Consider the following 72,089-nt stretch of genomic DNA (forward strand, 5'->3'; position numbering starts at 1 on the left):
TTCAGTTCGCGCATACCACCTGTGACGTCACCAGGAAAATAATGAATAAATAAAAAATAAAGAAAGTTGACAGGAGATCTGCATTTTTTGGGGTTATGGTTCAGAATTGTTTATTTTTAAGACTTTTTAGTTCGTTTAATTTAATAATTACTAAAACCAGCAGTTCCAAAAATATATTTAAAAATAATAATTATCTATTAACATGGATTTGGACGATAGGTAAGAATACTAATGCCCCCTTGCACCGTTTGTATAAACTTTGTTTAAAGGCTAACCAGTGATTAACTGTAGTGAAATATTATATAGTTAATCACTGTTTAGCCTTTAAACAAAGTTTATACAAACGGTGCAAGTGGGCATAAATTTATTTCTATATTCGGTATAAAATTGTTTATTAGGTTTTTAGTTTGCGATGTTTATGGTAAATAATTTTCATTTTCATTGCCTCTGAATTCACATGACAGAGTTGAGGATATCTATGGAAAAGTAACCACAAGAGGAATTGTTACATCATTTAAAAAATGTTGGGAAGTTTATTGTTTCACATCGAAAAGTAGAAAATGCCAATGCAGATGAACGTATTGTAATTGTGATAGAAGTAATTCTAAGGGTGAAGTTTATTATAATTAGTGGAAGTAATACCAAGGGTGAAATTTATTATAATTAGTGACCTGTGCTTCTTTTTATATGTAGATGTTTCTGGTTTTGAGAATAAATCGGTTGAACGACACCCAAAATTTAAAGGAAGTATTTGCATACCCAGAATATGCCCATCAAGGATTATATAGCTCAAATTTCCTTTAATGGTAGGCAATTATTTAATGCAAATTAACTTTTAAGTGACTGAAATATTAAATAGTTTACAATATGGTATATCACTAAAATATATTACTTTAGGTACAATTAGGGCCCGATACATTTCAAAAAGTAGAATATTATTTTATATTAAATGAGGTATTGTACTAACAATCAATTTATATTAATAACGGAGATTAAAAAATAACGGAATAAATAGTTCTTTTTTTTTATACTACAAAAATAAACTATAGAATACAACAGTATTTAAAAAAATAAATAAAAAGTTATGTCCAGGCCGAGATTCGAACTCGGGTCTCTCGCTTCCTAGCCCGACTCCTTACGCACTGCTCCACAGTAACTTGCTTAGCGATAATTCAATGACGGTATATAAAGAAGAAAACAGGTTTATAACAATATCTTGACGATTTGAACTGGCGCGCGGAGCGTGCTGACCAATAGCGCCTGTTATCACCTGTGACGTTGCGACCAACCTGCGCAATATCATACCTTGTATTCTTTGTACCATGTATTCCGTTGAAAAACCAGGCGAACCAGGGGTGCAACTTTGTTCATGTTTCAAAGCGATAGCAAAGTAATTTGTAGCTTGATGCACTATGTTCAGTAGCAACATCGATTCGTAGCGATATTCTGATTTCTCGCTTTGTGGCGAGGCGACAGTCTAGACACGTGTGCAAGAGTGTGATAGTGATACCATATTTCGCAGCATTTGAGCGACACTAGTTTTGCAATGAACATAGTATCGATCTGGTTTCGACATCGCTTCTAAACGATCGGTTGCTAACTTGAACAAAGTCGCACCCCAGACCGGTAAACTACGGTAAAGAGCGGTTTCTGAAAAACATCGGTTTGATACGGAACGGTTTGGTAAAATACTGAAAACGTCAAATGTTGACGTTTTCTAAATTTCATTACCTCTATTATAAAATTTATCTTTTATGCATTTTTAATGTACCTGTTTTCTGCTTTTACGTTTGCTTCTTCTTTTTAATGGAGTTTAATATTGAAAAGTACTTTATTAATGAACTGTTAAACTCGTTCGACAGCTCAAGTGAAGATTTGTAGGTCCAATATTAAAATAGATCAATAATAAATAAACAAATCTAATCAATATTTATATTTTTATAACTTACAAAACATTCACGTTTACTTCTTGTTTTGTTTTTCATGTGTTCTTTAAATGTTCCTGACTTTAAGAAACAATGGCTGCATGATAAGTTTAAATGGTCCTAAAAAGTCATTCTATTTAGTTAATGAAATTTATTTACCTTTACAACCTACCTCCATTGCTTTTGGATATAAAAACAAAATATTATTACAAATTTTAGAAATTAAATGAGAATTTTACTCGAACTTCCAATATTTGCTTGATTTCTGTCATATAAATGACATTGATTGACAAAAAACCAGAAAAAACAGCCTTCTCGCTCTGGTTAGTTTGGTGACAGTTATAACCGAATTTTTCAGGAACCGTGTTCCGTAATAAGAAAACTTTCAGGAAACCGATAGAAACGGAACATAAAACCATAACCAAGGTAAGCAACGGAATACACCCTAAGTTACTATGCAGGGTGAGTCTTAAATAAGTGCAAATATTGTTCGGGGTATTATATTTCGAGCTTTTTTCTCGGAAAAAAAATTGAAAATTTGGAATTTTTTGAAAAAAATGTTTGAAATGATTTTTTTTTTTATATTTTTGTTGAAAAACATAATTTGTTGATAGCATGACAAACTAGGTAGTAGATTATATTTACAAGAAAGAAAATCCAAAAATGATCCCCAGTGGTTCTCAAAATTTCAGAAAAAAAATCACTTTGTTTTTGTGTAAAAACAAAATGATTTTTTAAGTAAATTTTTAAATTAAAATAACTTGGTTATTTTGAATTTATTTGAAAAACGGTAAAGATAAAATATGTTTCTTTTATCGAGATCTACTAGCTCTGAAAATATTTGCACTTAAGACTCATCCTGTATAATATACAGTACATCGTAAACCTCCCATTAGTTTATATTCTTTCATTAGATAGCTACAGTAAAGTATTAATTATTTGTTAAAGTACAGTGATATACTTAATATTTTATTCATATTCGTGCTAAAATCAGACAGGTGAATTTTTAATAATACTATTAAATATCAGTAATATTAATTACCAATTAATTATTCCATATAATTATGTAGTATGATATGACATATCTGTTTAATTTGCATAATGTTTCAACCGAATTAATGCCGCATATGCATACATAAGTATGTTAAAATTAATAATGGAAAATTAAGAACTGTACAACTGTAATTAATTACATTGTATAGAACTGTATAATATACGAATAAAATTAATAACAATATTATTGCAATGTGACTCAGTAAATGGACGAAAAGTTACCTATTACTCTTCAAACAAGTTAAAATATATATAGGTGGCGCCCTCTACAGGTAGGAGTCATATTGATATGAAAATCAAATTTCTCATGTCACAAAACTCCCAGACACTAATTTTCATCCAAATATTGACGTTACTTCAATATCTTCAAGATCCCGATGGTTATCGCGAAATATTTACAATAAAAAAAACGTCGAAGCTATTAAAACATATTTAATATCTTAGGATTATGTAAAGTAATCAAAAAAGAATTTGAGTTTGACTCAATGAGCCCCATCTACATTTCGAGTTTCAGCCCCACAGCTCACATAAGACCCGAGTTACAACACAACGCTTCAAAGAGCCATTAAAGGTTGATTCTCACTATACCTTCCGTATCAGCTAAATTCCGTTTCCCTTCCGTTTACATAAAATATGATATCATATAAATGAATGGGACAATGCACCCTATCCGTTCCGTTCCCCTTCCGTTCCATATCCTTTCCTTCCATACATTTTTTTTGGCGGACGAACTAAAGCGTATCGGAAACAGGCGTTGTCAAGTTCTTACATTTGTACCAGCTCTTTTAACATTTTGCTGATATTTATTTATTCTTTCACCACTTATTTAAATCTATTACATTTTTCAAAAGATACAAATTTTTAAAATAAAACTTTCGTAATGATATAAATTGTACAATAAAAAGTATGGAACTGATACGGAACGGAAGCTTACGTATAGCGTCAATACAATAAAAAATACGGAACGGATCTGGAATGGAAACGGAAGGTATAGTCAGAATCGTAGTATATACAGGGTCCGGCAATAATGCGTCGGGCATCTGTAGCTCCTAGAATAAAAAAAACTTGAGAATTTTGTTTAAGTGCAAACCTAAAGTATGTACCAGGATGTATTTCCGGAAAATATTTTAACTTCTATAGGGTGGCTCAAAAAGTGTGAGTGGATCTGGATGATTTTTTTTAATGGAACACCCTGTATATTATTGAATTTTTGGCTTCCTTTCAGATCATTTTACATAATCCTAAGATATGAGTAAATCTATTTCGATAGTTTCAGAGATATTAAAAAATAAACCAAAAATATATATTTTTCAACCCTTCTTAAAAAAAATATTAAAAATACAAGAACTCGAGGGGTGTCTCACTAGGGTAAAAAATGTACACGTATTGCCAAAATGCCATTTTTTACAAGACTGCCAGTGACTGCCGACGACTGCCAGTGACTGCCGACGACTGCCAGCGACTGCCAGTGACTGCCGACGACTGCCAGTGACTGCCAGTGACTGCCGACGACTGCCAGCGACTGCCAACGACTGCAGACTCAGCGGTATCTTAAGTTCCGGGCCTTTGTCGACCCTTGACATATACTATTTATCAACACATATACAGGGTGGGCCAAATTGGACGCTTTTAAAGGGAAACACCTTTTTCTGTAGGAGATAGATGAAAACTAACATCGGTGTCTGGAGCTTAATTTTTATCAAAAACATGACGGTGAAAACCGCACATAGATATGTGTTACCGTTTTGGAGTTACGGGATGTTTTTAAAAAAGTGCATTTTTAACAAATCACCGTAACTTTTTTGCTATAGAAAATTTTGTATTTTTATGAAAACATTTCCAAAGCATCTTTTTATATAAAATTTAATAGTTTAAGAATATATTTTTTTAAATTAACAATTTAGGAATTATGAATAGAAAATTTGATTTTTTATATGGGACACCCTGTATATTTTTAATTCATTGAAAAGAATTTAAAATTAGCTTGATATTTTGCTCGTTTCCTCTTCTCTCCAGATATACAGTTTGTAAAAATTCGCCCACTTTGAATATGTCGGCTTTGAACGGCGGAATAATATTTCCAATGAGAGATGCAGAATTTTATAACAATTTAAATTACATTTAACAACATCAACACATTTAAACTATATCTAATAACAATAAAAATTAATATCAAACCAAGACTTGAGATTTTGGTTGTTCGATATGTCGACCGTCTTCTGTTATGGATAGACGGGGCCGTTTTTGAACATTTCTCGCGGAATTAATTAACTCAGTGGGGATGAAAGATACCCTCGCATAAGTAGTTCTAATTCTTGCCTAGACTATATGGGCAATTTAAAAATAAGAACCTTTATTCTTCCGCAAAAATAAAAATCCATAAGAACTAAGTCCGCCGCGCCGGCCTCGATGTCCAACGCCTGGGATCTTGGTTAGCTATTCAATTATTCTCGAAATTGGCTGCAAAAATTTGCTGATAACTTCTGAGGCGGTGCTTTGTCTTGCTGGAAAAATAAGTTTTCGTTTTCGATTTTTTCGAATATACCCTGTCCCAGAAATAAGTGCAAGCATTTTATGGTGTGATAAATCTCGATAAAAGAAACATATTTTCTCTTTTTCGTTTTTCAAATAAGTCCAAAATAACGGATTTATTTTACTTTGAAAATTTCGAAAAAACATGATTTTTTGCTAAAATTTTGAGAACCGCTGGATCTTTTCTGGATTTTTTTCTTGTAAATTTAATCTAATACCTATGTTGCCATATTATCAAGAAATTATGTTTTTTTAATTAAAAACTAAAAAAAAATCCAAAAAATTTTTCAAAAAATTTCGAATTTTCAAAAAAAAAATTTCGTGAAAAAAACCTCATAGGCGTGTTCCTGGAGTCGAATTATGCTACCAGTTAAAATACTTTCACTTATTTCTGGAACACCCTGTAAATACAGGTTTCAAAAAACATGTGCCATCTTTCCTCACATAAAAATAATATTTATTTTCATATCAACATAGGGACGATTCTGCTTTGTTTCGTAGCTACAGGGTGTTAAAGTCTTAATAATATTTTTTCCATTTATTGTAATTTTCTTCCAAGTGCTTTTAGCGATTCGAATGAAATTTTGAGGGTAAAAGTTACTATTAATACGATATATTTTAACGCTAAAAAAGTGTCAACATATTCACCGGGGACGTGCATATGGGTTTTCTTTGGAATATTTTTCTAAAAAAAGCATGTACGCCACTGCCTTTTTTTCTCTTGTTAGCGCAATAGTGTAAGCCGTTTAATGCCGATTAAAAGTTGTCTCTTCATATTTTGTCCATTTCGCTTTTCATTTGATTCAAGTCTAATAGAAACCTTATTATAAAAAAATCTCGAAAAAAATAATATCATTAATTTGCAAAAGTTTTAAAAAGTACTTTTTGATTCCTCATCAAAAAATATGAAAAAAGTTATTATAAACATGGGTATGGAAATGCATAGTTTCAGAGTTACAGGGTGTTAAAACTTTTTAAAATATTTCTTTTTTCTAATAATTATCTTAAACATCATTATTTTTTTATTTGAAAATGCTGTATGTTGGACTAATAGTAATGATAACAAACAGTAATAATATTCAATAATAAGTTAGGTAAAATATATAATTTATTAATTTTATTTTATTAATTGTAATAATAAAATTGCATTTATCTCATCAAGGAGGCCGAACTGGAAAAATATCAAGAGATAACTTTTAATTGGCATTAAACGGTCTACATAATTTTGATATCAAATGAAAAAAGTCAGTGGCGCACATGTTTTTTTTGAAAATATCCCAGTGATAACCCGTATGCACGTCCCTGATGCATTTATTAACACCTTTTTAGCATTAAAATATGTAACATAGTAACTTTTACCCTCAAAATTGCCTCAAAAGTACTCGGAAGGAAATTATAATAAATCGAAAGATTATTAAGACTAACATCTTGTAGCTACGAAACAAAGCAGAATCGGAACTATGTTGGTATGAAAAATAAGTCTTATTTTTACGTGAGGAATCTCCCCACGAGAGATGGCACATATTTAAAAATAATGATAATAATATAAAAGTAAATTATACACCCTGTATAATTTTTGTTTTTCGATTAGGGGCAGATCATCAATAAGAGGTCCACAGCCTACTAGATAAAAGTGACGAACTTTTAAAAATTCTATATTTCAACGGGGACTATAACAAAATATTAAGTGTGCTATATATACTTTTGGAAAGGTAATTTTAAATTCTTTTCATTTAATTAAAAATATTCTCAAAGTGTCCCAAACAAAAAATTATTTTTTCTAGTAATAACTCGAAACTTATTATTAATTTTAAAAAATATACTTAAACCATTAGATTCTACGTAAAAAGGTGCTTTGGAAATGTTTTCATAATACATACAGATTAATACAACAATATGAAAAGTAATGTTTTTATTTTTACTTACTTACTGACGGCTACGACTGTCGACTGCTTCAACGTATCTGTACCCCAGAAGCAAACTATAAGGAACTTCTAGGGTACAGGCTCGGGTACAGGTATGTAGTTTGTATACTAATACCCCCTAATACTAAATCGTTGATGCGTCCGGACTGAACTCGTCTGTGATCGATTCGCATCGGCTGCGTCTCGACTGCTAGGACCAGTTAAATCGCAGTCGCTGCGTAATTATGGCGCGTTTTTTACCAACAATAGAAGAAATAAACAATAACCTTCCAATTACGAAGATGAAAATTATAAGAATTTTATTTCTTCCTGATTAGGCAACTTTTTATAATAATTGTTATCCTCGAATCGTATATAGATGGGTATATTTCTATTTCTTTGGTTGAAATTTCAAAAATAATTTTTTTTATAAAAATGAGAAATTTAAAAATTATTCAGGGTTTCTATTTTGCAGAAAAATAGTTATTTGTACTTATTCAGACCTATGCTATATCATATACGAAACATAATAACTATAATTAATCTGTTTCACTGTCTGTTTCTATTTCTTTAATCGGTGCGTCTCGATTCTAGATCGAAACGCGATAGCGAAAAATCGTAGTCGGCGGCACAGAATATACTAACGAAAAAGAAGCCCAAGTTACTTGTAATAAATCGGTTCCATTTTCGAGTCGCCATCTCTCGTTGTAGAGGACGTTTATAGGATAGCTAAAGGGGTGCGGGGCCGGGGGGAACAGGCGGGAATTGTAAAATACACTTTTTTATTTTAATTATTTTTATTCGCTTATTATGTCAAACAATCACATAACATGTTTTAAAAATAAAATTACAAACGGAAACAAAAGGAATTAAATAATCTGAAAATCTACTAAGTTTATTGATAAAAAAGTTATCAATGCAAATTGATATATTAAGTATAACCTCTTTGGTATAACATTGTTAAACAAACATTAACAAGTCATAACATATCAGATCATAGAACTAAAAAAAGTACTACTACATAAAAACAGGTGCTACAATATTTCAAAATTAATTTTAACATAATATCAAAACCGAAAAATCAAACTGCACAAACACAACCACACTTATCACAACAGAAATTAACACACACTTCAGGGCTGTCTAAGAAAGACTGCTCGTTGTGATTGGTCCTGGTCGTAGCTCACGTCGTATTGTCTGTAAGGAAAATCCCTGTACAAACATTTTTCCATTATTTTGACGATCAGCGCCAACAGCGGTCGTGAATCGAAAATTTTTGCTGGATTTTGAATATTTAACTTACATGGCCCTGGTCGGCAGTGGCAGTTGTTTAAGCCCGGTGGTACACTGTGCGTTTTTGCGACTGTTATGTCGCAGAAACACTGGCGCAGACGCTCTGTGTAGTTTATTTATGGTCGATGCCGGTGCCGCGCGTTTCGGCGGCAACCACAAAAACGCGCAGTGTATAACCGGGATTAGTCGCACCAGTAAAAAAGTATGTATTATCATTTTTTCTGATAGAATCTACAAATTTTGCGTCACTGATAATTTTTACCGTATCGAAATCTAACATTTCTCTAAATCTATTAATTTTAATATATAATATCATATCGAGGGTCACAAGGCAGGATCTCGTATTAATTATAAAACAATTTTTGTGATATTTTCACAAAAATAATTCAAAATATTTCATTTGATAATAAAGTATTGATATCTCGGCTCTATAAGATAATAATTCGTTTAAAAAAAATATAATAATTTAATGTAAAATTGGGTATGTTTTGGGGATTTCCTGGAAAATCGTTCCTGAAAAACGAGTTACTGCACTGTGACCTTCCATATACAAAAAAGTTACCGAATTGTACGTAGAATCTAATTATAAAATAAAAATAGGGTATTCTCATTAAAAATATATGTTATATCCGAACGACAATCACAAATCCAAACATTTTTTGATGTACCCTGTATACTCTAAAGTAATTTTAAAATGTGCTTCTTAACCTTCCTTATAACTTTTCTGTTTAATATTTTGTTCTAAAAAGCGTTAAAAAAAACAAAACATTTTTGATATACCTTGTAGTCCATAGCTTTTCATTATATATTATACTGCAGTTATTATGAATTAATTTAACATCATTAACCATAAAACAAAAATCTATCTGAATGTATGTGAAATTTTCGAGAAAATTTTCTTTTATCGATCATTATGACTCGTTTTATATATATTTTGTTAAAGAAGAATTATGCTGCAAGTTTTTTTACATTAAATTGAAAACAAATATATATATATTTGCTTCAAAATTGACATGTTTTTATACAAAACATCTCGAAATTTGCCGATTGACTTCTGAATTCCAAGAGACTGCCAGTGACTGCCGCGACTGCCTAGCGACTGCCTAGCGACTGCCAGTGACTGCCGCGATTGCCTAGCGACTGCCAAGCGACTGCCGATCGACTGCCGAGCGACTGCCTATGACTGCGATGTAATTATAGGCGACTGCCGAAAGACTGCCAAAGACTGCCAGCGACTGCCAAGAAAATGTACATGTAATTCCAACAGTGAGACACCCCTCGCAAGAACTGTTCTGAAATCAAAACTATATTAGATATTTACTTTAGATGGTCTGTTCTTACTTTGCTATAAATATGATAATCGTAAATCATAGAGGATGTTCAATATTTTACGCCAAACTTTCAAAAATATAAAATAATTTTTCTTCGTTTTTTTTTTTAAATGGAACACCCTGTATATTATATTTTTATTTGATGGAGAATTAAAAAATGAACATTTTTTGTATTTAAAGTATTTCAAAATTTTTAATAGTTTTCCGGATACACGCAGTATTATTTCATATGGCGCTTTCAATGGTAAAATACGAGAGAAAAATCATTGGGTGGCTTTGATAAAAATTTACTATGGAAAATGCCACATGAAATACAAAACCGGGAATATTTGCGAAACCGTTAAAAATGTTGAAATACTCTAAATGCAAAAAATGTTCATTTTTTAATTCTCCATCTATTGAAAAAATAATATACAGAGTGTTCCATTTAAAAAAAAAACAAAGAAAAATTATTTTATATTTTAGAAAGTTTGGCGTAGAATTTTGAACATCCTGTATGATTTACGATTCTCAATTTTATAGCAAAGTAAGTACAGACCATCTAAAGTAAACATCTAATATAGTTAGTTTAAGTATTTGATTTCAGGACATTTCTTGTATTATTAATAATTTTTTTAAGAAAGGCTGAAAGATATATAACTTTTATTTATTTATTAATACCTCTGAAATTATCGAAATATATTTACTCATGTCTTAGAATTATGTAAAGTAATCTGAAAGGAAGCCAAAAATGCAATAATATACAGGGTGTTCCATTTAAAATAAATCATCTCGATCCACTCACACTTTCTTGAGCCACCCTATAGAAGTTAAAATATTTTCCTGAAATGCATCCTAGTACATACTTTAGGTATGCACTTAAACAAAGTTCCCAAGTTTTTTATTCTAGGAGCTATAGATGCCCGACGCACTCTTGCCGGACCCTGTATATAGTGAGAATCAACCTTAAATCGGGCGATTTTTTTTTCTGATTCTAAAATATCAGTGAGAAACAAACAGTTATTTAAAAAAAAAAAGATAAAATGTTAAAATAAAACGATAAAATATTCAGAAATTATTATTTCAAGGAATTTATTATACAAGTAGAAAAAATATTGTGCTGGGTTGGCGTTGGCTTCTATGTAATTTGACAAATAAATAAAGCTGTCTCTTTAGTTGTCAGTTTTGAGTCAATATTTGTTAATTCTCTTTTGTGTCGATTGCTGATGAATTGGATGGAGTCAGAAATGGCTCAAAACGAAATAAGTAAATTACCAACAGATATTCAGGTTTTGGCGACAAACGCCATATCCAAACTACTTCCATTTAAATCCCGAATAACTTATGAAAAGGAATACAACAATTTTCAAAAATGGAAGCAATTAAAAAACGTGCGAGAAGAAAGATCAAGCGAAAACATACTTTTCGCATTTTTTTCTGAAAAATCAAAGAAAATGCAGCTGTCCAGTTTATGGTCGTACTGTTCAATGCTAAAAAGTACAATACTGGGCAATGAAAACATTGATATTTCAATGTTAAGGGTAAGATATACCGTTTAAATTCCCGTAGTAGTATAGTAACATCTAAACTTTGTAGATATAGCCAGCTAATAGCTTTCTTGCAGTAGTCATGAAGCGGTTACAAACTGAAAAAGTCAAAAATTTTAAACCCAGAAGATGTCGTGAAATTTCTTCGCACTGCTTTTTTTGGCATTTAATCTACCCTTGCGGTTAAAGTACTATTTTATCTATCATTTTTGATAGATATAGGTAAGGCAATTTTAACAGTTGCTATGGAAAAAAATAAATGTAAAGCATCAGCATGAGGTGATTAACTATTATCTTTTTTTTTAATATCTTTGTCTTCAGCAGTGCAGAACGCCCAGGAAAGCAAGCAACCCTTATTATTCTCCGAATGCCGTAAAAAACATCGTCGTACAGAACGCTTAATGTCCGAAGCGGATGAATATAAAAGAAAGTGGTATATACGAATGAAAGGAATAGTGGAAGCTTCGTGTTCCTAATTCCCAGCAAAAATGACGGTTTAATGGCGACGCTGCCAGTGATACAATATTAAATATGGCGTGTCCGGTGGCCATAAGCGCCCTCTGACGGCCGACGATAATTGCCGGCCCAAAGACCGATGTCCACTTCGCAATTGAACCGACGCACGAACGCCCTTGGAGGCAGAAGGGCGCTAGCAGTATGATATTCGACGATTAGGCAACCTAAAATTGATATTGGGGGGAGCTTAAGTATAATAGAGAAGGGATCGCGTGGAAGTTACTGGAATTAGAATGATACACTTTAATGGACGTATTGTTATAGTTGACAAAACAGTAGACAGGGACAATTGCAATAACTATTGGAGAAACTAAAACTAAATGAACCTACTAAGTTACATTATTTACACATTATAACTCTGTTTAACGTTATAACTGAGACTGTATTCCGTTGCCAGGTGAACCAGACCGGTAAACAACGGTAAAGAGCGGTTCCTGAAAAACATCGGTTTGATACGGAACGGTTTGGTAAAATACTGGAAACGTCAAAAATGCTGACGTTTCTTAATGTACCTATTCTCTGCTTTTACGATTGCTACTTCTTATCAACGGAGTTTAATATTGAAAAGTGCTTTATTAATAAACTGTTAAACTCGTTAGACAGCTCAAGTGAAGATTTGCAGGTCCAATATTAAAACAGATCAATAATAAATAAACAAATCTAATCAATATTTAAATTTTTATAGCTTACAAAACAATCACGATTACTTGTTGTCTTGTTTTTCATGTTTTCTTTAAATGTTCCTGACTTTAAGAAACAATGGTTGCATGATAATATTAAATGGTCCTAAAAGTAATTCTGTTTAGTTAATGAAATTTATTTACATTTACTGCCTACCTCCATTGCTTTTGTATTTAAATACAAAATATTATTTCAAATTTTAGAAATTAAATGAGAATTTCACTCGAACTTCCAATATTTGCTTGATTTCTGTCACATAAATGACACTGATTGACAAACAAAGCCAGAAAAACCAGTCTTCTCGCGCTGGTTACTTTGGTGACAGTTATAACATGGTTATAACCAAAGACATTATAAAGATAGACCGAACATTTCATTCATAAATACCCGTTGGTAGTGTATCAAACATTCCAATGTGTCAAACAAGGACAGAAGAGACAGAGAAGTCTAAAATTTCCGACCCCGACAACTAGGCGCATTTGGGATTGTTCTAATGGCCAGTGGCGTATCGTTTTTTGGAACGAATTTAATTAGTAAAATTTTTACTCCATATTAATATACTACAGTAACACTTTTTCGTCAGATGAGTTTTGTTATAATATAATACAATTAATATCCCACATATACTTATGTTGAAACGTTAGTAGTTTTCGAAAATCACTCCAACGTCGATTTTCAATTTAAACTTTCAGTTACTTTTGAATACTTACAGGGTGACTCAGGCTTCCGAAACAGTTCTATATTAGGTTTGTGGTTGGTGACTTTTCTTTCAATTTTTTTTTTCAGAATATGGAGGCATTTAGGCACATTTTAGACATTTTTGTAAACATAGGTGGCCGGAACATATTTTCAAACCAAAGTTGTAGATTTGCCATTAAATTTCCATTCCAGAAATACCTAGGGTTGCCACTTGTCCTTTTTTGAATAGGACAGTCCTTTTTTAGAATAACTTGTCCTTTTTTAGAATAACTTGTCCTTTTGACTTTTTTTGACTTAAAAAGTCATTTTTATTTACGTATTTTCCCTGAGAAAATACAGCACCTACAGCAAACAGAAATATTCTTTTCGCCCAAATTTAATTAGGAATGTTATAAAACGTAACTTATAAATAAATTTTTCTTGTTTAGATTAGGCAACATTATTTAGAACTTCCCGTTTAATCTCAAATGATAGTTTAGGATTTAGTTACCTTTTTTTATCTTAAAAAGAACTTTTCAAAATTAGTACCTAATTAGTAACGATTTAGTTAGTTCGCAATCGATAGCTTCCTGTGAAGTACTGTGTAATAGTTGTTTACTCTTGTATTATTAATAACTTCCTATACCAAAAATCAATATTTAATGAGAAAATTGTGTTTTTTTTGAAAATATAAGACAATATTTGACTTTCGGTCTTCTTCTTGTATTATGATGGCTCTGATACGAGGCAATTGCCTTTTAGTCTCGCAATAGAAGGTTTTTATCATTAAAAGTATAAAATCTGTGTGCTACACTTCATGAACTGTATTAAGCATATGTATTGCGGTTTGAATCACCCTGTATGTTGACAAAAATATTTTGAAAATGTGCGTTACAATGGCCCCCATCTTATGTAAAAAATTGAAATAAAAATCACAAACCAAAAACGTAATAGGAAAAAAGCTTTTTGGAGGCCTGGGTCGCTCTCTATTCTATATAGGTATGTATAAAACTAGTAGCCTAAGAATTATTTACAGTTCGTCCCATTCTAAAAAAGTTAAACACACCGTACAAATAACTCTAGGAAGATGTATTTGTACGGTGGTAAAAAATTGTCTAAACAAAGCCGAAGGGGCAGATATAATAAAGCAATAAAATGTAAAAAAGGACGGGTAAACACCTATGTTTATTTATTGAGCAAAATTCCTTTAGAATATCGTTGACCAAATAGGACGCAATTTTAAGAAAAAAATGTCACTTTCTGGCTTATAATAAAGTTTCAAATGTAACGTTTATATTCAAATTTGTTATGATCTACAACAGTTAGGTAGTAATTGAGACGAATTATAATTCAATTACCGGCTACTACGTTCTTGTTTTAATAGATCAAAATTCAACAAATATAATTAGAAATTATTTTAATTGTGAGAGGCTCCCTTGTGGTACGCCTATGTACGATTACGGCGCGGCGGAAACAATACCTACCTGTGAAAAGACAAATTCGAGTAATTTGAGTTTATTTGTCCACACATTTGACACTGTCGTACCACAATCGTACCATATTGAAAATTCGCAGATTCAAAAGTACGTTAAACAAAAATAAAAACTACTGAAAAACACTGAAAAGTTCACTTCGGACTTAATTCCGACTTCGAACACACCGTAAGCTAAACGTAGTACGCTATAACGGATCAAGGGCCGTTGTGAGGGGTGGTGGGACGGACGGCTCATTTCATTCTGGAAGACTAGCAGCGACGTTGCCAATAGTTCTAGACGTTTCAGCACATTAAACAGTAAACATGTCCTTTAATAGTAACGCATATATCCTCTGGTTAATAACATATTATTACGCATGCTTCTTTCAAAATAAACTATTAATTTAATTAAGAAATTGAGATTTATTGATATCCGGTGAAGGTTTTAAAGTCACCTTTTCTGCAAATCAAACTAAGTAGATAGGCGCAAATTTGAGATGTGGCAATGTCGCCTTCTCTATTTCAGTTGGTTTTTACATTACGTGGTCAACCTCCGATTGTTTGATCGGGTTAAAATGCAAAATGTTATATCTGTTCTTACTAAATCTATGGTTATAACCGAATATTTCAGGAATCGTGTTCCGTAATAAGAAAACTTTCAGGAAACCGATAGAAACGGAACATAAAACCATAACCAACCCAACAAGCAAAATTTATTGCTGGAACATTGCCAAAACTTCGCAAAGCAAGGTGTAACATTGCTTTTTTCATTGTAGGGAGGTTTATGCAAGGTGGCAGGGTAGCTTAATCTTCCGCCAAATTACATTGCAGTGCAAGGTGGAAAAACACAATATTATTGAAACGTTGCTAATGTAACGTTCAGGAAAGTACTAATTTGGAGATGTATTAGTAATATTGTTAATTTTACGTCAATACAATATTGGTAAAATTATATTGTACCTATATTTCAAAACTTATTATCCATTAAACTTTCTATTTTGTTATAACTTATTAACTGACTTATTGCTAAAATAATATAGCAAAAAATAGATAATGTTTGCAATAAAATACCATTTCATTAGCAACATTAGCAATTTTATGCAATTTTATGTTAACAATAATACATCAGTAACAGGTTATAATCAACAGAAACATTAATGGGTATTAAATTGTAGACTTTCAGATAGGTATAATATACCTACTTTTACTAATATTGTATTGACGAAAAACATAAACAATATTGATAAAAATATGCATATCTCTATATCCACTGACTTAGAAAAATTAAAAATGCTCGGTAAATATATCCCTACCAAGAAAGTCGAATTTGTCAAACAAATTGAAAAAAAAAACAAATAAAAACTAGAAATTTATCACTTACTTGTTTCAAAAATACTGTTAAGTACTGAGTACTGAGAACTTACTGATCTTTTCTGATCTTTTCGGCTGCTCATTAAATAAGGAATTACTCAACTCTGACCTCTTGAATCGAATTTCTAAAAAAAATATATATATATATATATATATATATATATATATATATATATATATATATATATATATATATATATATATATTACTTATTATTATTATATATATATATATATATATATATATATATAGGTACAGTATAAACATTATTATATATTTCTTATTCAAAAATACAAAAGGAAAGTATAACATTAAATATATGTACAAGGAAAAGCAAACTTATATTTTAATTGCAAATGTTTTAAATGTAATGTGAGGTTGTTGGGGAAAGTCGAGAGAAAATTAACTGTAGACCCAGAGCACAGTTTATGGTTAATACTCGCTGCCCAGACAGAAAGTCTTATACACCAATAAAGTTACCATCAATAAAGTTTGTGTACCATCTCGTCGTAGATAAGTGCATCTCGTATATTATAGTACAAAGATCGTACTAAACATATACTAAAAACTGGACTAGCTGTAAAATATCGATATCACACGATAGGTAAATAATGGATTTTAGTACTGCAGAAAAATAATGTCAAAAGGTACTGGTTTAAAAAAATTAAGATTAAAGTTAATTAGGTAATCAACCTTTAAGGTATAAAATTTGGTGTTATTATTAATAAAATAGTTTGTTCTATTTATGTTGTTTATATTATTTATGTTGTTTTATATATGTTTATATTTATTTAAAGTTTCTTGAAGCTTGAAAGTAAGAAATAGTTCTTTTTATATTTTTTTGGTTGTAGTGTTTTGTTCTTGTGTGTTTATTTAAACACTTAAGTTTTACTTTTTTAAATGAAATGCTTTATATTTGTTTAGTTCAGTAAATTTGCTATAAAATTCCGGTTCCAAAAATACCTTAATGCCATAGAGTATACTGAGTGGTTTTTGAATTATGACCACGTCCATGAGGACGTCAATCTAGACGTTCAGGAACCTTCGTATGAGAACTTCTAATCGAGACGATCGACTTATTGTAAGTTTATCGCTAAGAAACCGCTGTTTGCCACCTTTTCCAGGCTTTTTTGCCAGGCTCAATGAGCCCCATCTACATTTCGAGTCTTTTTCTCGAATTTGGATACGTCGTTTTTGTGACGAACTTTTATTGACGAACTGAGAATGTATTCTTAATCAATTATAGTGATTAAGAGTGAAACCAATGGTAGATAATGGAATCCTTGGGTCGAACACATAACTAATTTAATAACCAACAAAAAATTTAAATTTACTATTCCAAAAAATAATAAGTCCTATAAACTTCTGATCAATATCTCGTGACTTAATTTCACTCTTAATCATTATAGTGATCATTTATAATTATCAGATTGTTAAGATAAAACTATACTTTAAGCTACTAGATCAAGTAATTTTAATTTTTGTTATTAAAATATTATTATTAAATATTATTATTCCATGACATATTATATGTTATATAAATATTATTATTCCATGACATTTTCAATAGCACACTCTATCAAAATCTGATCATAAAAAATATATAAAAAAAACAGTAATATTAGTACAAAACTTAGTATTTTGATAATAAGTAGGTGAGATATCTAAATATGTATTTTTTATCTAATAGCTGTTTTTCCCAAGGCAGGAAATGAGACATATACTTAATTATGAAAGATAATATTTTATGTCAGAACGTAAAAAATATTTATGTCAGGTTTTTGCCGATTAAACTTTTTATTGTATTAGGTACTATTTAAAACGAATTGTTTACTTACATTATCACGTATGTAAATAATAGTACTTATATGTATATAATAAATCACTAGTCCATATAAAGAAAGTGTTTCAAATGAGACAAAAATGTTAGATCTTCTTTAAAAACTAGTTATCGTTTTGCGTCAGTTAAAACAAAAAAAAATTCAGAAATTTGCCGAAAATACTAACTTATCCTACATCAGAGAGAATTGATATTTTTCTATTAGTAGGTGAATGTAGTGTGCATTCACCAAATAATAGAATACTTAAATGCGAGCTTAAATGCTTCTGATTTTATCTAGTCGAGTTTTTTATGGGGATATGTTAAAGACAGTGTTTACAAAACACGACCGCAACTATTGTCGACAACATGAGTGAAATTATTGTAGCTGCTTTTCGAGGTAGAACTCCACATAATGCCTTTTAAAATGAAAAGATCCTTTTGAAAAGACAATCATTCTCTATGCAGTTAACAGAAAAGGAAGCATTTTAAGTGTTCGATTTCATCTAGCTAATTTTTGTCACATAATTATAGGTTTATATCTAGTTTTAATACTGTAATAATTAAAACATGTTTTAAACGTGTATCTTTTTATTACCGTACTCTACAATCTTTAATTTTTTTTAAATTAACAAAAGGAATATCACAGCCACCTAGATTTTTTTCAAATAATAACGATCTACTGACTGATGATGAACTCATTAACCACATGTTCCATATTAAGTTTGTCTCACCCTGTATAATTTTTCGGGTCAAATTTCAATTTGGTTTAAGATACAATGGTTACTGTAATTAAATATCAGGCTACACAAGGTCAACTAAAACTTAGGTAGCTGTTATCGAAATTTAAAATTTATTTCTCTTCGTTTTCACAAAATCTGAAATATGTCAAAATCCTTAGATTTTAGGTATATGATTCTTTAATAAAACTCATCTTTATTTTTTTCCTAGAATCCGAAAATCAATTAATATATAGGGTGTTCCATTAGAAAAAAAAACTCACAGATTTCGCAATCGCTGCAACCATCAGAGACATTGGAAATGATAACATGACTTATAAAACATAATTAACATTATATATTTGCAGCTACACTTGATATAAAAAAACACCATTCTTAATAATAATAACTAATAATGATTAGAAGAAAAAATAAACATAATTAAAAAAAAAACAATTAATAGAAGGAAGTTCTGATATCACTACCATAATTCCACTTTTTCATTTTCTGAATGTGCATTAGTCTATACAGGGTGTCGCAGAAATAAGTGCAAATATTTTAACTGGTAGTAGAGTTCAACCCTAGCAACACGCCTATGAGGTTTTTTTCGCGAAAAAAAAAATTTGAAAATTCGAAATTTTTTGAAAATTTTTTTGGAAATTTTTTTAGTTTCTAGTTAAAAAACATAATTTCATGATAATATGAAAACATAGGTATTAGATTAAATTTACAAGAAAGAAAAACCAGAAAAGATCCAGTGATTCTCAAAATTTTAGCAAAAAATCTTTTTTTTGGAAATTTTCAAAGTAAAATAACTCCGTTATTTTGGACTTATTTGAAAAACGATAAAGAGAAAATATGTTTCTTTTATCGAGATCTGCCACCTCTTAAAATATTTGCACTTATTTCTGGGACACCCTGTATAGGTGGATACATTTTTCGAAAATCTATTTTAAAGCATACATGTCACAGCTGTATCGACTTTTGTAACAGTGCAAGTTCAGACAACTCCACAATATTTCGTGAAAAGAGAAAACACCCAAAACTGACAATTTTAAGAAATTTGTAATTTTTGTATACAGGGTGTCATTGAAATGGTGTAAAAAAATCGGGGGGTGATAGTACTCCTAAAAATAGTAAAAAAAGTTCCTATAAGTATAGGGCGGAGAATGCATATTAAGGGAGTTAGGGGCACTGAAAGGGTGAATTTAAAAAACGCTTGTTTTAAAATTGTAAGCTTAAAAAACGAGATAAAATTTCGAAAAAAATCCTCTGCCATAAATTTTGACCCTAAATCAAATGGTGACACTGAAAAATTATTTAGAAAAGCGGAAAGGGTCGTTTTTGCAAGGATAGGGTTTTTTTCGTGAATAACTTTTTTAAGTTATTTTTTTTGCAACGTGGGTTCATTTTTTGAAAACTACATACTTTTTCCTACAAAAAAGATACTCTTGTTGCACATCGCCCAGAGCGATGGTTTTCGAGAAAATTGAAAGCAAAGAGATTGCTCTGATGGGTTGCTAACTGGTTAATCAACATAAACTTATGAAAGTTATGGCGGTTCAAAAGTAACCAAGTAGTTATTAAATAATTAATTGGAAAATCAAAATTTCATGAACATATAAACATCTTATTGCTTTAAAAACGAAATAAACTTTTTTGGTTTTAAAAAAATTTGGTTTGCTCAGTGCCGATTAATACTGAAAAGCAACTACGGCAACGCATTATTGATTGTTCCAATCAAATTCGAACAACACCAAGGATATTCCACAGGGTATCTACGCAGATCGTGGAGAAGAAGATCAGATGTCTACATTGAAATGAATGGTGGTCACTTTGAACATTTACTATGAATGAATTAAGGAATGCATTATTTTAATAAGGAATTTTGGTAATTGGATTATTTCGTTTTTTAAAGCAATAAGATGTTTTAAAAATCATGAAATTTTGATTTTTCAATTAATTATTTGATAACTGCTTGGTTACTTTTGAACCGCCATAACTTTCATAAGTTTATGTTGATTAACCAGTTAGCAACCCATCAGAGCAAACTCTTTGTCTTCAATTTTCTCGAAAACCATCGCTCTGGGCGATGTGCAACAAGAGTATCTTTTTTGTAGGAAAAAGTATGTAGTTTTCAAAAAATGAACCCACGTTGCAAAAAAAATAACCTAAAAAAGTTATTCACGAAAAAAGCCCCTATCCTTGCAAAAACTACCCTTTCCACTTTTCCAAATAATTTTTCAGTATCACCATTTGATTTAGGGTCAAAATTTATAGCAGAGGATTTTTTTTCGAAATTTTATCTCGTTTTTTAAGCCTACAATTTTAAAACAACCGTTTTTTAAATTCACCCTTTCAGTGCCCCTAACTCCCTTAATATACATTTTCCGCCCTATACTTATAGGAACTTTTTTTACTATTTTTAGGAGTACTATCACCGCCCGATTTTTTTACACCATTTCAATGACACCCTGTATATTATAGTTGTGTTTGTTTACGTTCAACGTTATTTTGTTTTATTTTAGGTTAGTTTAAATATTTAAATATTCATATTCTATTTTATAACATTCTATTTTATAAATATAGCCTTGATTTTTCATGCAGATACCTTGAAATTAAGTAAATATATTATATCTTTTAATCCTTAAATTCTTTCTGAAATATATCAATACCTAAATAAAAATATCGTTTCATTACAAACAACGTAAATAATTGTCAAAACCCAAATCAAAAATTACGAAAATAGTACTCTTTTGTAACCTTTGCAAATATCAATATCAATCTATTCAATTTTATAATGGCCCCCCGTAGCATAGTCGTCAAGTAATATCGTCGGTACTAACAAAATTAAACCTCGTATATCGCCAAGAGTTTAGTGCTGTCTACATTAGGCATCACGCGACAAAGTTTTGATGCTTTATCTGGTCGACTGTGCGGCTGGTGCGACAGGATACATTAAAATACGCAACCAACCGTCCAATCAGATGAAAGAGGTACGTACCCTATCGTTGGGTATTGTGCAATCACGTGATGCTCATGTCGTATGACGGTTTAAATCTTTGGTTAGAATTTTTGTTGTTGTTTTTACCTGTTTTTACAGTTTTTACTTTATTTTTCTATTCACATCAGATTTATATTTTGTAATTGCCTATCAGACAATACGTATTTAGAAAAATAATAAGAATTAGGATCGTGTTTTTTTTTAAATCCTGGATATTAATTGGAACCCTTGATAACATACTGCTTTTGATATAAAAAGTGCATTTTTGATTATTTACTTGGGCTAGGATATTAAAATATCGGTTGGATTGTACGACATAAATAGATGTAGGTATGATTATTTATATATATGTATGTATTTATAAAGCTTACTATCTGTTTTGCATTTTCAGTTTTTGATCAGACATTTCATTTTATTTGTGAAATGCCCACAAAAAAGCTTCCCATGATTCAACATCAGTGTGTTTGCTGCATAATGGATCATTCCTGCTGAATTTTTAGATCATTTGAAGACTACATGGAAAAAACCAGATAATATGTTACATTTTCATAGAAATTGATAGCGAGACAATTTTATAGGCAAGTGTTAGCATTATTCGAGGCACCATCAAAGAAAGCAATAATAATATGCTTAGTCCCAGAGATATTACAGCTTAGTTATTTTGCCCTACAGGAGAAAAACCAGAGTAGTTCACTCGTAATTGCATTTTCTCGGCTCCAGTTAAAATGAACAAAGCTGGTTTTTCCTGTGGTCTTCATTTGAAATAACGTAAATAAATGTTTATACATATGTATGTGATGATTAAATTGGTGTTAAGGAATAAAAATGTTTTTCGATATTAATATATACCTATATATGTATATTTATTTTGAAATAAATTACACTTTTAACAGTTTAATGGAGTTTTTAAAGCCAGTTATAATATTTATATTTTAAAAACTTGAAATCATGTGGATGTAATCACGCATTAAACCACAGACTAACTTATATAAGTCAAAAAGTAGATTTTAGTGTTAACTTTATATAACTTGTAAGTAAAATAATAAATAAAACAAATATGAAAAAACCAACAATTCTAATGTATATATTAAAATACAGTACAATAATAGGTATCTGATACCCTCACTTAACGTAGAATAATATTCTACCCAACTCAATACTATGTCCAACATGAGTTTCAAATATATCGGGCCCTAATCGTTCCTGAAAATAATATTTTTTTACATTGTTATACCATATTCTAAACTATTTAATATTTCAGTCACTTAAAAAGTTAATTTGTATTGAATAATTGTCTACCATTAAAGCAAATTTGGACTAGTATTTTTAATGGGCATATTCTGTGTATGGATATAGGTACTTCCTCCAGATTTTGGGTTCAACCAATTTATTCTTAAAACCTGAAACATCTACGTATAAAAAATAGACAGGTTACTAATTATAATAAAATTTACCCTTAGAATTATACTTCTTTAACAAATAATTTCCATTGGTATACTTTTCCATGACAAGTAATCAACTTCCTAACATTTTTTAATTGATGTAATACTTCCTCATGATGCGAAAAGAAAATCTTTTCTTTAGCACACAAAGGACAAACGATATGTTGGCTTACTTTCAGATTAGTTACTTTTCCATAGATATCCTCATGTCAATTCAAAGACGATGAACATGAAAATGATCATCAATGAAACATCACAAACTAAAAACCTAATAAACAAGTTTATATCGAATATAGAAATAAATTTAGTGTTCTTACCTATTGTCGTCCAAATCCACGTTAATAGATAATTAATTTTTTTTTGATTTTTATCTTTTATTTTAAATATATCTTTCGAACTACTGGTTTTAGTAATTATTAAATTAAACGAACTAAAAAGTCAAAAATAATAAACAATTCTCTTGTCAATTGTCAATTTTCTCCAGGCACCGAACATTATCGATAACGCACGATCTACGACGATTACTCCTTTGATCTGATTGGACGGTTCAATGACGGTTGGTTGCGTATTTTAATGTATCCTTAGTGCGACACCGTTGCTGACGACCTTGAAAGAAAACTCGAAATTTATCTCCCATATACGAACATAAACATTTCCAATGTTAACACAACTTTGATGTGTAACATTTTTGGGGAACACCATGTATAATTATTATAAAATTTTTATAAAATGCTTTCAGTTAACCTACATATGCTGTCAAAATTTCATTTCGATATAAACTACCGTTCTCCTTGGAACTTCCGCGGCGTATGAGAGGCGCTACCCTGTATATTGCATATTTAACTGTAATCAGTTTAAGTTAAGTTAATTTTTTAAGTATTCTTACTTAAAGCTTTCTGTGCAGTGTGCTAAAGTTTTCCGGAAAACTATAAAGTTTGATTTCTGGAATACTTAGTGCTATAAACCAAAATTACCGATATATCAATATTTTTCATTAAGTCAACGTAGTAAAATATTTTTGTGGTTTCCAATAATTAATATGTAACATTGAAAATGGGTAAGATAGTTTCACAATAAAAAAAAGTTATCTGAAAACAAACTGTTTTACGATTACTTTTACTATTTTCAACGGATATTATACTTTTGCAAACAGTGGGCTTAAGTTTTGGGCTCGTCTTCATTATGATTTTGTCAGCCATTTGTTTATTTGAGATAATATTTTAAATATAATAAGTCGACACACTTTCTAATCAGTCCATTGCTTTGAAAAAATTATGCTAAGGTGATAGAAGTGTCGTCTCAGTGTTTTTCGCTAAGGTGTTGCACTCGGACTGATTTTGTGTGATTTTTTCTTCAATATGACTAAGATTTTTTTTCCGATTTTCGGTCTTATCTTGAGTGGTTGTTTATTAACAGGTAAGTGTATTAATACACAAAAAAATCGTATCTTTTATTTAATTTAGGCAATTTAAATAATACGATACGGCGAGTGTGTAAGTGTAAAATAAATTCAGATTTTTGGATTGCTTTTTACACTATAATGTGCTGGATGGTAATATAGGGTAAGTCTTAAATAAGTGCAAATATTTTTAGGGGTAGTATATTTATTTCGACCCTAGAAACACGATTATGAGTTTTTTTACGTGAACGTTAAAAAACATGATTTCTTGATAATATGAGAACACAGGTAGTAGATTAATTTTACAAGAAAAAAATAATTGGCGCCGAGAGGCACGTATAGCCCATACTAAAATATGTTAATAAAAAGTTGGTAGGCAGTTCTTTTGGTTTCAATTATCTCAAAAACTGCGACTTTGACTGATTTTAATGTTATTACAAATTTTGTTGCAAATATTATTCCTAATCTTAAATTGAAAACCGCGTTTCCCTAGCTACTGTAATGTTGGAGTTACGATTTTTTAAAATTTTAACCCCCTCCCATATCCCCTTACCAACCCCCCACCCCCACCAAAAACTAATGGCCAGATTCTCGGGTGCCAGAATATTTTTGTGCCAAATTTGGTTAAAATCGGTTTAGCGGTTTTTGAGTTATCGTGTTACAGGCAGACGGGCAGACAGACAGACACCATGAAAATATTTTGTATTTAGGTCATTTATGACCTAAATAACTCATTTTAACTAAATTTAAAAAAACTTTTTTTTGTCGATCTTAATAGCCTACCATACCTGTTGATATGGTCGGCTAAAAATCCAGAAAAGATCCAGTGGTTCATTCAAATTTAAGAAATTTCTTTTTTTTAATTTTCAAAGTAAAATAACTCGGTTATTTTGCACTTATTTGAAGAAAATAAAAACCGCGTATAATGAAACAAACTCTATATTTCTATACAGAGCAAATCTTATATATTATGTGAAAATTGGGGGGAGGGGGGGGGTTGTATATTTCAATTCCAGGGTCAGGTCAATAACGTTTTTGAAAACATTTTCGAAGTTCTTATTAATTTTCAGATAAAATTTGATGAACATTTCTACAAGTATGTATGTGAACATTATATAAATAAGTACAGGGTAGGTCAAATTGGACGCATTTGAAGGGAAACGCGAAACACTCTTTTCTATAGGAGATAATAGATAATTTTTTTTAAATTAATAATTTAAGAATTATCAACAGAAAATTTGATTTTTTATATGGGACACCTAGTATATTTTTAATTCATTGATAAGAATTTAATTTACCTTTCCAAAAATACATTTCCAACACTTGATATTTTGCTCGATTCCTCTTCCAGGCATAGAGTTTATAAAAATTCGCCCACTTTAAATTAGTAGGCTTAAAGGTTGATTCTAATAATGGTTACTATACCTTCCATATCAGCTCCCTTCGGTTTCCCTTCCGTTTACATAAAATATTATATCATGTAAATGAATAGGACAATGCACACTATCCGTTCCGTTTCTCTTCCGTTCCATCTCCTTTCCTTCCATACATTTTTTTGGCGGACGAACTGAAGCGTATCGGAAACAGCGTCGTCAAGGTCTTACATTTCTACTAGCTCTGTTAAAATTTTGCTAATATTTATTTATCCTTTCACCTCTTAATTAAATCTATTACCTTTTTCAAAAGATTTTTAAAATAAAACTTCCGTAATGATATAAATTGTACAATAAAAAGTATGGAACTGATACGGAACGGAAGCTTACGTATAGCGTCAATTTATTGACGCTATACGTAAGCTTCCGTTCCGTGAAGCGTACGTATAGCGTCAATAAAATAAAAATACGGAACGGATATGGAATGGATATGGAATGGAAACGGAAGGTATAGTGAGAATCAACCTTTAAACGGCGCCGGCTGTAATGCAAAAAATTGTAGCTGTGAGCAAAATTAAAACGAAAATGATATTTGCAATGAGAGATGCAAAATTTTCTAACAATTTAAACTATATTTAACAACATCAACACATTTAAACTATATCTAATAACAATATAAAAAGATATGAGTCTTTGCTACAGGTGTTCGACATGTCGACCGTCTTCTGTTATGGACAGACGGGACCGTTTTTGAACATTTCTCGCGGAATTTATTAAATCAATGGGGTAAAAGATTAAAAACTACGTATTTCTAATTCTTGTCTAGATTATACGGGCAATTTAAAAATAAGAACCTTTATTCTTTCTCAACGATAAAAATCCACTAAGCATAACAGGCACTAAGTCTGGCGGCCTGGACGGCCAACGTCTGGAATCTTGGTTAGCAATTAAATTATTCTCGAAATTGGCTGCAAAAATTTGCTGATAACTTCAACGTTCCGTGGCGGTGCCTCGTCTTGTTGGAAAAATATGTTTTCGAGTTCCATTAGGGGCAGATCATCAATAAGGGGTCCAAAGCCTATTAGTTAAAAGTGGCGAACTTATAAAAATTCTGTATTTCGAAGGGGATTATAATAAAATATCAAGTGTGGTATATTTTTGTAAAGGTAATTTTAAATTCTTTTCAAATATAGGACACAGGGGCGGGATACAGGAATTTATTTTAGGGGGGGGCAAAATAATAAGCAATGGAGAATATGCTTTTAAGGGCGCCATTTTTAACCCAAAAGCCTAATATTTTACACAATTTACAGATTTTAGGGGGGGGCCCGGGCCCCATGAGCGCCCCTCTGTATCCGCCATTGATAGGACACTCAGTATTTCATCACACAAATGAACGTAGTTTTTACCAAACTTTATGTTTTGATAAATTATTTTAATATCAAAATTTCATGTTTATACAGGGTTGTTTACGACACGGAGTATTTATACGACATTACGAGCATTATACGACACGGAGTATTGTAGCTAAACGATTAGATTTTTACAAATTGTAAGTTTTGAGTTCGTTGAAGGTCTATAGAGCTACAATTTAAAAATATTTTTACAAGATACAGAGTGTCCCAAATAGTAAAAAATATTATAGTTGTATTTTTTTAAATGGAACACCCTGTATATTATTCTATTTTTGGATTCTACGATTGAAATAAAGGTAAATTTGATTAAGGTTTATCACACTTAAACCTTACCGTTTTTGAAATATTTTCAATTTTATGAAATTGTAGTAAAAATTTTAAGGCTTTATTTCTCCCAGGGTATCAAAGTTTTTAGTACTAAATATTTACTGAAGATTATTTATTGATCAGATATTGTGTTGCAATAATAAAAATTTTACTACCTTATACAGAGTGTCCAAAAATTTATATTAAATAATTACTAGCTTTAAACGGCAATAACTTGTTTAATTTAAATGGAACAGCCTATATATTTTACGTGAATCAGATGCACAATATAATTGTCTATCAAATTGTATTATACCATTTTTTACCCATCTCTTCAAGTTTTCGTAGAAAATGCATTTTCTTATAATTTAGACCTCATTTATCACTATACCCATGGAATATTGACATTTCAGATTTTTTTATAGCACCATAATATGTACAAATTGTACAGGTAGTAAATATTGCAAGCCAATTGGCATACAAAAAAACTATTTAAATCTTTGTAAAAGTGTGTACCAATTAAATATACCACCATTATTTCCTACCAAAAATACCAAAAATTAGTTAATTACATACTTTTAAATTGTTTTAATTGATAAAATATTCTAAATAAATGTGGATTTGGCTCAGAAATCAATATAATAATAAGATATAAAAATAAATGTCTCTGTTTCTATAAATAAGCATTCGTTTATAAGCAAAATTTATAAGGTGTTACTTTTTACCACACTGTCTAATACACACACAAAATTCAGTTTTTTAGTATTTGGAGCAATTATTACTACAACGTAAACAGTCAATTAATGTAGATTGAATACTGGGATCATATTAATTGGTCCTCTTTAACAAAAAATATTTAAACAGTTTTGTTTTTATTTTTTAATTAAATAAGCGAACTATATCAACAATATTAGTATCTGTACCCTTTGAAAATTTGTTACATTTTTAAAAATAAGCTAAAATGTCAATGTTCCATGGGTATAGTGATAAATGAGGTCTAAATTATAAGAAAATGCATTTTCTATGAAAACTTGAAGAGATGGGTAAAAAATGGAACAATACAATTTGATAGACAATTACATTGTGCATCTGATTCACGTAAAATATATAGGGTGTTCCGTTTAAATTAAACAAATTATTGCCGTTTAAAGCTAGTAATTACTTAATATAAATTTTTGGACACTCTGTATAAGGTAGTAAAATTTTTATTATTGCAACACAATATCTGATCAATAAATAATCTTCAGTAAATATTTAGTATTAAAAACTTTGATACCCTTGGAGAAATAAAGCCTTAAATTTTTTACTGCAATTTTATAAAATTGAAAATATTTCAAAAACCGTAAGGTTTAAGTGTGATAAACCGTAATCAAATTTACCTTTATGTCAATCGTAGAATCCAAAAATAGAATAATATACAGGGTGTTCCATTTAAAAAAATACAACTATAATATTTTTTACTTATTTGGGACACTTTGTATCTTGTAAAAATATTTTTAAATTGTAGCTCTAATAGACCTTCAACCAACCCAAAACTTACAATTTGTAAAAATCTAATCGTTTAGCTACAATACTCCGTGTCGTATGTGGTGAGCAACCCTGTATATTTAATAATACTTGTCAAAAGCAACTCTCAATTTGATTTGATTTTACTAATTAAATCACCTGCCTTCTATAGCTCGTATATTAATAGTTGATCATCTAAAAAGATAGTGCTCTTTGTTTTTTGTATAGCAAGAGAAAATAAATCACAACATACATTACGTGATAATCTTATAAATGCCACTTGTTTTAATAAATAAACGACTATTTATGTTATAAATTATGGAAGTAGGCACTCAGTTGTTGACATATCACTCGAGATTCGCGACAATACATATTTCATGTTTATCACTTTCGCGATTAAAAAATGATTAATTGAATTCAATTATTCGTTTTAGTTCATTATTTACGTATATGCTGGATTGTCTTAATTTATTACACGTTTTATAATTATGCAATGCATTAATTATTGATAAAAAAAGTAATTTTTTCATAAAATCTTCGTTATATTAGCATATAACTTAAAATATAAAACTTAATGTTTAATCACTCTAATCTGAAGATAAGACTGCATCAGACAAGGTATAAATCTCAAATTTGCAAATAATAATTGAATAGTACAGGATGTTTTTTCGGTAATTATTGGGAAAACTGGAAATCGTCCGATTTTCACCAAAATTGGTATTTTTTTGAGGTCGCTATTTTGAGGTCGTAGATTACGAATCTGAACTTTTTTCTTGGCGGTCACTTACCGTTTTTCAGAAAAACGGAAAATTATTTCAACATCGAATTTTTCTTAATTTCTCATATTTTTAAGGTTTTCTGGCACATATTTTGTTAGGTAAAATTTACTAAAATAAATTTGTAAACAATCTGAAAATGTTGGGTTATGTGTTTCTGGCATTTAAAGCAACGTTACCAATGCTAAACCTAAATTTAGTGTGTTTTTTTCGCTCATTCTGGGATTATGAAAGGCGGTCGCCAGAAGAACGGCTCCTTCCCATAACTGATTTTACCAACGAGATCTGACTATTTATAACCACGAAGTTGCACGAAAGAGTTTTGATTGCATTGGTTACAACTTCCATGCGGAGGGTGTTAATCAATGACCTCTAAATAATAGTTTTTATAATAATAATTTATTGGGATATCATTGGTGTTCATCTTTTGTTGTTATATTATGTTTGTTCCAACCGGACGAGAGAATCGTCCTAGAACGGTAATTTCCTATCAGTCAATTCATTTGTTAATCTTGACAAACGATCAAACTTTTCAAACAATAAGTGGGCGACTAGAAATTACCGTCGCAGGATCGGTTCTCGGTCCAGTTGGAACGAACCTATTATATCAAAAAAACATTATTAACCTCCTCCGCAAAGAAGTTGAAACCAACGCAATCAAAACTCTTTCGTGCAACTTCGTGGTTATAAATAGTCTTTATATAACTTCTTTGCGGAGGGGGTTAATCTTTTTTTGATATAATATAACAACAAAAGATTAACACCCTCCGCATAGAAGTTGAAACCAATGCAATCAAAACTCTTCCGCGTAACTTTGTGAGGAGATATACCGTATGATCGAAAAAATGGCGTCCAGTTGGCTTGGAAATGACGATCGATGACATTTCCCATATAATTTTACATATAAAATGACAGCGATCTTCAATTCATAGCCATCGCTGTCGCCGTTTTTATTCGATCATACAGTAGGTATATTAAAGCTAGGTATATTTAATTATTGTAAGATCTCATAATAGGTAATTTATTTAAAATCTCTAATCACCCGAAAAAATAGAAGATATGGCAACGTTGTAAATTTTCAAATTTCTAGATTAGGTCTAGAATATATTTGTCTCTATCATTACATAGGAGACAGAAAGAAGAATATATGAAATGTCAAACAAATGACATGTCAAAAAAAAAATTTGTTAAGAAAAGTGTTTTTCAGTAAAATTTTGGACATTTTTCTATCCCCAATCAAGTGTGGCTTTTAGATAAACTATAATATAATGAAAATATAGTGAAATTATTACTTTATTGGGCCAAAATAAAGAAAAATTCAATGTTGAAATTATTTTCCGTTTTTCTGAAAAACGGTAAGAGACCGCCAAGAAAAAAGTTCAGATTCGTAGTCTACGACCTCAAAATAGTTTGTATACCAATTTTGGTGAAAATCGGACGATTTCCAGTTTTCCCAATAATTACCGTTTTTTCTCCTAGAATGATTTAGGGAAATGTGCAATAAAGAGAAAGTCTGAAAATTTTGGATACATACATATTATCTTGCGTAAGTAACCACCCCACGAGAGATCGCAAATGTTTTTTGAAACACCTTGTATTTATTTTTGCATTGCGCCCAACCTAAATTTGTTGATTTGCTCCATACTTCCCAAGTAGTATTTTTGGACACATTTTAAGTAATGTTTCTAATAATTGTGTCTGCTTCTTGACACATGTGTTTTCAATGTGGTGGCACTAGCCGTTTCCTGAAATGTTTTGATGCGGAATGAAAACTTTTAGAGGAAATGTTTCGGGTCAACTTTCCTTTAGCTGAAATCAGTTATTAGAGAAAAAAAATGTTTTTTAAAAAGCCACTGTGAACCGCGGAAAACACAAATTTTTCTGCGGAAATGCGTAATTTCCAAATTTCCCACTTTAGAATAACTGAACTGCTATAAAAAAAATACATTTTGCGTTTTATTTTTAATATTTTTCTGAACATATAAACACAAAAATTTTCCTGCGGAAATAAGCTGTTTTTATTTTCTAAGGAAATTTATTAGACTTTAGAATAGCTGAAATCCGTTATATAACAAATAAATATATTTTTGCCTTTTAGAAGCATTCACGAATTGAGGAAAATAAAAAATTTCCTGCGGAAATAAATTGTATCCATTTTCTGAAGGAATTTAATAGACTTTAGAATAGCTGAAATCAGTTATATAAAAAATAAATTTATTTTTGCCAGAAGCGTTTACAAACTCAGGAAAATAAAAATGCTTGATTTTCATTTTCCATTTTTGTAAGCATAAATACATAAAAAATTATCTTTTTATCACTTTTGAACCATAAAAGTCGTTTAAAAATGTCTAAAATGCTAACCAATCTAATAATAAATCTAATAATATTTTTACAAAATCAGTTATTTACAGTTAATTATTAAAATACAAAACCCATAGCTTAACACCCTCCACAAAGAAAAGCTAACCAAAGCAACCCAAATGTTAACAAAGATGCTAACCAATCTAATATTTTTGCAAAATCACAGTTAATTATTAAAATATAAAAGAAAACTGCATGATCCAATGATTTTTTGTTTTGAATCAGCCCTATTTATTACGTAAGGCTTTAATAAAAAACAAGAATAAGTGCAACATTCCGAGGTACTTATAGTCTACAAGAACCTATATTATCTATTCTACAAAAATTGTTATTCCTCCGAAAGATGTTTCACTCCATGCACCCAGCACCCCTATTCGCTCCCGGGTCCCGTAAGATTCTAAACTGAAAAATGTATGAGAAACAAAGTGCACAAAATGACATTGACACATTTCCGCAGGAATTTTTTTGTATCTATTACTTTGCTCGTAAAGGCTCGTATAAAACAAATATCAGTTCATTTTTCATGTAACTGTTTTCAGCTATTCTAAAGTCAAAGCATTTTTTATGTAAAATAAGAATAAAAAATTTCCGCAGACACTTTTTTGTGTTTTTATGTTTAGAAAAATGTCTAAAACACACCCCGAAGACTAATTTTGATGTAACAGATTTCGGCTATACTAAAGTCCGAAAAATGAAAATGACGCATTTTCGCAGGAAAATTTTTGTATATTTGTACTCCTAACGCCTTCTAGAACGCATATATAAAGTCATTTTTTATATAACAGATTTCAGCTAAACGAAAGTTGAGCCAATGTTTCGAAACAGTTCCTGCAATTTGTGTCCAAGATTCCCGTTTTCAGCAGCCACTGTTTCTAAATGTTAAGAAACGAAATACCAAACTAAAATAACCTATGTGTGTGTGTGTGTGGATTTCAAAATGAAAACAACCATCAACAATGCGGACCTCCACCATATTTTTTTATCTTAAAATCTTTGTTTTTAGATTTTCTCGCACAAAAAATACCAATTGCAAAAGCAAATTCATCTTTTAATTTAATAATGTACTTTCATAGTTTTAATGCCCCTTCGATCACTAGCCAACATGGCAGAATTTTAATTCATTATTTTATAAAATTGACATGGAGTCGAATACAAATCATCTACATCAGATCATATTTGTGTCTAAAAAGAGAGAAACTCGTGTTTCGAAAATAAATCGACAATATATGGAAACGTTGTCTCTAAAATGTTTCAAGTTAGCGTTATCTATGTAGAAATTTCGAACTAGTCACCTGTCAACAACGCCAATAAAAACTTGTTGTGTCAATATAATTGAGAGAGAGAGAAACAGTTTTATTTACTTATTATAACACAGTTAAGGCATAAAAACATGTATTCCATTGTGAAAAATATGTGTATTTGTACTCACTATATATGTCCTTACTTCTGCTTTTTTAATTATAGTACCAAAGAATATTATAGTTAACACAAGTATAATTTATCTTTGATAGTACTATAAAAACTTGAAGAATGTTTAAATGCAAAAACTGTAGAACAAAATCAAAACAATAAAGTAAGGTTATGTTATCATATATGACAGAATATCAAATAAATTATGGAAACTTTTCAGGCACAAAACGGGTACGAAATTTGTAAATGTGGACCATATCTGCTCCTTAAAATTTTCAAAAAAATTGTCTAAGATCTTTATTGTTATAGCCTATGTAGCGAAACCATATTTTGGTAAAATGTTTCGACACAAAAAACGATTTATGTTACGATAGATATGTATTAAAAATGTGACGAAACTGTTTCGCAGAGTTTTTGTTTCGATTTTGTGTCTAACAATGCTACTTGGGTTAATATTTTTATTCAAAGGTTGAACCTAGCTGTTTTAAGAAAAATAATTTTTAGAAATCTAATGATATAAGCCATACTTTCAAAGTTCAGCCAGTTGACAGAAATTAGGAAGAATGGCCCAAAGAAAAATCGTCAAAGTCAAAGACAAACACGTCTATTAAAAGTCGACTTATTTTATCGTCGGGGGCATTTTTATTAGCGACGTTCAGCAAAAATAAACAAACTTTCTTTGCCGGTGTGCTGTTTGTGTTGTCTGTTTGCCGATGTGTTTTACATCGGCGCCGTCTAGTAAAAACTTTCCGGGAATCTCGCGGAATCCATTAATTTCAAACTTAAATCGCGGCATTAAAGTGCCCGCCCCAACAAAGATCCCCGGATTTAGATTTTTAAGTTTTAATGAATTATTATAATGTAAAAGTTTTATTGATAAGAATAGTAAGAGAATGGAAATTTGTTCAAAGATAAACTTTTAATGAGCTATAATGCTGAAATTATTAAAATTTTGAGGCACATAAGGGTTGATTCTCACTATAACCTTCCGTTTTCATTCCATATCCGTTCCGTATTTTTATTCTATTGACGCTATACGTAAGCTTCCGTTCCATATCAGTTCCATCCTATTTATTGTACAATTTATATCATTACGAAAGTTTTATTTTAAAAATTTGTATCTTTTAAAAAGGTAATAGACTTAATTAAGATGCGAAAGAATAAATAAATATCAGCAAAATTTTAACAGAGCTGGTCCAAATGTAAGGACTTGACAACGCTGTTTCCGATACACTTCGGTCCGTCCGCAAAAAAATGTATGGAAGGATATGAAACGGAAGGGAAACGGAACGTATAGTGTGCATTGTCCTATTCATTTACATGATATAATATTTTATGTAAACGGAAGGGAAACGGAAGGGAAACGGAAGGGAGCTGATATGGAAGGTATAGTGAGAAATTAACTTTAATATGTTCCGGCGCGTGGTTCAGTACTTGAGATTGCACACATTAACAAAAATGTAAAGCAACCACACCCAAGAAATGGAAACCTCCAAATGGAACATTCTACCCCTCTAATTCCCAGTGGCGAGACATACCAATAATATACAGGGTGCTACAAATTCGAGGTACGAGCATTGGTATCTCGGAAACCGTAATAGATACGAAGATGGTTAAACTGGGGCAAAGTTGCGCGTTGGGATGTTCATCAAGATGCCACCAAAGAGTTTTTTGGAAAAACGGATTTTTTTGAAAACCAATTTTATTTTTTCTTGTCGTTACTTTTTAGAAAATTAAAAAAACTAATTGTATATTTAGCCAATTTATTAGGGCTATTAATTATAAATTTTCAAATTAGCTGATATTTGTGAGATGCAGAGGCCGATTTTTTATTTCTGTTTTTGAAATAGCTCGGTCTTCTAAGTACAATATGCCACATCTACTACTTTTTTTTGTTTTGGGTACCTTAACAACAACAAAACTATTTAATTATCATTTAAAATATTTTCAAGTCCAACCCAGGTTTTTTAAATTATTTAATCTGATTATATTCATTGCAACAATATAATAATCTATTATACATTTGTTTTTGGTTTCAGTTTCTGCTAATGTATCAAGGTGCTATAACTGCAACAGCGCTTATTGTGGAGACCCTTATGATGTATACCTAGGTTCAATTATCAGTTGTTCTGATGTCTTCAAGAATGCCAAACTTTTCTTCAGCCGCCTTGTGTCAAATTCAAATTCTGCTTCTTTGACACAATTAAATGGTAAGAAAAACTTTTATTTATGGTTTGAGTGATTTTCAGACTTCTTTACTAAGGATCAGCGACACCTTAATTTTTAAATCACAATAGGTGAACTGCGATACTTATCGATAGGTAAAATCTTACGATGTATCTAACGTATCTGTTTAAAAAAACTAAAGTGTCCTCGAATAGTTGAATTTAAATATTTTAAATAGTTTTTTTCTTTATTCGTTGTATTTTTTTGGCTTCCGACGACGGAAAGAGATTCCGAAACGTTAAGCATTTTTTTGTTCGTTAGGCAAATTTGTAGATCTGTGAACCAAACTTCTGACAAGTAGTTTCCGTTTGGAATTAAAGCAGCAGTGTTTACAAAAAATAACTATTTTATTTAGTAGGTTTTCTTGCAATGGCGAAATACCTATACCGGGTGCGTCTCAAAAGTGGCTCAACCCCTATAACTTTTTTATTTTTTCATATAAAACAACGAGATTTGGTATGTTAGTATATGACATAAATTGGGATTGACTGACGTGTTCATTTGTTTTCAGTCACTTCCGGTTACACCGGAAATAACTACAACTTTTGATTTTTAAATGGCACCCTTGGTATTTTTTTACTTTATTCGATAGAAAATGACACTCTGAATCGAATGAGATATCATATGTCAATTTTTGACATAGTCACTCAAAAACAAATTCTATTTTAAATTTCAATCTAGAGTGTTATGGCTTTGTTAAAAACACTAATTTTTAATCAAGGAGCCTTAGAAAAATAGATTTGATCGTCTAATATTTTTAGTGTCTTGTCCTGGCCGATTAAAAGATGCCCAAATCGTATTTTTAATCATATCTCAATTTTTTCAAATGGAACGAGGGTGGCTCATTAGCATATTTGGAAAAAGCATTTTTTTACGAATAATTTGGTACCACACACTTGGTATTTTGAGTCAAATTGTCGTTATGAACCGCATGTTACAATTTCAAATAAACCATACGCGAAAATGTCAATAATTGACATATGATATGTCATTCGATTCAGAGTGTCATTTTCTATCGAATAAAGTTGTAGTCATTTCCGGTGAAACCGGAAGTGACCGAAAACAATTGAATACGTCAATCAATCCCAATTTATGTCATATACTAATATGCCAAATATCGTTGTTTTATCTGAAAAAATCAAAAAGTTATAGGGGTGAGCCACTTTTGAGACGCACCCGGTATAGGATTTTTTGGAGAGATAATATCGTATGTCCAACTTCAAATCTGTGTCCGATGTTATTATCATTACAATACCGAAGTTTAAAAACATTATTAAGAAACATTTAAAAATACAAATAGACAAATAAAACATAGTATAACCGACGTTTTCTCATTAGAAAACATTATTAAATGGTCGGTTTTATTGTGATAAAAATAAAAAAAAAACTATCCCCTTTATTGTTGTAGAGACTCAAGTCGGGGCCGACAATTCTAACGACATCGAGACCCTCAGCTCAACCAACACAAACGAAATAATAAGGCAGCGCTCCCATGCTGAATTCTTCGATATACAACGGAAAATATGGGAGTTTTTCAATAAAGGAGAAATCAACGAGAATACCGAGTTCGTTTGCGTCAAAGCTAATTACAACAGCAGTAAGATATTTATTGCCTTTTTATTTCTTTTTTTATTGTTGTGTTTCTTTCTTATTACTTTTGTTCGGTCAATTAATTAAGGGTTCGAAATGGTATAAATGTTTAGTGTTTCTCGGAGTTTATTGTTGAAGTTGTTTTTAATACTAAGGGCTGGCAAAGGTTAGTCTTGGGTCGAGATTTTCGTATGTAAGAAGATTACAATGCGTTTAAAATGTACCGAACAAAGAGAGAACAGTAAACACGTTGCCAAACGTATGAAATAAACCGAGAAACTGTGCACATCGCTAAGAGACGTGGAAGGGGATATAGCAGATTTGTCGCAGTTGACCGGTCGACCCAATCAATACCTCTGTCAGTACTTAAAGTTCTAGGGAAAGGTGTACGTCATGCGTTCAGCTTCACGATTTAATTACGTCTCGTGATAGAAATACTTTGCATTTTTGGTAAAAATAAGTGGAATTGAGTGGGTGTTCGATAGTGGTCGCGCTATTAGAACTCTAAATTCAAAAATCCATATGTCGAGCTCTATTAGAAATAATAGATTGTAGTTTTTTCAAGAACTTTGTTAATATTTCTGCTGTATTTTCTTTGCAGACAGTATGTGAAAACCTTTATCAATAAAAAAATTACACGATTGCTGAAAATTGCTATGCTCTAAAAGTAAATGGATGGATTGTTTACAATTTTTGAATGGAAAAAACAACCTCATCGAATTTTTCTTATGTAAACATATTGTAAAATATCCGATCTTGAAAATAAAAAAAGAGTTTCAATATCTAAAGTGGTTCTTGAGTTATGGCCTGTTATGTGTTAAAAAGTTGAGTTTTTAAATTATCGCGTTTACTGACGATTTCTCGTTATAAAAAAAATGACACCCTAACGATATCCTTATAATTCCATTTCAGATGCTGAGAAACATGTCTAATGCTTTTTTCTAGTTATCTCTTGAAAAAAAAGTCTTTTAAAAATAAGCGGTTTGCGATCGTGATTTTACTTTACTTGATAGGGAAAGGCGTATCGGCAACGCCGCAACAGCACACCGTCGCGCGTCACGTCGGTCGGTCGCATTTCTCTCACTCCGACTTAATAATATGCGATTTACTTCCACACATGTAAATGCCGACCCAAAAGTAACAGTTGCCAGCACGGTATAGATGTAGGTATAGCTTCCTTTTATACAGGTGGCGCCACTCATTCGCCTCGGTTAATTATACAAAAACGGAAAGATGTAGAAACAAAATATTTTGTGGGTTGTGATATATGTATGTGGAAAGACAATGTGCATAATTTAATATTATTTTGAAATGTACAGGGTGTGTCAGAACTAAGATCCATACCAAAGTTATATTTTTTCTTATGGAGCACCCGGTATTTTATTTCATCTTTGGTTTCTTGGGCATAAAATAAGGCATTTGTTATATGGGTTTGATATGTTTAAAGCTTTGGATTTTGAGATATTTAAATATATTTAAATATGCATGCTATAATAAAAAAGCTTGTCAACACCCTGTACTTTACTGTTCAGAATTAATTCTTGTGCTGACTTTTAAGCCAGAGAAATAAACTAAAAAAATTAATCGCTGACTTAAATGTATCGTTACTTTAAATACGCTTTTTATTAAAAATCTGAGCCAGATAGGTATAGGAAACACTTAGGTATATACTTAGTTTGAAAGAGCGATGAAATCTGCTTCGACTTATTTAAAAAAATACATAGTGTTGCATTTGAAATACAGAAGTTTTTATGTAAAATAAATATTTAAAATACAGCAATTTTTGATACATCTGTATACATTTAAGGCAGCAATCAATTGTTTTAGTAAAGTTTATTCCTCTGTCATAAAAGTCAGCACAAGAATTAATTCTGTGAAGTGCAGGGTGTTGACAAACTTTTTTATTGTACACTCAGATGCAAAAAAAATCGCAACGGAGAAAATTTTGGTCAAATTTAAACTGTTATATTTTTGTTATTTTTAGCCTTATTTTCATGAATTTTTTAGCAAGCTGTATATAATTATATCAACTTTAATATGTAAACTCAGTTTTTTATAAGCTTTAGTATTTGGCATGTTATACAGGGTTAACCCAGGGGTTGTTTTTTTACCCCAATTTTGACACACCCTGTGCAATAATTTCGTGTGTAAATTTTCCTAAAATATAATTTTACGGTCAGAACCATGTCTCCTGAGCATTTTGTTTTTTTTGGATCATGTCAATACATGCCTTGGTTAATTTTTAAGAGCGAAATGAATTTGCCACCAACAATTTGCAATTTTTTCAATTATAATTTTTTTTGAAGTTTTTTTTTCAATATGACAAGGCAGCTTTGGAGATCATTGTGAACTATGAACTCTTCATCATGTTCGACGTTTGGGAAATGCTTGGCAGGAGAGTTAGAGGTCGCGAAGCGTTACCAGCTTCATTAAATGAACTTCGCTTAGTCCTTAAAGAAGAATGGGAAAACATAATGAATATGATATATGCCGCCTCAATGACAGTATGAACGAACATATACAGGCAGTTATAGCAGCCAGGGGAGGCAATACAAAGTATTATATAGTGTTTTTTACAATTTTTATTCTGTTTGTATACTTCAGTATTACAGATGTTTTCTTTAATATCGTTAGTTTTGTTATCGATGCAGCGTAATATGACGTTACGACAATAGTCACCAAAACCATCTCGTCTTATTAAAAAATTACATCAAAAGTAACGATAACAGAAAAAATTGCAAATTCATCGTGATCAGTTTATTTCGCTCTTAAAAATTAACCAAAGCATGTATTGACGTGATTCAAAAAACAAAATGCTCTGGAGACATGGTTCTGACCGTAAAATTATATTATAGGAAAATTTACACACGAAATTATTGCACAGGGTGTGTCAAAGTAGGGATAAAAAAACAACCCCTCGATTAACCCTGTATAATATTCCAATTACTAAAGTTTACAAAAAACTGAGTTTGTAAATTAAAGTTTATATAATTCCATACAGTTTGTTGAAAAATTCATGAAAATAGGGCTAAAAATAACAAAAAAACACTGTTGCGTTTTTTTTGTGTCTGAGTGTAGTATGCATATTTAAATACTCCACTATTATACAGGGTCCGGCAATAGTGCGTCGGGCATCTGTAGCTCCTAGAATCAAAAACTTGAGAATTTTGTTTAAGTGCAAACCTAAAGTATGTATGAGGATGTATTTCCGGAAAATATTTTAACTTCTATAGGGTGGCTCAAAAAAGTGTGAGTGGAACTGGATGATTTTTTTTAAATGGAACACCCTGTGTATTATCGCATTTCTGGCTTCCTTTCAGATCACTTTATATAATCCTAAGATATGAGTTAATCTATTTCGATTAGTTTCGGAGATATTAAAAAATAAATCAAAAATATATATTTTTCAACCCTTCTTAAAAAAAATATTAAAAATACAAGAACTGTTCTGAAATCAAAACTATATTAGATATTTACTTTAGACGGTCTGTTCTTACTTTGCTATAAATATGGTAATCGTAAATCATACAGGATGTTCAATATTTTACGCCAAACTTTCAAAAATATAAAATAATTTTTCTTCGTTTTTTTAATGGAACACCCTGTATATTATTTTTTTATTTGACGGAGAATTAAAAAATGAACATTTTTTGTATTTAAAGTATTTCAAAATTTTTAATAGTTTTCCAGATACACGCAGTATTATTTTACATGGCGCTTTCAGTGGTAAAATACGAGAGAACAATCATTGGGTGGCTTTGATAAAAATTAACTGTGAAAAATACCATATGAAATACAAAACCGGGAATATCTGCGAAACCGTTAAAAATTTTGAAATACTCTAAATGCAAAAAATGTTCTTTTTTTAATTTTCCATCTATTGAAAAAATAATATACAGGGTGTTCCATTTAAAAAAACAAAGAAAAATTATTTTATATTTTAGAAAGTTTGGCGTAGAATTTTAAACATCCTGTATGATTTACGGTTTCCATATTTATAACAAAGTAAATACAGACCATCTAAAGTAAATATCTAATATAGTTTTGATTTTAGGACAGTTCTTGTATTATTAATTATTTTTTTAAGAAAGGCTGAAAAATATATAATTTTTATTTATTTATTAATATCTCTGAAATTATCGAAATCTATTTATTCATGTCTTAGGATTATGTAAAGTGATCTGAAAGGAAGCCAAAAATGCAATTATATACAGGGTGTTCCATTTAAAAAAAATCATCCCGATCCACTCACACTTTTTTGAGCCATTCTATAGAAGTCAAAATATTTTCATGAAATAAATCCTAGTACATACTTTAGGTTTGCGCTTAAACAAAATTCTCAAGTTTTTTATTTTAGGGGCTACAGATGCCCGACGCACTATTGCCGGGCCCTGTATAAAAAAGGTTATATAATTTTTTTTATTCCGGTCTTCACAACAGGGTTAGAAATTGAACGTAATCGGCAAAGTAACTTTTAATCAATACAGAAACACAATTTCGAGCTCCGTTTAATTATTCATTACATCTCACAAATGTATACCGGGTGGTTCTCAAAAGTGGCTCACCCCTATTACTTTTTTTTCAGATAATAATAAAACGAAATTTGGTATGTTAGTATAAAGACATAAATCGGAATTGATTGGCATATTCAAATACTTTCAGTCGCTTCCTGTTTCACTGGAAATGACTACAACTTTTGATTTTTAATTGGTACCCTTAGTATTTTTACTTTATTCGATAGAAAATGACACTCTGAATAGAATGACATATTATATGTCAATTTTTGACATTTTCAATTAACAAAAATAGCATATTAAATTTGCACCTAGAGCAGCTGTATTAAATCATTACTTTTTAATCAAGGAGCTTTGAAAAAATAAAGTTGATCGTCTAATGTTTTTAGTGTCTTTTCCTGACCGATTAAAAGATGCCTAAATCGTTTTTTAAATTATTTTTTTTCAAATGGAATGAGGGTGGCTCATTAACATGTTTGAAAATGTATTTTGTGCATTTGAACTTGATTTATTAACATATTCCACAAGGTGTTTACAACTTTCACCAAAATATCAACAATTTGGTTTCCCTTGTATAATTGACAGATAAGAATTTTCATTTTTAATTTATAAAGAGATATTAAAAAGTTAAATTCTAAGGTCTCGAACACACTGACGACCAGGTCGCACCGGCCAGGCCGCTGCTACCTCTAAAACCATTCAATCAAAAAATGATACAGCGCACACTAACGTCCTGGCTGTCCGTTGGTCGTTGCGACCAGTAGACTGCATTAAAATATTATTTTCTGTCGCTTGTTGCCGGTTTTCTTCCAAATTAATAATTTTTCAGGTGAAATCCCTCAGATTCAACGCACAATATTTTATTTTCTATAAGATATAGTGTTTTAGTGTAGTTTTTGCACACGTGCAGAAAATCCAAAGAAATAGTATACAGACTGGATCAAAGGGAAGCTTAAATCTAGTTCCTTTTTTATCAAGGGTCGATTCTATTAAAAATTCAAAACATTTTTATATGACATACTCTATTTATGGTATGATACGTGTTATTATACCTTCGAGTTTCGATGTTAAAAAATAAAAAAAATTATATTTAAAGTTTTCCTACAACCACTTGTTATTTTTATTAAATTAGTTTTTTTAGTTGTATTGTAGTCATGTACAAGGAGAACAACTGTATTTTAAATATTATATTTAATTTAACGTGTTTCAAACAGGGTCCATTAAACTATATTTCTACTAGGTGCATTATTTTTAAAAAAAAATTAAGAGAAAAAGTAACTTAAACGTTTATAAAAATAAAAAAAAGTATTTACTGTTGTAGATTCTCAGTAACAATAAAAAAGAGTATATTGTAAACATTGAAATAATTGGAAGCTAAACTTTCTACCTGCTTATATTTAGAGTCGACCTTTTTTACGATGGCCCTAATATGTTTACTTCTAAAGTCGATAAGAGCCATCAGTAGAAGTCCATATCAGTAGAAAAAAGAAACATAATATCTCCCTTTTTGTCGGTCGCGCGTACGCACAATGCTTTTTGTTCGGCCTATTTGTTCTGCTTGTTCGTGCGCGCTCGGTTCGTCCGGGCTAAAATGCTCAAGACTGGACGCACCTTTAGGAACAATACTGTTTTTGTCATTTATTGATATAATGCTGAAAATCTCACGAGTTACATGTTTCACTCTACACATATTAAATTACATAAACGTAGGATGTAGAATATTCTGTTATGAAACGACTGATGGAATGCAGGCATCGCGGATTTGAAAAACATGGAAATAACGACGTTATCGTGTATTCGGGGTTGGAGATTTTACTTACTACATACCACACCAGTTAAGTACTTATTAACGAAAAATCCAAGAATATTTTAAATGCATTATTTAATATTAGAACATTTAATAAGCTTATGAATAGCAACTTTGCTTTTCAGTTAACTCGGATATTTTAACATTTCTGAAACTTAATTCTTTCTGAAACAATATTTTCTAATTGGTAAAACGTAAAAAATCGTTAGATCTGACAACCCTGTTGAAACTGGTCGTTTATCTGGTCGCAGCTATAAACGCAGTAAATCCGGCCAGCCGACGGCCGGTCGTTGCGACCTTGTTGCGATCTGGTCGTCAGTGAGTTGGAGCTCTAAGCTAACTTGATATAATTTTTGCCAATAAACCGAGAATATGAAAAACGATATAACTAAATATACATAGAAATGATTTGCTGAATTATTAATTTAAAATTTTCAGGTAGCAGCAGTCAAACGAAGACTTTCAGGGGCTGCGTGCCCCGCAGCACCAAGACCATCTCGTCGGCCTGCGACTTCGTCAGCCAACGCGTGGTGGGGAGTTCTTCGGGGAGTTCCGTTTACGGTTGTTACGCGTGCAATAATGATTTATGTAATGCGGGGATTACGTTCCGCGCCTCCGTCTTCGTTTTATTGGCGGGGGTGGCGCTGAAAATAGTTTTCTGATGATGCCGAAGCGGTGCGTAACAAAACCCCCTGTCTCGTAAAAGAGGGTACGAGTGTATTTGGGAGAGGACACTGTTATTACGGCGGTCTTATTTGGAAAATTATGACCGCCATTTCGAATTTTAAGCGTATTTTTTACGATTTTTTTTACATTATTTTAAGTCTAGTTTTTGAAGTATTTACTAACTTATTTATGAAAAACTATAAAAGAGGTCTTTGGATGAGCTTAATTTAGAAGATACTTGATAAGTTTTCAAGAAATTTAGTTTTAGGATTTTAAGAAGATAGAATGCATTGATGTTAGTGGTCTCGTATTATTTTATATTGTAAATTGCTAACACAATTTAATAAATTATGTTGTTTTACATATTAAATTTAAACTCACATTTTTCAGTTTCATTTTAGTTTCTACGATAAAAAATAATAAATATAGTTAAATATACCCAGGGGCGGATACAGAAATTTATTTTAGGGGGGGTCCAAATAAAAAGTAATGTAGAATATGCTGTTTAGGGCGCCATTTTTAACTCATAAGGCTAATATTTAACCCAATATTAACCCTATACATTTTAGAGGGGCCCGGGCACCATGGCCCCCCCCCTCCCGTACAGAACACTTCGTCCCAGGGACGTACATTATGTCGGTACGTCCCGGGACCAATTAGGGACGTACTATGTACGTACAAAAGTGTACGTACATAGTATGTGCCCCATGTACGTACTATTTACGTACATTGTAGGACTTCACTACGGACGTACATGCGAGTACGTACTACGGACGTATCTTGACAACGCATTACAAAATGTTATTTAATGTTAATATCATGACTGGATTATTTTGGCCAGATATACCCAATAATAATGAATGGACTGGATCAGTGGATATTTTCTAGGTTAACGTTAATTCAAGTCACATTAACCTACCTCTACTTCTTTTATTAATAAATCTAACCCGACCGCTATAAAAAATGATTTCCTAAATTATCCAATGACCATAATGCATGACAGCCTTTGAAGAAATCTGATGGGTTAAAAATGCAATATATTATGCAATCAAGCCTAACAGGAAAATTATGCAGTCCTATGTTTAAATTTCCCGCTAAGTTATTCGTTCACATTCGAGTCTTGTCGGAAGTCGGGCAGTTTCTAATGGCGTTTTTGATTGGCAGAGCTAGAGCGCACGTGTGCACTCAGTGTATTTCCATCTTTTATTAATCAACGTAAAAAATAAAAACAACAATACACTGAATGCGCACCTACTCCGATCCAGTTTTCGATTGTGTTGTGTGAGTGGGTGTTATGTGTCATGGTGGCCGTAGGTTGTTTGGCTTCCGCCTGGTTTTCTTTTGTTGTTGCCTTCGTTGCTCGTTGTTTCAAGGTAAGTTAAAGTGTAATAATATAATGTGGCGCAAAGATACTTCTAGCGAATATTACAAAAGGGCAAATGTTCAAATTAAGCGGTTTGAAAGAGCTCTTCAAGAGAGAGAGAGAGAGGCTCCATACCCTAATTAAAATAGACAGCCTGCTTCATTTAATCAGGCATCTTACCTTCAATCTTGTAATGATCAACATAGCACATCAGATGTTTCAGTTCTTGATTTACAGTCTGAAGATTCTCTGCCACATCTTATCAATAGCGAAACTGAAACAGATAACCCTCGAGATAACTTATGTTGTGTATCTCAAAGTGGGGAATCATCAGATGAATTACATGACACTGCCACGTCTAATGTGACTATTTCACCTAGCACAGTCACAACCTCGAATGATTGAGAATCGGCTCATTCAATTTTTTCAAAACAGAGGCAAGAATTAGATATTTGAATACTTAGTTTTCTTTTTGCATTTTTCAGTTAGAAGCAGTTCGGGAATAAAAACAATAAAATATCTATCAACATCCAATAAAAGACAGAGAGCGCTAAGGGTGTAGTTGCCGGACCGAAGCCAGACTCACGGGTGTATCGAGACATAAGGGTACCTGTACCTGAGTTTTATATTAATAAATATTTTAAGCTGACTTCCACTGAATTATTTATAATTAAATTCCTAGGTCGTATACGTCGTTGAAAAATGTACGTCCATAGTACGTACATTGTATGTCCATAGTACGTACATTGTACGTACTTTAGATCATTTTACATCCAGTTTTGGTCCGGAACAAAACATAAAATGTACGTACCTGGAATGTACGTAAATGCGACGTACATAGTACGTACTTTACCACATCCCAGGGGCGTACCGGGGACGTACAACAAGGACGTACGTACCGTGGCTGTATGGGCTCTGTATCCGCCACTGCCTATATCCACAAAGTTGCACGAAAGAGTTTTGATTGCATTGGTTTCAACTTCTATGCGGAGGGGATTAATCTTTTTTTGTTTTATTATATCAAAAATAGATTAACCCCCTCCGCAAAGAAGTTATATAAAGACTTTTTATAACCACGAAGTTGCACGAAAGAGTTTTGATTGCATTGGTTTCAACTTCTTTGCCCCTCCGCAAAGAAGTTGAAAAGTTAAGCTTTTTTTGATATAATACAACAAAAAAAGATTAACTTCCTGCATAGAAGTTGAAACCAATGCAATCAAAATTATTTCGAGCTACTTCGTGGTTGTCAGATTTGGTTGGTAAAATAGCAGTTATGGGAAGGAGGCGTTTCTCTGGCGACCGCCTTTCGTAATCCCAGAGGGAGCGATAAAAACGCCGCGCCGTTTAGGTTTAGCATTGGCAACGTTGCTTTAAATGTCAGAAACACATAACCCAAGATTTTCAGATTGCTTACAAATTTTCCTTTATTATGCATAGAACTGGTTAAAAAAGTAACAGAAAATAGCAAAAACCTCATTGTTTATTGAATACCTAACAAAATATGTACTAGAAACCCTTAAAAAGATGAGAAATTAAGAAAAATTCGATATTGAAATAATTTGTCGTTTTTCTGAAAAAACGGTAAGAGATCACCAGAAACAGTTCAGATTCGTAATCTACGACCTCAAAATAGGGTGTATACCAATTTTGGTGAAAATCGGACGATTTCCAGTTTTCCCAATAAATATCGCTTTTTATAGTAGTGGGAACTATCGAATGAATACTATCGAAACATTCGATAGTTGCAATTCATTCGAATAATTCGATAGTTAGTAAGAAAACATTCGTTGAAAACTATTCGAATAAAAATTATCGAATAGATCCGTCATCTGCCTTGAAATATTGTATTGTAGTAATTCGGCAGCAAAAACCATTCATTTATAAAATTCATTCATTTATGAAATTCATTTATTCGTCAGGATCGATTATAATAAAATATTAACTGAATTTTAGTTGTCGCCCGGCGACGTAGGTTTCTTTCCGAGAAACCCGACAGCGGTCGGTGGCAATGCTATGAAAGAACCCGGCATCTTTGATTTTTTGCGGAGTCAGATATAGATAAGGACCCATTATTTTTTTTTATTGAGGTGCTAGTATTTACACAGAAAATACATTATGAAGGGCGCTGTTGACATATTTTGGTATTAGTTGATATTAGCAAAGAATATTATTGATTGGCTTTAGTTAGTTAGGGTTAGTATGTCTATATATTCTGCATTTTTTTTATTAATATTCTGTTGTTACACTGCAATAATACTTGTTATTTTGGATGTAGGAAAATTATTTTTAATGTTTTTACGCAAAGACTGGTTTAAAAATAATAATAACAATAATAATTTGTTATACCTATTAACAACAAAATTTAAAATGATTTAATATAAATATTTTTTTAAGTAGTAGCAAAATATAAACAACAAATTAGATGTCAAAATTATTTATATTAGATCCTATTTAGAAATAATATAGTCTCTAAATTTTTTGTGTGTGGCAACGTTGGTTTATTAAATAATAATAATTACAGAACTAATTTGTTATATTAACAACAAATTTTAAAATCATGAAATATAAACATTTATTAATTTTCTAAGCATGCAGTGTAATGGAAGGAAAATATAAATAAAAAATTACAAATCAAAATTATTTATATTAGGTGCTTTATATTACTATTTAAAAATTATATTTACTTTTACTGGCATTTACTTTAAAAAATAAATGAAATATTTCTTCGCAAAAAACTACATGTAAGAAAATTAGCATAAACAAAATACAAACATCGTTAACTTTTTTTTTTAAATTGGCACGTGTAAAACTTTTATTTTAATTTTCTCACCCCATAGTTTGAGTTCGATAACCATTTACTTAACCACATTACTTAAATATGATTATTAAGTTCAACTAATTCATATTATTAAAACATCTAAAATACAAATATGTATTTTTAAAATTAATTGTAAGTTCATCTCATCTCTCTTAAAAATTGCTACTTCTCAAAATTTCCCATTAAAAAATAGACCATATACCATATAAAATTAAATAATTGAAAGATCGGACTACGGAAAACCACACAACTTTTCGGAAAAATTTTGACCACCTGCACATGCACACAATCGTCAATAAATAAAATTAAAAAATAACTACTATTTTAGTATTTTAACTATTTTAGTAAACGCAAAAATAGCACAGTATTTATACGGTGAAGTTATAAAAATTTGGAAGAACTAATAATGCACTGACGCATACAAAAATCAAACGAATACTAAATTTCATTTATCAAAAGCATTCGATAGTCGTGGCTCAACGATAACCATTTAGTCGCACGGCGAGGTTGTCACATATGCTTTAGTTTACAAATGAATGAATGATTTTATTCGAATAAAACCATTCGATAGTTGAAATCATTCATTCATTAACCATTCGATAGTCTAATTCATTCGATAGTTCCCATCGCTAGCTTTTTATAATACACCCATGGCCAAAATTATTGCCATATAACCATATTTTTATTTTGTTTTGGACCTAATATGATTCTTTTATATTTTTGGACATATTGGCTTCAAAATCTAAGTGCAACTAGGCTGTTATTATAATTTTATTTCATAATGAGTGAAAATCAACAAAAACAAATTTCATTTTGAACAGAAAATATTGAAAACAATTTTAACTATTTCTCACAACTAATAGTCTTTATTGCCTCCTCGAACGTCAATGCAAGCTGTGAGACGACGTGGTATGCTCTCAATTAAGTTGTCCAGAAGATGTTGAGGAATGGCTTCCCATGTTTCGCGCGCAGCAATTTTCAATTCATTTAAGGTACGGGGGGGATCATTCCTTTTGGCAATATGACGTTCTAGCATGTCCCAAACATGCTCGATCACATTCATATCTGGAGACATCGGTGGCCACCACATTTTTCTTATACCCTCTTCCTCACAAAATTCGCGAACCGCTAAAGTGCGATGGGGAGGAGCATTATCGTCCATGTAAACAAATTCATCCCCTACTGTCCCTGGAAATGGACGCTAAAAAATGGCTCTAAAACGTCTCTAAGATATGAGGCACCTGTCATTGTGCCATCAATAAAAACAAGAGGAGTTCGAGCTCCGTGCATTATACCTGCCCATACCATAATGTTTCCCCCTGGAAACGGGACACGGGGTTGAGCTGCATTCAAGCGTGTTCGTCTTCCAGATGCTCACCAGACCAAAGTTCGTCGCTAGTCTGGCAGTAGGCCTATTCTTGTTTCATCACTAAACATGACGAAATTCCAATTAGATCCATTTGCTCTCATCTCCTCATCCCATTGTAGTCGCGTAATTTTGTGCTGTAAATTAGGCTTCGGAACACGTAGATGCCTCCTTAAATGTAATCCTCTGTCATGGAGTCTTCTTGCTATGGTCTTTCTTGAAACATTTACTCCTTCATGGCGAGCTAACTCATTTTTAATATCAGTACTAGAAAGCAGGGGATTGCGTCGTGCAATTAGGGATATTTGACGGTCTTGTACAACAGTAGTAAGTCTCTTTCTACCTCTTCCAGGCCGGTCTGTACACTCGTTTGTCTCCCTGAATTTTTTAATATTCGCGAAACATCGCTTTGGTTAACTCCTACAATTTCAGCTAGTCCAACTTGCCGGCAGCTCTGTTGAAACAGTGTTACTATTCTGACTCTATTAAACTGTGAAATAATGTTTCTATACATTTTAAGGCCAAAACAATGGTCAAATTTCTTTTGAAACCCAAGAGACCACAAATCGAAATGTGCAAGAATTTGTAATAATATTGGGCCTGAACGATAAACATTCTTTACCATATCCATTTTAACAAAAACATGTTTATTACAGATTATCAAAGCTATGTATAAAGAAATATTCTTTAAATTCCTTTCCGTATATTTTTAAACGATATTTGCATATAATTTTGGCCATGTGTGTATTTTGATTAAAATAAAATATATAAAAGTGGGCAAAGCAGTGCCGGTGAAGCTTAATCACGTGACTAAAAGTTTATTTCGTATGAACTGTAGAAATAATTAATTAAAGCGGTAATGGTTAATTTTGAAAAAAAAAAACATTGAACATTTATTAGCGAGTCGAGTTTCCTCGCGAAAACGAAGCCTTTTTCCACAACGACGCTTTTCGCCGAGTACACAGACAATTCCCGGCCGATCGACGTTTTCTATTTACACTTCAGACCCTCAATTTAACTCGATGTTTAGTTCTGGCAGTAAGCGCAGCTCTTTCTCTACCCCTGCTCTTGTAAAACTACACCACTGATTCAAATTAGACATTTATTATTTAGTTGTAAATATGACGGTTGTACCAAATGAAGCGAAAAGAAGAAACTGCAGACAGTCGCAGAGACAGGGTTGTTGTGTGAAATTGTTTCTGCGAATTGAAATAAACTGAAAAAAGTTAAGGATATTGTGTTTTCGCTAAGAAGAAAATTTTTCAGAAAAAATGTGTTCTAGCTATTAATACCTTTGTCGTTTGTGTTTAAAAAAATACCGTTTGTAAACATAAAAAATTGTACCCAAACAAATAAAAAGCATTATCATCAAAAATGTACATTTGATTTTTGTTTAGAATAGAATTTGTTTGCGTGTTGCCAAGCGGCAGTTTGCGATATTGTGGTTATTCTGTCATTTGTAATATGAATAGACGTCATTTAACAGTAAAGGAAGCAAGTCAAGCCATTGGGTTGCTTCTTGGCCGTGCACGAAAGATCGATGTAGCTGATCGATTTAAAGTCATCTAAAGTGAGACACATTCTTTTTGAATGCTTACCTGTTGCCTCCCATAGGTCTAGATTCTTTAATGCTGTTACCTATGAGAATATTTTCGCGCCTTTTAACATTTCGAAGATTAATCAAGTTATGGAATTCTTAGACAGCATCAACATAACGAAAAAATTTTAATTTCTAATAATTTAAAATAACCTCATATTAATTAAAGCTTATTATTGAGCGCTAAAAAACACTCACTGTTGACGCTCTCTAAACCAATACCTCCCCCCCCCTCTCTCTCTCCCCCCTCTCTCCCCCCCTCTCTCTTTATCTCTCTCTCTCTATCTCTATCTCTATCTCTCTCTCTCTCTCTCTCTCTATCTATCTCTCTCTCTCCCTAAAGTGAAATTTCTAGACTTAAAACCCGATTTAATGAGACTGGATCTGTCATAGAAGGCATAGGGAGGGTAGACTAAGATCGACAAATGCTAGGGAGGACCGAAGCTCACCGAGAGGAGCTAGGATGCATCCTGCAAGAAACTACACGTTGCTCAACCAGGACCTTTTGGCTGCCAGCTGGGTATGTATTGCCCCTCTTACGGTCTGAAATCGATTAAAAAAAGCAGGTTTACATTGCTATAGACCTATAAGACGCCCTCCGTGATCCTCTAATGATATCGCCAGCATAATTTTTACCTGTCATTGTATCTTCACAGACATACAATTCCGTTCGGCCCCCGTAGAAAATTTCACCCCAGAGCAAAAAAAAAAAACTTCAAAGGGATGCCCTTCTTGAACATATCGGTCGTTAAGTCTCCACACACGAACTGTACGCCTGTCAGTACAAAGAGAAAAGCGGCTTCCATCGCTGAACATGCCACTCATCATTCCAGTTAGCTCTTTCATTACACCAGAGCAAACGTTGAGCTTTATGACCTCAAACTCACTCTCGCGGTCAACGGAGGGCGTCTTATAGGCCTATAGCAATGTAAACCTGCTTTTTTTAATCGCTGCTGGCAGCCAAGAGGTCCTGGCTGAGCAACGTGTAGGTTCTTGCAGGATGCTTTTTTTACAGGATGACAAATTAAAATCCAGGCTTTTAGAGAAAAATATCTGTTATCTGATTCTTCTAGTTACTGTTTGTTATTCTAACCTTACATCCCTTTATTTACCATTGGAGACTATGGACCTATTGACTAAGTTATTAAAACCAGATTTTATATAGGGTCTTTCAAAACACTCTCGTGAAGAATTTCCTCTCGTAAAAATAAGATTTCTTTTTCATATTAACATAGGTAAGATAGGATTCTGTTTTGTTTCGTAGCTACAGGGGGTTTCATCTTTGGTTAAAGATGAACCCCCCTGGTTATGATGGTTAAAGTTTTCATCTTTTTTCGATTTATTATAATTTAGTTATATTATTATTAAGTTAGATTATTTATTATAAAATGTTGGCTCCCGGCGGATTTTTCATAAGCGCCTGGATTTTAATGTTAGTTTTAATAAATTTTGTTACTTAAAAAACCGTCGATAGATTCATCAATGTAAATTCATTGTTTTTACTTCGCAAGTTTTAGTTTTGAAAGCTATAAATGTATTTTTTTTCAAACGTCACAAAAGTATTAATTTTGCTACGTGATTGACAACAGAAAAAAGTAATTTTAACGCCTAGGCATAAAAGTAAAGCACTTTTACGCCTAAGCACAAAAGTACAAAAAATATATTATTAAACATAAAGTGTCATATTCAACGAGCCGTAACCATAGTTTCTCGATATATAATTACTAACAAGGGATTACTTTCAAATATTTTTATATTATTTGAAACGTTTAAAATTGTTTAAAAAATTATTTGCGGCACCGGCGTTTGAAAAAAATAGCATGTATTCGGAGTAAAAATGATTTTTTTTGCCTCAACTGTATATCAAACGTACAGTCTCGCCACAAAAAGTATCATTTTTACTCCTAATAAAACAACATACCTACTATTTTTGCCCTTATATTGCTAAAAAATTATGACGTCCGGATTTTGTCCGGATTCTTGAGAAGGCTTGCCCGGGGTAGACAAGTTTTCATCTGGTAACCCTATCTGCAGTAAAAGTATTAGATTAACTTGCCTTTAATGTCATTAACTTAAAAAAACACTAAATCACCCCAATACACCAAAACACTTTTACTTTTACACTGGACGCGTGTTTCGCTAACCATGTTAGCATCATCAGCAGATGATTGTAAACTGACTTGAGTTTATAATCATCTGCTGATGATGCTAACATGGTTAGCGAAACGCGCGTCCAGTGTAAAAGTAAAAGTGTTTTGGTGTATTGTGGTGATTTAGTGTTTTTATTTTGCTGTGTAACACCAAAGGTTCCAACCCTCAACTGTAATGTCATTAACTTGCCAAAATGTTAAATATGAAAAAATATGAAAAAAAGGTCCTATAAACATGGGTACTGCATTATTTTAATGGGAAATGCATTATTTTAATGTTACAGGATGTTAAAACTCTTAAAAAATAGACCTTTTGTAATTATCAAAAACACCATTATTTTGTTTGCACTGTACATCAGTATTATTTAAAATTTTATTAAAATTTAGTAATAAATTACATTAAATAAATAATTTCTTAATTTTATTTTAATTTTTATTTTAATTTTATTAATTGTGATTAATAAAATTGCGTTTATCTCATGGACGAGATCGATATGGACGAAATATCAAGATACAACTTTTAATCGGCATTAAATGACCTACTAATACACAATTTTGCTAATAAGAGGAAAAAAAGTCAGTGGCGCACATGTTCATTTTTTAGAAAAATATTCCAGCACTTATAGTAACTTTTACCTTCCAAATTTCTTTCAAATTGCTGAAAGTACTTGGAAGAAAATTATAATAAACTGAAAAAAAAGGTAAAACGTTTTTCGGTAAAACAAAGCAGCATCGGATGCCGATATGAAAAATAAATCTTATTTTTACATGAGGAATCTCCCCACAAGAGATGGCACATGTTTTTTTTATACACCCTGTATAACTAGTTGTTAATTAAACAATTTTGCTATTAAGGCATACTATCCGGTACTTATCTTTGTATAAGATTAGATATTATTTAATTTAATACCACCACACTACCTGCCTCTTTATTAAATGTACGTTAACTTTAACGTGTGCAAAGTTAATGAAACTTTAACGCAACATTTGCGAGCCAGTTAATTGTATTGCTAGATCGGAATAATACAATTTCATAAATATTTAAAGCGGTTCTGGCTCTGTCTGAAGCACGTCCCTGCCAGAATCAACTACCCGCCGGACAAAATGCAAAGAAACCATGTTTCCGTTTCATTTCATTTTACAAATATTAGCGAAATGAGAGCAAACGGTAGCGAATATTCCCCGTTTACAATGCCGGTTAAATATTATTCTATTTACACGGTTTCTGCGATGAGAGTGGAATTTTTCTCTCTTTTAGTTTTAAATATGACGTTAAGCGAACCGTACAGTTGGGAGTTGTGGTAAAATACGTGAAAAATAGGAGGGAATATTTTATTAATTTAATGCGGTTAGCGAAAAGGAAAACAAGCTGTTCTGTGACAAAGTGTTAATTATAAAAGGTTTAAAAAAACCCTCTTTATTTTTACTAAACCTAAATTTAATCAAACGAAAAGCAATGATTGATAAAAATTCAAATAAGTTAATATTGTTGTTCACTTACGCTTCCCAAGTAGCATTTTTAGACACTAAAAACTTTCTAAACACAGTCTCTGCTGAGAAACATTGCGAAACAGTTCTGTTACATTATTGATATACAGGGTGGTCCGAACTGTATTCCGGAAACTTCGCCAGCATATTCTTCAGATAAAAATAAATAAACAAGTTCGTATAAGCGTATGTCCTAAATTGCTTAGTTTCCGAGATACAGGGCGTAGAAGTTTCATTTTTATTTCGATTTGTTTCAAATAATTTATGAAGTAACGTCAATATTTGGATGAAATTTTGACGTAAGAAATTTGATTTTGATGTCAATATGACTCTTACTTCTAGACGGCGCCATCTACATATTTTTAACTGGTTTGAAGGGTAATAACTTTTCGTCTATACCTGTATAAAACTACCGAGTAAAAATTATACATTTACAACGGTTTTTACGTAAAATAGGTCTCTTGGTAATAATCGCTACAAGTAAGAGTTCTCGAGATATGTATTTGGAATCGAAATTATGAATACTTGTCATCATTGACATAAATTAAACATGTTGACTAAAAAATAGTTATTAGACTGAAATCATAAATTTGAAATGTTTTTGTCCCAAAAGTTCTTCATCATGATTTTTTCGCAGAAAAATGTATGATTAATTTAAAAAAAAATAAAAATTATTATTTCAGTCAAATAGGTAACTATTTACTCAAAGTGTTTATTTTTTGTCAATAGTGACATGTATTGACCATTTCCGTTCTGTGTGATTTTTACCAAGAGACATTTTTTACGTAGAAAGTCATGGAAATGTCTATTTTTTACTTAGTAATTTTATACAGGTACGGACGAAAAGTTATTACTCTTCAAAAAATTTAAAACACATGTAGGTGGCGCCTCCTACAAATAAAAGTCATATTGACATCAAAATCAAATTTCTAACGTTAAAGAAATCCCAGACACCTATTTTCATTCAAATATTAACATTTCTTCAGAAATTATTAAAAAAAATGAAATAAAACTGAAACTTCTCCACCCGGTATCTCCAACTAAGCATTTTAGGACATACATTTATAAGAACATTTTTACTTATTTTTAACTGCAGAATATGCTGGCAAAGTTTCGGAATACAGTTCGGACCACCCTGTATATATGTTTCGTAACATAAATCGCTTTTTGTTTCGAAACATTTTATCAAAATATGGTTTCACTACATAAGCTATAACAATAAAGATCTTGGTGGCAAACATTTTTCGAAACTTTTAAAAAATAGATGTGATTCACATTTACATATTTCGTATCCATTCTGTGCTTGAAAATTTTCCATAATTTATTTGATATTCTGTCAATTATGAGAACATAACCTTTACTTTATTGCTTGGATTTTGTTCTGCAGTTTTTGTATTTAAGCATATTTCTTCAAGTTTAAGCATTCTTCAAGTTTTTATAGTCCTATAATTAAAAAAGCAGAAGGAAGGACATATGGTGAGTACAAATACAGATACCGTATGATCGAATAAAAATGGCGTCAGCGATGGCTATGAAATGAAGATCGCTGTCATTTTGTATGTAAAATTAAATGGGGAATGTCATTGATGTTCATTTCCAAGCCAACTGGACTCCGTTTTTTTTCGATCATACGGTATTTTTCTTATACTCTTTACAAATAATGATTGTGATTGTGATTGGTCTAAGTCCATTGTAACGTCTTGCAAGAAAAATGTTTAGACAAGAACGATATCCAATTCTTAAAAACACTATATTGGAATCAGACAGCATACATAAGGTTAGGGCAAGACGAAACAGACGAAATACCAGTACAAAGTGGAGTTCGTCAGGGCTGTGTACTGTCGTCTCCCTTGTTGTTTAATATATACTCGGAATATATATTCGATAAGACCCTACAAGATAAAGGCATTGGCATAAAAATAAATGGCGTCCCAATTAACAACCTTAGGTATGCAGACGACACTGCGATTATCGCTGACAACCCTGAGGCTGTTCAAGAACTTCTAGATGACATAGTTCGTGAAGGAGATCCATTGGGCCTGACAATAAACACGGCAAAAACGAAGATAATGGTCGTTAGTAGGAGAAAAAATATTCCACCACCCAACATACGAGTATAGGGACAATGTGTAGATATGGTAAATAAGTTCAAATACCTGGGATCCTGGCTAACATCGGACCTTGACCCCGACTTAAAAGTTACATCGCGTATAGAACAAGCTAGATCAATGTTCAATAAAATGACAAACCGCAACCAAACCAAACCGATCACTCAACATCAACATACGTCTGCGTTTTGTCCATTGTTATGTATACTCAATCATCCTATACGACTGTGAGACATGGACGATAAAAATGAATACCATGAGACGGTTGGAGGGTTTTGAAATGTGGATCTACAGAAGACTCTTGAAAATACCCTGGAAAGTTCATGTACGCAATGAAGAGATTCTTGGAGGGCTTAACAAGGAAAGGGAATTACTTGCAAATATAAAAAAAAACGGAAGACAGCATACCTGGGCCGTGTCATGCGCAATAGCAGAGCAAAGCTTCTGAAGTTGATTATAGAAGGAAAGGTAGAAGGCAGAAGAGGACTTGGGAGAGGCAAGTACTCTTGGTTGAAAAACTTACGAGACTGGACTGGACTGAACTCACACGAACTGTTTCGAGCTGCACAGGACAGATAGTGTTTCGCAGCGATTGTTGCCAACCTTCATTAGAAGATGGTACTATAAGAAGAGAAGACGGTTAAACATTCACTTTTTCCTCTGGATCTCGAGATTTCCCATGCACGAATAGAGAAATTTGCCACGACTTGACTAGACTGGCTACAGGGTTGTTCTTGCCAAAAAAAAACATAAAACATCACAATGTTTTACAGGCCTAGAATGGTAAACAGTTGAGAAAACTTCCCGAAAAGAGTTCGGTAAACAATTTTTACCGGACGGAAATAAAGTACGTCAACGTGTGTTTAAAGATAGAGTATGAAGTAAAAATAATTTTTAAACCATGTAGTAAAAAATTGCAAAAGTCCATTAGCTATATAGACGCTCCTTTTAATGGATATGTATGTAAGTCCATTAAATATTAACGTCAGGCAGAAATGGCATACTTTACGATCTCCAACGACCGATATTTCGTGTTTTTATATCTTCAATTTTGTATCGGTCTTGGGACTGGAACGGTACACATTTCATTTTTAAAGCAAATTTGATGGATCGGGCGGCGTATCCGGAGTGCCTCCCCCGTGGGACCCGCGGGTAATGTATACCTTGTTACAAAACGCTAAAATATGTAGATCCATTAACTGTAAAAGCCGCAGCACGTATGGGACGGCGCGGTTTTTCAAATTATTGATATGGCCCAAACGGTCCCGGCCCATCACGGATGTTTCCCGTCCTATTTGCAGTTCATTTGGATGAGTTTTAAAAAGATTGCCGTTATTGTTTTTTAGTTATTGTTGTTTTTCATAATCTGTGTGGTTTTAAAAAGCTTTGGCTATTTGAATTGTAATTGGCTGGATTTATTTGGCCAATTTTGATTTTTAGAGTTCCGTACTCAAAGGGTAAAAACGGGAACCCTATTACTAAAGCTTGATTTTCATGCATCCGTTATACGTTGATACGATGGTCCGACGGTGCTCTGATTGGTCATAGCCAAGTCATAGCGTTTTCGCGCCACTTTTCATCCGTAAATATTTTACTTCAGCCCGTCAACGGACCCGTTCGTACGATAATGGACGTTTTGACACTTTTTTGACAAACTTAATCTAACCTTAATAAAAATATAAGTAAAATAGCAAAATCGTTATGGAAATGAAAATATAAAATAACTCCAACGTATATCCGATAAACGGAGGCATGAAAATGCAATAAATTTAAAAACTGCATTATTTTCTAACCAATCAAAGTCTTTAAATTCTACCAATAAAATTAATATCGTATATCGTATCAACGTATCGTCGGACAACGGATGCATGAAAATCAAGCTTAAGCCTGGGTTTACATGCATCCGTAATGCGACGTCCGTCGTTGATTTTATGCAATTTTATTGGTTTATTTGAAAAATAACAGATCATACTTAAATATGATTGGAGTGACGGAACGACGGACGACGCATTACGGATGCATATAAACTCACCTAAAGTCCGCGGTTGCATTGGACGCGGGTCCGTGCGTTTTTTTAAACGTGTGAGCTCTGACGGAATTTACTCGCACGACTATTTTATTTTAGTGCTTACATTAGATGCGTATTCATGGTGTCCTGTGTGTCAAATTTCTCAAAACGACGCCACTACTTTGATGTATGAGGATTTAATGTTAAAATAACTACTTATGAACAGAAGAAAATGTTAGGTAAATGATTTATAATGCTAAAAGGGGAAGAAAAATAATATGAAAAATATTTGGTGAATTAAAACAGCAACCGGTCAATTTTTTTGAATATTTTAGAATGTTTCCAGTAATATTAATATATCTAAAATAAAAATAAACTTGGTATTTAAAAATATTCAAATTTTTCGGGAATGTATTGGGCCCAGAGATATAAAAATTCCAACGCTCGGACGTGCACGTATTAAAAAAACAAACGTTTGTTTTCATCCGACCAACGGAAATCGACGTACGTGCACGGACGCGCAAATGCAATGTAACCGCCTGCGTAGATACCATTTGTTTGTTTTTTGCTGCGTGCACGTCCAACCACATTTTTTATTCCGACTAAAAAAACGTACGGACACGCATCCAATGTAACCACGGGCTAAAGGTGTACGCGCACTGAATCGGTACCAGTCCGGCGAAGGCGGTGACTCGACTATCGTAGATAGGTAGAGGTAGGAATCTGACCTCTACAGGCCGAAATGTTTTAGTGGACGTCGGCGCCGTCTATACCACGGTCCCCGTCCATACCACTAGCGAACATTCGTTCGTTCGTTCGTTCGTTCGTGCGGATAATGAATACGCACCTTAAGACTTCGCTGTCCGTCCGTCCGTCCATCCGTCCGTCTGTCACAGATGTCTATCTCATGAACCGTTATAGCTAGACAGTTGACATTTTTACAGATAATGTATCTATGTTGCCGCTATAAGAACAAATACTAAAAACAGAATTAAATAAATGTTTATAAATAAAAAAGTACTTTCACTAATCATTATCTTTTAAGTAAGAATTTTACATAGAATCTTTCAAGTTCTCAGTGGCCGCGTGGTTTTAAAGCGTTAGGACTTTACGCTGCTATGACGATGGAGCCGTAGTAAGGCAGGTTCGAATCCTAGCCAAGGCGACTTTTTTTAATCGTTTTTTTTTAATTTTTACATATTTATTTTTACTTTTTATATATGTATTATTGATTAATACTATTTTTAGTAATGTGTTTCTTCATTTTTTTTTAAATTACTTATACGCGCATTCAAAATTTCAGCTAAATCGGAAAAAAAATTATAATAATATAGTTTCTAAGGTTGTATAGATAATGAATGGTACGGAACCCTTCGTGCGCGAGTCCGACTCGCACTTCACAACCAATTTTTTTAAATATTTTTATTGTATAGGCTTGGTGCATTCTCCGCCGGTGCTGCCACCATCGGAGGACTCGTAAATAACGAATACATACAAATAATAAGTCGTTTAAATGGCGAGCAAACAAAAAAATTAGTATATAATTATTCTAAAAGTGTTAGAAAGTGTAATTTGTGGAAATTCTAAACAAAAAAATAAAAAGGTAAATATTTTGATATCTTCCGAAGGTCTAACTTGCATTATAATTTATTATACCAGTTAAAAAAAATTAGCATAGTTTTATCACCGGTTTTGCTAGTGGGGCATAACGAAATTTTTTAAAGGTACATAATTATAATTATATTCGCGTCCAGTCCGAATGTATTATCTTGATTTTTCTATACGTAGTACCGTCCCTGCGTGCACAATTTTAAAGCTATAAGCTAAATTCCCTCCCGCTACCAGTCTAGGTGGCCGTGCCGGCCCTGGCGCGGCGGTCAGTATCTCCCAGTGGGACAAAATTTCGTACTTTTAGAGAATGCCCGTCTCCGTGTGGGAGGGATTTCTTTTATACGTTATCGATAGCCTTATCGAAAAATTAATTACACGTATTATATGTAAGTCTTTTAGAATATTTATTTTTAGACGAATATTGGATGGAAATAAATAGAAGTACATCCCGAAATGTGGGGATTAGAGGAAAGGAGAAAACAAAGGGATGAGGAATATTGTATAAACACGGACTGTTCTTCTCCCAGTGTTCTTTTCATAGCGAGACAAAGGTTAGTACTTTTAGATAATCCTCTACTCCGTGTGAGAGGGATTCCTTTTTAAGATATTCCAGAGCTCGCTATCGAGATAATATTATAATAACCGAAGTGTTGTTGTCTCAATGATACAAAATTTTTTAATTTTAGTGAATGCCCTTCTCCGTGTGAAAGGGATTCCTTTATAAATGACGTTCTCGGTCTCGTTATCGTAGAAGTAGATTTCACAAAAGAATTTCAAGTGATAAATCAAAAAATTTTAGACCCTCAAAAAAAAAATAAACGATATATTTCAACAGGAAAACTCCTCCACACATTATATTTATAAGGCTGTACGTTCAAAAAGCAGGACAGTCGTTATTTAAGTGTCACTATCTCATAACAGATCGAACACAAGGTCAGCAACTAGGAAGAGGAAAATAACCAAATCTAGCGATTTGTGCAGTTTGTTGGGGGAAGGGCAATCCAAAGAGACTACAGAACATTCGACTCTTCGATGATGATACATTCTTCTTCGGGAGACGAATTCAGTCTTAGCCAATGATCTGGCTTCAGCACAGAACAAGGTCCAACTTTTATATCTGAGAAAATATTTTAACTCCCTAATTTACAAAGGAGCCATGGCATGTCGCCTATCCTCTCCTGTGTCATAATTGTTAAGATGAAGTCCAGCATATTTTCGAAATCAAACTCTTAAAAAAAAAATATGTATGTATATATATATGTATATATATATATATATATATATATATATATATATATATATATATATATATATATATATATATATATATATATATATATATATATATATATATATATATATATATATATCTGGGTTATAAAATTTAACAATAGTCGTCGTAGACTCAATATTCTTTTAAAGGAAGAGAAAAATATTCATAAATATATCATGGAACAAATATGGACGGTTGTTATAGATACCGGACGCATAGTCCTAATGTGGTTGACGGTATCTTGTACAAAAGGTATCAACTATTTTTCCTCTGAAGGATTTTCAAATGAAAATCATGAGGAAAAAGGACCTCTGGATAAATTTACGTTTGAACCCCTTGCTTAGAGGAAAAGATACAAACAACAGGAATGTATCCAGATATTTGTGACAGATATTCGAATATGTCTTTACCTTCCTTCTTTGAAAAAAAGAAGGGGGGTGATACATGAGGCACGAGCGGCCAATTCATTAGGTACCCTCCAGTTTGCTGCCTTGCCAGCCTCCTACCATAAAATAGGCGACAACCAACTTAACGTTGACCTCCAAGTCATTAAAAGTAATCAACTTAGCTGACCAGCTAATAATAATAACTCAAATATGTATATAATAATAAAATAGCTAATATCCTAGATTTTCATAGCTAATATGTAATGTGTGTATGTATATATGATAAAAAGAAAAAAAAAAACGTCTATTTTCTCTATTTTGGCTAAAGAAATTTCTCTATTTTGGCTAAAGCTATTCTAATGGAAATGTAAGTTTTAGTCTAAATCTTAAGAAACACGTAACTGTGTCTCATTTCAAAAGGAGGTCCTTATGATAACGGCTGTTAAATGCTAATTTGTTTATGTAAATCTTGGATTTTCATATGTTGGAATACTCACCATCTACATTTAGAGTTTATATTTACCCATTTTGGTCTATAAAAGCAGTGTTGTGTTTTGGCCAATACTTTATACATTTTGACAAAGTGACAGACTTTGTGCAAATTATCGAAACAAAAAGTTAGTTTTTTCTTACAGCTTACAGTATATAATATATATTTTCTCCTCTACAATACACTTTCGAAAGAGATGATTATAATAACATTAATGTAAACTTTCGCAGACTTTGAATTTTTTCTTAAATAGATCTGGATGGTTTCTCGTTGAAAGAGGCTTTTTTAAGATATGATGTGTCTAAGGTTTACTGCATTAAAATTTTACCATAAATGTTCCCTAACAGTTCTACTTTCTTATCTAGAATTCGGAAAGAATGGACATATCAATTAAATCATAAAGTAGAAATAGTTTTCTTGCAGTTTTACGTACTATATAAATAGATTATATAATTCTTGCCGTGAACTGGCTATGAAAAATAATAAATCATATATTGGTTTCACGTTTAACCTTAGTTATCAGAGACAGATGTCAGTTTGTTTTTAGTCAGTATATAATTATATGTGCATATCATAGTTACTGAAAATTATCAACAAAAAAAAAATAAAAAAATAAATAAATAAATAATACAAATAATAATAAAACTTCTGGTATAAAAATTGACACAGATCAATATCTGTGTCTACTTTTATATCATCAAACCACATATCCATACCAATGTATGGATCGAAACCTAATATATATGATGACTCTGGTTTAATTCATCGACGTAATTAAAGCATTTTGGAAAATAAATTATTGAGAATCTTGATTTCTTACTACCAAAGTCTAACATTCAAATGTTGTCTAATATTAATGGCTTAAAAAGTAAGGCCTTTTAAATATTAAGCAATGGGTTAGAAACACCTTAAAATATATATATATATATATATATATATATATATATATATATATATATATATATATATATATATATATATATATAAGTATATATATATATATATATATATATATATATATATATATATATATATATATGTATATATATGTGTGTGTGTGTATATATATATATATATATATATATATATATATATATATATATATATATATATATATATATATATATATATATATATATATATATATATATATATATATATATATATATATATATATATATATATGTATATGTATATATATATATATATATATATATGTATATGTATATATATATATATATATATGTGTATGTATATATATATATATATATATATGGGTATATATATATATATATATATATATATATATCGGTTAAACCTCACTATAGTCGAGTTATCCACGCAGTTCTACATTGAGACAGGGATTTCTATCGACACGATGAGTTAACTGGTTTATAAAGTATAATTGAACAATTTTGGCAGAATCCTTTATGGAAGTGCCATCTTATGGGTTTCTGTCTCTGCTTAGTATGCATATATGTATATGTTAAATTGTCACAATTTAATAAATCCATGTATTGATGGCCGTTAAATTGGTTTCATCTTGGTTGCATTCAATAAACATATTTATAATTTCAGCTATTTTTGTCTCAAAAAAAAATGCTTTCTGCACCGCATTCATTAATTTGCAACCATCAGTTCTTTAAACATCTACGTATAGAAAAATCAAGATAATACATTCGGACTGGACGCGAATATAATTATACGATCAAACGAACTTACCTGAAGTGAAGTTCGATCGTAATTATATGAGGCGTCCAGTCCGAATGTATTATCTTGATTTTTCTATACGTAGTACCGTCCCTGCGTGCACAATTTTAAAGCTATAAGCTAAATTCCCTCCCGCTACCAGTCTAGGTGGCCGTGCCGGCCCTGGCGCGGCGGTCGGTATTCATTTTTCAAAGATTTATTCATTAATTCAAGCGACCATGGGGCAAAACGGGAGGGGTGGGAAGATAATACATTCGGACTGGACGCCTCATATAATTACGATCGAACTTCACTTCAGGTAAGTTCGTTTGATCGTATAATTTTAGATGTTCATAAACCATTTAATCACTAGTTGATTAAAAAAGTATACCATTAATATCGCACACACAAATTATATTTCATCCTCTCATAGTATATGCCTTGTATATGTCTATTTAATTTTTTGATTATCTAATGAGCAGTTTGTTTACTCACTTGTTTCGTCGAACTGCTTGAATCCATTTTTGCTATTTGATCAAATCGGTGAAAGGCGCATTCTCACGACTCGTCTACTTGGCAAGTATTTTTTATTGGCATACAGGGTCTAGCGAGAATGTGGCATAGTTCCTATAATAAATAACTCAGAAATTCTGTATAGATGCCCGACGCACCATGTATTACCCTGTATACCAATTACAAATGTTTGTCAAGTACACGAGTCGTGAGAACGCGCCATAAGAAACTGTGAAGCTATAAAATGTTTCGGGAGAGTTGAATATCCGGGAAAGTTGAGTTATTGAATATTATTGCACTCAACAACGCCCTAATGACGCTCTCCTTTACGCGTTAGCATTTTTTCGGCAATTTTATTAACATTTGAAATTGTCACAACACAAGACGCCTAGTTCGAATTCTCTTTTTCATTTATTTTTTACTACCCGAAACAGCGTTACATCACGCAAACCTCGTACCTGAGTGTTTTATAGTATCAATAACTGCACTAGTAAAAAACTAAAATTGTTAAATATTATGACAAAACCCCGATTTCAATATTATTTTAATGCGATTAACATGACGGCGGCGGCGCGGCGCGGCGTGAACTATATCTTGATATTTTCTGATTTCTGCCGTAGAGTGCGCTGCGGTCGGAATTTGTTGAAATCAACTGAAATGCGCCAAGCCTATAGTCCAAGGAAGGTGTAAGTGCTGCGAAAATATGAACAAATTTTAAGAAAATAGCAAATTTGACGTTTAAAGACTATAACGAAGTTATGACGCCGTTTTATTAACTTGCCTTAATCCAAGTCTAATAGCAACCTTTAATTTTTTTTAAAAAGGCAAGAATAAACATAACCTGCTATTTATTTTTTTTATTCAAAAGTCAAAAAATTTTTAGACTTGTCATAATCTCCTTTTTGTAATTAATATTTATGCTTCTTGTATTTTGTTTGTTTAATATTTATGTTCTTTTATTTAAAATCGTATGTCATTTTATCACATTTTTTATTTTAATAAAAACTGTTGATATTAAAATCTCGTATATCGTATTAATATTGGGCCAGACAAAACCGCTGACAATACTTAATCAACCGGCTAAATGTCTACAGAGTGGATATAACCAATGTTATATTAAGCGCGTCATCAATTTAGTATTAATAGAAAGAGCAGGGGATGGTTAAACAACAGATCGCTATTGCTACCCCTGGCCCGGTCTTTCGATATCGTATTTATGTAAATATTGAAAATAATGCATGAATCATTTAATCTCGTGCAATTTTGCCCGGAATTATGTTTCCATTAATTGTTTATTCCGTCGGTCTTCTCGTTGTTATTTACGGCCGGTATTTGTTGGATATTAAACCACAGAGATGTTTAAAATATTTTAAATTAGTAACATATGTTGGTATCAGTTTTTTTTTGTAACCATCATTGTATAAAAAGTCTAAGGAAGGTAATCTCAGTCTGCACATAACATTTGAAACCAAACCAAACGAAAAACTGTCTAGAAAAATGACTTAGGGAACAGGATAGTGACTACTACTTTGGAGCAAGCTACCATTAAAGCCATAGTAGAAGGAAAAGAGTAGTTGCACTTTCCCATATATTTTCTGCCAATTTTTACAATCTGTCGGATATCGGCAGATTGCTGAGCGTTTCAGTTGAGTTCCGTCCGTCGATCTGCGAGGTGCGAGCGTTGCGTCCCAGCACAGAGACGGATTGACAAAACAAGTGCCTTACTGTGTGCTGCTATTGGTTGTGGTAATAATTTAAAAAATTGTGCTTTGAGTTTTTTTGGAGAATCATTTGTGATCATGTCTGTGTTCAGGTTAATTTTCTCATGACTGATTACTACTTAATAATTTGATATTATTTTCATTTAAACCTCAATTTTTTATTGATTTTACTTTTGCAACCTAACCGTCTCTTGCTTGCTGTTTTACGAACTGCACTCATTGAACAAAAATTTGCTAGTACCGAAACTACCGAAAAAAACTGGAAATCCCGGTTCCTTAGAGGCATGTTACCCAAATTACCGGTTCCGAAAAACAGCTCCGGTCCCGGAAACGCTATAACGTACCATAACCATGAATCGCCCTATACAGGGTGAGTCTTAAATAAGTACAAATATTTTTAGGGAAAGTATATTTTGACCCCAGAAATATGAGAATTTTTCTTCGCAATTTTTTTTTTGAAAAAAAAATCTGGAATTTTTTTTAGTTTTTAGTTAAAACACATAATTTCTTGATAATATGGTAACTAGGGTTCAGAACCGGAAATTCCCGGTTTTTTTGAGATATCAAAGAACCGGGACTCGAAATTATTAATTTTCGGTTCTTTCGGTACTTTTTACGAACACTTTCACTGAAAGTATGAATAAAAAAAAAAAAAATAAATGTTCAGTTTCATTGAAAACGTATCCTCATGTTGTACATTTTCAAGCAGGGTTGGCATGATTTAAATCAAATGATTTAAATCATGATTTAAATCGCGATTTAAATCAAGTGATTTTTTTAATTTTAATCATGTGATTTAAATAAAAAAAATATATTTTATTGAAACTTTATAATAAATCAAAAAATAACTGTAAAAGATGTAAAAATGTGTTCTAGAAAACTATAAAAAATGTTTCTATATCAGATATAACAGATAATAAATCGAAAAATAATTGTAAATGTTATAAAACTATATAAAAACATCTATTCATCAATTTCATGCGAATCCATTAGACCGCTAAACGCAGGGATTTATTTTAAAGTTTATGTATAAGTGACAAAAATTCGCTGTTCGAATACGTATTATTTGCAAAGTCTAGTGCAGAATTAGGTTCTTCTAATATAGAGACTATATCTTCATTCCCGAGAATCTAGAATCGTCAGAAAATATGTTTATTTTTTTGAAACGGTTGGATGTTTCCAAATTCCTACCGAAATTTTGATCTGCAAAAAGTACTTTACACTTTGGCATTAGATAATACATCATTCTCAACTTAAGACTATTTCCGAACAATAGTGTATTGTTTTATTAGGAGTAAAAATTATACTTTTTTTGACGATGCTGTACAGGGTGGGTCAAATTCGACGCTTTTAAATGGAAACACTCTTTTCTATAGGAGATAGACGAAAACTAATATCGGTGTCTGGAGCTTAATTTTCATCAAAAACGTGATGGTGAAAACCGCACATCAATATCTGTTACCGTTTCGGAGTTACGGAGTGTTTTTCAAAAATGTGCATTTTTAACAAATCGCTGTAACTTTTTTGCTATGGAAAATTTTGTATTTCTATGAAAACATTTCCAACGCACATTTTTACGTAGAATTTAATGGTTTAAGTATAATTTTTTTAAATTTAATAATTTAAGATTTATCAACAGAAAAATTGATTTTTTATTTGGGACACCCTCTATATTTTTAATTAACTGAAAAGAATTTAAAATTACCTTTCCAAAAATATAGCACACTTGATATTTTGTTATAATCCCCTTCGAAATACAGAATTTTTAAAAGTTCGCCACTTTTAACTAATAGGCTTTGGACCCCTTATTGATGATATGCCCCTAACCTTTAACTCGAAAACATATTTTTCCAGCAAGACGACGCACCGCCTCTGAACGCTGAAGTTATCAGCAAATTTTTGCAGCCAATTTCAAGAACAATTGAATAACTAACTAAGATCCCAGACGTTGGCCGTCGCGAGCGCTTGACTTAGTGCCCATGGATCTAATCCTATGGATATATTTGCGGAAGAATAAAGGTTCCTTATTCTTCCGTATAATCTAGACAAGAATTAGAAATACTGGGCAGTTATGAGAGGGTATCTTTCACCCCCACTGAGTTAATGAATTCCGCGAGAAATGTTCAAAAATTGCCCCGTCTGTCCATACCAGAAGACGGTCGCTATGTCGAACACCTATAGCAAAATCTCATGTCTTGGTTTGCTATTTATTTTTATTGTTATTAGATATAGTTTAAATGTGTTGATGTTAGTTAAATATATTTTAAATTGTTATAAAATTCTGCATCTCTCATAGCAAATATTATTTTCGTTTTAATTGATGCTCACAGCTAGATTTTTTTGCATTACAGCCGGTGCCGTTCAAAGCCTACTTATTTAAAGCGGGCGAATTGTTATATCTCGAAGAGGAATCGAGCAAAATATCAAGTGTGTTATATTTTTGGAAAGGTAATTTTAAATTCTTTTCAATAAATTAAAAATATACAGGGTATCCCATACAAAAAATCAAATTTTCTGTTGATAATTCTTAAATTATTAATTTTAAAAAAATTATACTTATACCATTAAATTCTACGTAAAAAGGTGCTTTGGAAATGTTTTCATAAAAATACAAAATTTTCCATAGCAAAAAAGTTACAGCGATTTATTAAAAATGCATATTTTTAATAAACACCCCGTAACTCCCAAACGGTAACAGATATCGATATGCGGTTTCCACCATCATGCTTTTGACAAAAATTGAGCTCCAGACACCGATATTAGTTTTTGTCTATCTCCTATAGAAAAGGGTGTTTCCATTTAAAAGCGTCGAATTTGACCCACCCTGTACCTTTGAAGGACCATTTATTCCGACTAGAGTGAAGCACAAAAAGTACATTTTTACTCTGAATAGAACATTTTTTTAAACATTACAAATAATTTTTTAATCAATTTCAAACATTGCAAAAAATAATATAAGCAGTAATCGAGCAACAATTATTTGTTCTCTCGTTGAATTTGACATTTAATATCAGTTTAATAATATATTTTTGTACTTTTGTGCTTAGGCGTAACAGCCCTTTACTTTTATGCCTAGGCGTTAAAATGACAAAAATTAATACTTTTGAGACGTTTGAAAAAAAAACCTTTTGATCTGAAGCGAGCGACTTTTTTGCGGAATATATTGGTGACCGATGTGGAAAAATTACACGCGCCGTAGAATTGTTAATGTTATCGGTATCGGGCAGAGTTATAAAGATTTAGCCATTTAGGATAGGACTTTAATTGGAAATAAGTCTTAGTCATTTCGAAATCTGATTTAAATATTGGTTTGAATTAAAATCAAAAAAATCTGATTTAAATCAAAAAAATCTGATTTTTTTGATTTTTTTTAAAAAATCATGATTTTTTCCAACCCTGTTTTCAAGTAACACTAAATGAGTCAGATTGCTTCAGTGATGCTGAGAGGTGAAAATCCGCCTTAAGAGAAGTAGCACAGTAATCGTATACATTTACCAAATAATAATTTTTATAAAAAAGGGCCCGGCAAAAACTTCAAACAGGCGTTATCCGTTATCCTCCTCCAAAAGTGAAGTTGGAAAAGTTGGGCAAACGTCAGTGGCAGCCGAAGTTTCCGGTTGGCGGGAGAAAAGTTTTCGGATCCGCGCGGATTAGCTTCATAACTCCGGGTCCGCTAAAAATAAAAGCTTTCTTTCGAATTGCCGTTTTCGTTCAAATAATAATTAGAGAAAGCTGAAAGGGTCGATTTTGTTAATTACGAAACGCCGACGTATAAGGGTAAAGCGTATTTTAATAGAATAGAAGTTACCAAGCAATCTCCGAAAACCACAAAAGAAAGTGTTTACGATTTTGGTATTTTTGCATTCACTGTTTTCAGTGAAATAATAAATTGTATTGTTGTATAATTGTTCAAAGGTAATAAAGTCCTGCAACCCTGGATGCCAGCCCACCAAGGGATAGAAGACAATGAAAAAGATCGTTTGCTAGCTAGGAAAAGAGCAAACACTCCACTAACTGTACAAGAAATTTCTCAGGACTTAATATTACTTATTTACTTTTTATTATTTATTTTTTTATTTTATTTTTATTATTTATTATTTTTTTTATTTTATTTTTATAGTTTTTATTATTTTTATTTTTTTTTGTACTTTTACTTATTTCTCTTTTTCTTGGCTATAACTCAGTAATTTAAAAAAAAAACATATTATAACAAGCTTAAAAAATGGCGCTTTTTATAAAGTCATCGCCAACTATGGTTTTCATTTCAAAAAAACAGAAGTTTGTGTCATATGTCAAAAATGATAGGCTTTAGTAAAAAACGGAGGACACAATCTCATTAAGGATGTGATTATCTACAACTTTTATCTGAAAACTTTTTGCCTAAAATAGATTGGGACAATTTTTAAAATAGCCGAAATTTGTTTTTTCGAAATACCTAGTAAGCCATGAACTTTTTAAAAAATCTGAGAGGCGCATATTTATGAACTCGAAAAACTGCAATTCTTTCCCCATTTAACCGACTATCTATCTCCTGTAGTTTCCGAGATACCCATAGAGAACATCGTAGAAAACTCACCCTGTATATTAGTAATAATCATTTAATATTAATAATAAATTGTTTTGAAAAATTACATTGTTTTGTGAAACTATGCAAAAATATCTTATATTTACAAGTTTCTTGTTAAAAATACTATAATGCATCATTTTTTTTGTATAATTCATTCACTTTTTTAGTGTAGGTACGTATAACAGCTAGAGACACGTCAAAAGTCGAAACATCATGTAAAATTTTATCATTAAAAACAATATCACTCCCATAAATATTTCATTTCATCCATGTAGGTAGGTCACTTCCTCGAAATGATGATCAAGCTGTCACTTCCTTGAAAAT

At 31.7% G+C, this 72,089-nt stretch overlaps 1 protein-coding gene and 2 long non-coding RNA genes across 5 annotated transcripts; 2 read left to right on the plus strand and 1 right to left on the minus strand.

The window, feature by feature from the left end:
- Nucleotides 1–22,886: 22,886 nt before the first annotated feature.
- Nucleotides 22,887–23,627, minus strand: LOC115889382. 2 transcript variants are annotated; one of them, XR_004051444.1, is made up of 3 exons: nucleotides 23,586–23,627; nucleotides 23,281–23,536; nucleotides 22,887–23,226 (listed from the first exon to the last, which is right to left on the minus strand). It is a non-coding gene; the product is annotated as an uncharacterized LOC115889382 (long non-coding RNA). The 2 variants fall into 2 exon arrangements; XR_004051443.1 differs by having other exon boundaries at nucleotides 23,281–23,621.
- Nucleotides 23,628–24,502: 875 nt separating this feature from the next.
- On the plus strand, nucleotides 24,503–44,999 carry LOC115889375. 2 transcript variants are annotated; one of them, XM_030909356.1, is made up of 4 exons: nucleotides 24,503–24,684; nucleotides 35,854–36,024; nucleotides 37,449–37,637; nucleotides 44,390–44,999. In XM_030909356.1, the coding sequence occupies exons 1-4, from the start codon at nucleotides 24,627–24,629 to the stop codon at nucleotides 44,611–44,613; spliced, it is 642 nt and encodes a 213-aa protein (XP_030765216.1). In that variant the 5' UTR covers nucleotides 24,503–24,626; the 3' UTR covers nucleotides 44,614–44,999. The 2 variants fall into 2 exon arrangements, 1 of the variants encoding a protein (XP_030765216.1); XR_004051437.1 differs by lacking the exon at nucleotides 24,503–24,684 and adding an exon at nucleotides 24,731–24,830.
- A 16,435-nt stretch (nucleotides 45,000–61,434) lies between these two features.
- On the plus strand, nucleotides 61,435–62,322 carry LOC115889332. Its single transcript, XR_004051423.1, has 2 exons — nucleotides 61,435–61,677; nucleotides 61,813–62,322. It is a non-coding gene; the product is annotated as an uncharacterized LOC115889332 (long non-coding RNA).
- The last annotated feature ends 9,767 nt before the right edge of the window (nucleotides 62,323–72,089 follow it).

The sequence above is a fragment of the Sitophilus oryzae genome, unplaced genomic scaffold (genome assembly GCF_002938485.1).
Source record: "Sitophilus oryzae breed Bouriz unplaced genomic scaffold, Soryzae_2.0 scaffold_813_pilon_pilon, whole genome shotgun sequence".
Classification (NCBI taxonomy): Eukaryota; Metazoa; Arthropoda; class Insecta; order Coleoptera; family Curculionidae; genus Sitophilus; species Sitophilus oryzae.

Bases quoted from the DNA above. Each gene is read 5' to 3' on its own strand.
- LOC115889375 (XM_030909356.1), top strand. From the start codon at position 24,627: ATGACTAAGATTTTTTTTCCGATTTTCGGTCTTATCTTGAGTGGTTGT. The intron at 24,685-35,853 runs GTAAGTGTATTA...TTTTGGTTTCAG, and splicing joins GAGTGGTTGTTTATTAACAG to TTTCTGCTAATGTATCAAGG. The intron at 37,638-44,389 runs GTAAGATATTTA...TAAAATTTTCAG, and splicing joins CAAAGCTAATTACAACAGCA to GTAGCAGCAGTCAAACGAAG.